We start from the raw sequence: 72,089 nt of genomic DNA, 5'->3' as shown, positions 1-72,089 counted from the left end.
GGTCATGGGATCAAGCCCCAGGTCAGGCTCCACACTGTGGAGTCTGCTTGTGATTCTCTCTCTCTCTCTTGCTCTCTCTCTCTCTCACTCTCTCTCTCAAGAAATAAATAAATAAAACAGAAATTGAATGAGGAAGAGTTGTTCAAAGGACAGAAGATTCCAGTTCTGCAAGATGAGAAGTGAATTCCAGAGATCTGGGGTGCCACATGGGCTTATAGTTACCAGTAGTGTATTGTACACAAGGGTTTGTTAAGAGGGTAGATCCCATGTTCTCTGTTCTTACCACAATGAAGATAAACCCTATCTGGAGGAGAGTGTTACATGGATTTGTCTCCTGAGACTGTGGAGCCACCTTCACATCAATGAGAGTCGCTCAGAAATTATTTGGTTAGTCAGAGAAGCAAACACACCCTCTTCCTTCAGATAGAAACTGGACATGAGAATATACAGCAACAGGGTGCGCCTGGGCAGCTCAGATAGTTAAGTGTCCAACTCCAGCTCAGGTCATGATCTTGCTGTTCGTGGGTCCGAGTCCTGCGTCAGGCTCTGTGCTGACAGCTCAGAGCCTGGAGCTGTTTCGGATTCTGTGTCTCCTTCTCTCTCTGCCCCTCCCCTGTGCTGTCTCTCTCTCTCTCTCAAAAATAAGTAAACATTAAAAAATTAAAATGAAAAGAATTTTAGCAACAGGTCTCATGCCTGGCACAGCATCCTTATAAACTAAAAAGGCATAACGGAGCTCCTTACCGCCAAGAGCTCTAAGCTGTAACCATTCCTCAAATGGCACCCTCCTTGGAGGACTAGTCCCTTGTACGTGATTCCTCCCCCGGGTTCACCTGCAGCAGAAGAGCAGAGCCCAACACAGTCATGTCAGGGAGTCATCAAGTAAGACTGCAGGATTCTTCCCCAGCTCCTGATGGCTCACAAGTGCAGAGCTAGGTTAGAATGTAATACAAACCTCCCTGGTTCCGCTCCTTGGGAAGGGAATCTAGCGCCCTCAGCCACTGAGTGCTCATTGGGAAGTGGGCCCTTGTCTTCTGCATTTCGAACGCCATGAGTCTGGCATTCATGTTGCGTGTACTAAAAAATGATTGTTAATGGGATGACTCATGGAAGCTTTCCCAATAAACTATTGTGTACCAACTCTCCATTTAATATGTCCCATAAAAGCTAATGTGCTGCCAAGGTAAGCCCATTAGAGCAAAGCCAGTGGGCAGAACTCAACCAGCCTATCTGTCAACCTTACTTACAATTTTTCATCCAGGGGCTATATTCTTAGTCATCCTGTCAATAGCATATTGATGAAAAGGAAAGCTAAATTCATCTTCCTGTCTTTCTTTTTCTGTTCAGGCTTCAACTCAGTGATTCTTCAATTACCTAGACTCAATGACAGGACACTTTTTACTAGCCTATTTCCTGTACATCAAAGTTCAAAATATGTCAGACGCTTCCAACAATCTGTCTTCTTTGACAGTAGGTGGTTTGGAACATTTGTGTATATCACTTTGGACATAAGTGCCTTACTCAGCGGAGAGACCTCTTACAGCCACCGGGGAGAGGTTAAATGCATCCCTGGCTCTGTTTTGACTTTAAATAGAATTTCTCAGAGGATTACCTAAGAAAGCGGTGCACTTGACAGAGACTTTGAGGCTAACAAATCACGTAGGCACAATGGCGTTCTTTCTCCTCTGGTCCTCATAGAATTGCAGGTTCTTTGAAACACAGCCAAATGAGACTTGGTCTCTTTAAATAAAGAATGGTATCCCCAAAGGACAGGAAGATGAGTTGGGGGTGGGGGCGGCAGAGCATTGTTCTCTGGAGGAACCATACCGAAGTCTCTAGAGGCGAATTGCACAATTTCCAGCCGAAGGCTATTGCAATGCATGACCACAACTTTCCAGAAAAATGGAACCTGAATACTGAATACTCTGAATCTCTTCTTACTCTGTGTTATGTGCGGCTTCTGTCCCTTAGCATTGAAGGGCACCCTGTATTTCCACCCCAGCCTCTGTTAGTCCAGCTGAGACAATCCATAGCGCTATTCGATTTGTATCAGTCCAAACGGATTTAAAAATTATTCTTAACACTATGACCTCAAGAGATAAAATGACAATATTAAACACTAACAGCTTCAAAGCTGTCGATCAGAATGGTTTATTTCTTGTTATGTCCTCACTATTTTCTTGCCACTTTTGTATGTTTTCGTTTAGAAAAATTTGGTCTTCACCTCCCTGTGCACTTGTCTGGCTCTTTCCCTTCTTTCCAACATCAGACTGTGTCAGTGACCACCAGCCCAGCTTACATTTCATGAGACTTTTTAAAGAAACAGATGCCAGGTGACTGAGCTTTGAAAATGCCCCAAGAGTATTTTACAACCCATCATTTTCTCCCTCTGTTTACTCAAGTACTGAGATTCCACTATAAAATGTTTATTTTGGGGGTGAAATGCCATCCTCACCAATGAGGGAGCAAGGGGCAAGCTGAGGGAAAAGTACAGGCTGACAGCAGCCTCACCGCTGCCAGGTGGGACGTGTGTTACTCCTCAGACGGTCTGGGCTGCCCAAGAACAGGGCAAAGGAAAGAGGAAAGAAACCAAATGGCTGACCGATGAAGATCGCAGTCATTCAGGACAGGAGTCCCCTCCAGCGTACTGACAACTTACTACACTGCAAGAAAAAGGCAATCTTATCCACAGCCTAATCTCCAGAAACCTATAGCCTCAGTTTCCCAAAGCCCCGATATCACCCTCATTAAGATTCTTATTCAGTGTCTAGAGCAACCATTGTATAGATGAGTAAACAGAGGTTTAAAAAACTTAATAGCTTGTCCTAAATACTAGTGTCATGACTGCCGCACTCTAAATTTGGCCGGTAAGTACGGGTACAAGGAAAAAAGCTGGAGACATTGTCACCGTCTTCAGATGCAGTGCTCACATGAACATGATTAGATGATTCACCCAACTGAATGAAGATTACAGGCACAAAAGCAATTTGCAGTAAAGGGAAAATGCATGACCAAAATCACTCTGACTTTTCTCTATTTGAACCAGTTGCTTTGGTCTAACTGGCAGGAAATATAATGTGGTAAAGCATCTTCCCTGGGTTGTGTACACTTGATTTAAATGACAAAGTTTTTACTTCTTGGCCATGTCACTGTAGAAAACTGATTAATCTTGCTGTTGAATAAATATTGTTCTAGGAATAAAATGACCTGAGAATGAAGATTATAATGAGAATAAATGCTCTTATTAAAATCCCTGGGGGACACCTGGGTGGCTCAGTCAGTTAAGCGTACAACTTTGGCTTCCGTCATGATCTCATAGTTCACGAGTTCGAGCCCCACGTCAGGCTCTGTGCTGACAGCTCAGAGCCTGGAGCCTGCTTCGAATTCTGTGTCTCCCTCTCTCTCTACCCCTTGCCCACTCACACTCTGTCTCTCCCGTTCCCTCAAAAATAAACATTAAAGAATTTTTTTTAAAAATCCCTGGAACAAAGTATTTGTTGAAAAATTAATGTATAATAATAATAATAATTAATAATAATAAAAGAATAATAATAGGAAGCCTAAGAGGAAAGAGAAGGCATTGCCCTTTAGATCTTTCAAGATAGTCATGGCATGGTTTGCAAAACAGAAAACAGAAATCCCGGACTCCTGGGGGGCTCAGTCAGTTAAGCGTCTGATTTAGGCTCAGGTCATTATCTCATGGTTTGTGGGTTCAAGCCCCACATCGGGCTCTGTGCTGACAGCTCAGAGCCTGGAGCCTGCTTCAGGTTCTGTGTTTCTCTCTCTCTCTCTCTCTGACCCTCTCTTGCTCACACTCTCTCTCTCTCTCTCTCAGAAATTAAAAATAAAAGAAAGAAACAAAAAAAGAAAACAGAAGTCCTCATAATAACCTGAAGACACGGAGACATTTATTTTCAACATTGCATTCAGTTTTATGTTCCTTGATTTTACAAGGACCTTTTGCATCACAACATTTTACTGGATTTCGAGCCTAATCTCCGCTTTATTTCTGGAGAGATTTACACCTCAGCCATCCCAGTCAAGCAGCTGGAGGCCTGCTGGGTCCAGCTGGGTTTCACCTGCTCCTCAGACAACCAGCTGCCGACCATGAGTTGCAGATAGCAATGCAGTCTGCCAGCCTTGCCATCACTCGGTGACATGAAGCAGCGTTTGGATGACGTACCTCCCCTTATGCTTGGAAAGAAACCTTTGGTGGCTGAGAACACATTCTGCCTTCCTTGGGCCAATACAGCTGTTGAACAGGAGAGAAAGCCCTGGAGACCAGGAGTTTTCTTGAAATGCATATGGCAGGGGAAGAGGAAGAATCTCTTGGCAAAATGATATAGCAGGTAAATCCTGTCTCAGGCGTCTGTTCCCCATTATCGGAGCTCAGCACCTGAGACTTGAGACACTGCACCCCCACGCTTTGTCTGTCCAAACCCTCTTGTGCACTTTCTTGTCACAGGAATCTCTCCCCTCCAACAGATTCTTCACATGTCTGCCAACTTTGTCCTAAAACATATGCGATTGTCTTCTTCCTGCTTAATAGAAAAAATGGTCCATGTTTTCCTACAAGGTGGAATTTTACTTCCTCTGTGATGTGGGAAGACTCCCACGGTCTAAAAGCCACATCGCTTGCTGGCCTGCCCGCCTCCTTCTCTTTGACCATGACCGGGACCCACAGCGCCGTGGCCTGAGATTCTCTCTTGCATACGGATGGGCGGCTGGGCCAGTACCGCCTGTCAAATCAGCCGCGGAACTCGAATACCATTTTTGTCTGGTAGCTTATCTCATGTATATTGGGTGGAATTCTTTGAGTACGAGAGAGGAAACTTGTGTTTGCGGGGAACTTCCAGGTGACTAAGGTAATGACAGTCCCTTAATTAAATCGGCACCACTTTGCATAACCCTCCCAAACTCTACACAGACCACCAAGAGAAACAAATAGACCCACACAACATCTTGCCTTTTACAAAACTATGTAAATGAAAATGCAACATGTTCAACAAAAATAACATCACAGAGCTGAGACCAATCATATCAGTGTCATCAATAGCAAGAGCTAGCTACGGGCCACACACAGGAGACACACTCGGAACAGTGATTCAGCACAGCTAACACGAGAGGCGGTACAAAGCGCACAAGGCCGTGGAAATCATGAAAATGTTGGAATGTCCATCCTGCTAGAGACAAAGTGGAATTTGAATCAAAAGCCTTCAGTGAAACAAATTAAATGCCATCTCATTATTTTAAATATTTCATATTAAGACCTAGAAGGCATGAATACTTAGGCACTAAATCTCACATCTCCTCCTCCATGAGACAAAACTATGGGAGATGAGGGGTACAGAGAAACACACTCCTGGTGCAGGAGGCATCCAGTGGACAGAGAATATGGAAGAACGTTAAAGACCCCAAGTGCAATTCTAGATATGTTTCCCCATAACCAGATGCCTTTTCCACCTATTAAGGAAAAATATGCATAATGAGCAGGAGGCAGGGAAATCTCACAGTGATGGGGGCACTTCGAAGGGGTCAACTGAAAGAGCCCCCAGTCACCTAAGCTGAAACAGTGGTCTTGGATTATAACCCAACGCATCAAGCAACATCCACGAGTCTATCTGATATAAAGAAACAATGGAATAAACTAATAGCTACAGGAGAAGAAACAGATCCGCCATGCAAAAGGATTTCGAATAATTTAGATCGATGCTCTACACCTCAAATGAAGGTAACCTCTCACTCTGGTGTGGGCTGAACATGGTGATCTCCTTCTGAAGTATACAGTGGAGAAATCTGACGCACCACCCCAGCCAGGCGATCAGGGCCAATATCCAGTCGTAAATCGTGTTGACAACACGTATACTCATCAAGACAGGATAACAGTGGTTCTTTATGCCTATGGTTTTCCTCCCAAGAATCCATGACCCCCATCTCATCGTGAAAAAAAACATCAGGCAAATCGGAATACAAAAGCATGCCACGCGATGCCCGAGGAGCACTCCTCAAAGCTATCACAGTCTTCACATATGAGGGAAGTGTGAGAAGAGTCACAGCCAACAGAAGCAGGAAACAGGGCAGCTACGTGTGACACGGGACTCTGGATGCGACTGTCTGGTAGGAAATAGGGATATGAAACTCGAAAAGGACATCAGGTAAAAACTAAGAAAATATAAATAAAGCGTCAGTCATAGTTGATAGTCGTGTATCAGCACTGGCTCGTTAACTGTGACACATGGTACAGACCAAATGAGAATTCTGTACTAACTTCCCATTTTTTTCTGTAAATCTAGAGCTATTCTCAAAAATTCTACCAGATTTAGGGCCCCGTGTAGTGTTTCCCTGTTTCCACCGAGATACGTTTCAGGTACCACTGCTAGCGAAGCAAGCTCAGGTGCTTTGTGTTGGGGGATTTTTGGGGTCCGTGATAGATGAGGGAAGAGGCATCTTTTGAAGTGAGTCCCCCAAAGCCCGGCATGTAAGTGTTCGCTTGCTTCAAAAGGCTGGCCTCGTGGGAGGGCACGTCCTAAATAAATGTTTTGTTATTGTTGGGGAGTACAGATTTATGATTATTGGCCACGAGGGAGCACTTGGGGGACTTGGGAAATAACAGAGAGAGAGGCCACTTACTGGCCTCTCCTACTTAATCATGTAATCAATGGCTCCTTTTATAGCAAAACAGTAAAGTGAAGTGCCACCTCCATAACTGAATATAAAGGACACTTCAACTGACGAGCTAAGAGACGCATCCTTCTTACCCTCCTTCTTTTCACACACAAGCTGATTGAATGGAATGAAACTCACCCCGGGCCCCTACATCCTTATCTGCCCAAGTTTCCCCATCCCCTGATGCTCGTGCAGGATTAAAACCGCCCACCCCAAGGGCAGCAAAGATCTCCTAGCCGCTGAGATGAGTTGGAAATGTCTGTTCTCACCGCGACGGCTCTTGTGTGTGAACCAGGAGACTAGACGGGGCTCCGGGCAGGAAGTGGAATCAGCTCGTTTCCACTGGACCGCACCGCGCAGCCAGTGAGCAAGCCGCAGATGGCACAAGCCCGGCCAAGGCCTCAGGTGGACACGGAGCTCTCCCAGCCTGCAGGGCTCGCAGAAGCAGCGGGAGTTCAGAGTCCATGCAGCCTGTGTGGGCCGGAGAGGCCTGCAACTGCGGACTCACACCTCTTCTCTTGCGAGGCTGGGAAGGACGCCAGCACTGCACCGAGGGCCTTCTCACTGTGCGGGTCACACCCCTCTCTTAGTTTTTTTTTCTGAGCCCGGGGGTCCACAGCGCTGGCCAAAGAGCATCATCGGAACAGCGCTACCCCGTAAGTACCTGCTCTGCCCACCTACACCCCTGCTTCTTCCATTACGCGATGCCTGCCTCCAACCCCAACCCCAATACTTGGGCCCTTAGAGGAAGTCTCCCCACTTTGTACTGTTAATCTCTTTGCCTATAGGAATACAAAACTCCCGGAATTCAGGGGTTCATGTGAATGTTGGAAAGTCTGCAGGCTTACCCTTAAAATGATGGATGAATTGTTGGTTGAGTTAATTAAGACCTCCTTCCTGAAAACCTAGGGGCGCCTGGGCGGCTCAATTGGTTAAGCATCTGACTTCCGCTCAGGTCATGGTCTCACAGTTCATGAGTTCAAAGCCCACAGATTTATGATTAGATCAGGCTTTGTGCTGCCTGGAACCTGCCTCAGATTTTGTGTGTGTCTCTCTCTGCCCCTCCCCAGCTCACACTGTGTTTCTCTCTCTCAAAAATAAATAAACATTAGGAAAAAAGAACCTCATGAAAACCTTTAGAACTGTAGCTATTGTTTGAGAAGAATGACACTATTTCACGAGCCCCGACTAGGTGTTAGACCTTGTGCTGCTCACTGATGTAAGATAGAAAACACAAGACCCCCCGGACAATTAGGACTCTACGGTCCCACCCAGATGTGAATCACTAATTTCAAATTGAAGTAAATGAAGTAAATTTTTAAAAAATCTAACATTTACTGAACGCTGGTGATGGCCAAGCTGAAAGGCAGTTTACATATTTGATTTCCGCTAATCCTGAGGATGATTGAAGGTGCATCGCTTGATCAGCCCCATTACAAAGCCCAGATGGAGGTCCCCAGTCACACAGCTGGGCAACGGAGGACCCGGGATGTGCTCCCAAACGTGGCTGCTTCCAAAGCCTGCCATTGGAGGGTGAGAACAGGCAGCATGCTTTGGAGATTGATTCTACGGTTCCACTCCACAAACAAGGGACTTGCGGTGAGGACAAGTCAATTTTTGAGTGTATATAATATGAGGGTTGAGTCGGGTTATAGTTATTATAAAGTCTGTGCTGGCGTTTCTGTGTCCAACACAGGGATCTTCCTGCCCACGTCCATAGTCTCTCTGTCCTACGGGGGCTGGAAGTCCGCACACTACGTTTTCTGGCTTGCCTGCAGGATTTTAACTTAGATGTCACCACTGAGAGGGGCTCACCGAGAATTGGGAGCAGAAGCTGCCAGTAAAGGAGTTTCAACAGCTGAGGGCGCTGCAGTCTCCAGGGACCCACCGGCAGATCACTTTCCTGACTTCCTGAAGCTCAAAGCCATTGTCCTTCATACCTGGTCAGGTGTGGAAGTTCAGGTTTATGCAGGGTAGTCAGGGACTGATCATTTGGGGCACCGGAACTCCTCAAGGTGACCCGTTACTTTTGGGTTTTCCTAAGGTGCAGAGTTTGTACTGCTTCGGTGTTTGTTTGCTTGTTTGTTTCTGACAGCGAGGCACGTGCAGTTCCTGCATGTAAGAGCAAAGTGTCCACTTCTGCTCTCCCAATGTCAGCCCAAAATGTAAGCGCCTTCCCGTGGGCTTCTATTTCTAGTTTTCCTTTTCTGTCCTTGGCAGCAAAGACGAAATGTTACTGCTGATTGTGGCTCTGGAGAGTTTAAGGCTCGGGTCTCCCTTCTTTGGTCCTTTAGACAAAATTTTAGGATATTATTATTGCCTGCTCCCCTGTTCTTGATTCCCCAAACTGACGACACTCACATGTCACCGCTGCTCTGTCCGTACTGGTGACCTCAGCATTGTACCCGTTTGCTGCTGCTGCTCAGAAGGACCTGGAAGGCTCGGCAGAGGGCTCTCCAAAAAACACGCACCCAGCAAGACATGAGGTGGGTTCAATGGCAGTTAAGCCACTGAGTTCTTATTTTAAAAATACAATTTATAAACTGTATGGCTATTTGGGTTTACAGCGTTTATGGCTCCTGGGAAGAGCGTTCTATTATTAGCCACCTGAGAACTGGAGCCGCAGGCACCGCCATCGCGCCCCCTCTAGCGGCCAGCCCCACAGGCAGAAGCAGCCTTTTGTCTTCACAGAGGAGGACCCGGCTGGGACCCCGGCCAAGTTCTCTCACGCCTTCCAGTGCTCCCCATCAGAGATTAAACCTCCTGGAAAAGTAGATTAATTTGTTTTTAATCCATGAGAGTATTAGCCAGTGGAACTTAAGACTGGTGCTTGATGAAGAAAAGTATTCCTCCAAATACTTGAAATAAAAGTGATCATTTTCAAAGGTCATTCGAGCCCACAATTAGCTTCAGAAATCATCATTTTCCCTTTATTGTGCTCCTTCTTTCTTCTCAGAAGAAGGCGCTTTTTTTTTTAAAGTGTATTTATTTATTTTGAGAGACAGAAAGCATGAGTGGGGGGAAAGCAGAGACAGGGAGAGAATCACAAGCAGGCTCCACACGGTCAGCACAGAGCCCGACATGAGGCTTGAACCCCTCAACCACGAGACCATGGCCTGAGCTGAAATCAAGAGTCAGATGCTTCACCAACTGAGCCACCCGGGCGCCCCTGAAGAAGGTATCTTTAATGTAATTTTCTCATGCAGGAAGTTAGATTTCTGGTCAGTACCCTTTTGCTATTAGTGTCCTTACTAAGTGGCCCATTTTTGTGCAGGTGACTTTGTTAAAGGCTTACACTTTATTAAATAACAAGAGATACTGGGAATGACTTGCAATTTCAAAACTGTTTCTCAGTCCTGAATTTTTTCTTTATAAACTCCAAGCAGATGATTGATTAATCCCTAAAGACAATCTCTCTAATGAAAAAGAACCCTTTAAGATCACTTCAATTAACTGGTAGCAGCCACACACACAGCACTGTGTTAAGAAATGGCGTATGATTAGGCTGAAAGCGATTTAGCCAAAGCCATTTGGATTCCTGTGGTAGAAGCAAAGTATGAAGTTCAACATAAAAGCCTAATTGAAACTGAATATTCCTCCAGTGATGTGTTTGTCTTCTAACTATGGTGCTTCTGAAAATATCTAGGTGCCATTAAGAATGTGGGGGAAGGGATTTTCTACTGTATTCTTTTGTAATTTACTTTTTAAACATCTATATTCTTTTGGGGCACCTGGGAGGCTCAGTCGGTTAAGCGTCCAACTTCAGCTCAAGACGTGATCTCACAGTTCATGAGTTCCAGTCTGGTGTGGGGCTCAGTGCTGACAGCTCGGAGCCTGGAGCCCGTTTCAGATTCTGTGTCCCTCTCTCTGCTCCGCCCTGACTCTCTCTCTCTGTCCCTCTCTCTCTCTGTCTCTCAAAGATAAATAAACTTAGCATTTTTTTAATTTAAAAATATATATTCTTGATTACCGCTTTGCTCTCTTTGCAGTAGCAAATGTGTGGAAAGTGCCAGATACCCACGCTGAAAACTGTGACATCTTTAAAATGACTGTCTCTGGGTCATTAATATTAGGATGTGTTCTCGGGGGGGGGGGCGGTGATTTTATTTTTCTCCCTCAATCTATTTAAAATAGAGCTAAATCAATTAGAAAATTTAGGACATAGGAATTGAAGGTATTGATAAAGATCTGAGAATCTGATGAAAATATTCAAAGACGGAATGAGACGCAAAACTCCAACGATGCATCAAAAGAATCACTGTTCAAAAAATCTGTGCATGTTGGTTATTATCTCTAACATTATTATTCTGATTAAATTATCCTGGGGCCGAGTTTACGCTTGGCTAAATGAGATTGATCAAATCAGCGATGGACAGGTAGGGATGGGCCACAAGCCGCAAGGCTCAGCCAGGGAGAACAATTAGATTGACCAGAGGAACTAAATTACGGTGGTCAATCAGAGGCGAGAAAGTCAATACACTCTCCCCTGTAAAAGAAACTGTATTTCATAAACAAAGAGAAAATGTTTGGAGAGCACGTCTGGCCCTGTTTTTGCAGCAGAGATCAAAGAATCCCCCCACGCGTTAGCCTTTCGTGGGGAAATAGAACTTAAAATCGTCTGCCAACTCAGAAATCAGAAAGAAAGCAAACAGAAAGAAAACGGTTGTATTACGGAAGAAGCGTTAGATCAGAAGGTGGTGCGTGTAACAGGAAATCTGCAAGGAGGGAACGAAATCTCACCCACTTACACAACGACAGGTGCAACCCCTACGTCTGTTCTCAGGAGAGACGGTAACTAGTCCTCAAGTGACAGGACTCGACAGCCCTTCTTGTGCCACGTGGTTCATCCTACATCCACCTGCGAATCGGGGTGACCATCTGCGTTAGTTAAGTGGCTTTATACAAAGGAAAAGAAACTACCTCTGGGCCGGGAGGTGGGACGACTACCTCAATGTTACCTCTCGTACAGAAAGCTTCCCGGTCCTTGAGAAAGACTCGCCCAGGCTGGGAAACGGGCAAGTTTAGCTTTTAAAAACATGGACGTGCATTCAAAGGGACAAAGAACCTGCGAGTTTTCTAAAGAAAAAAAAATGCTCTAAGGAAAACAGAGGAGAGCTGTCTCTTTCCTTATTTTTAACAGGCAGAAGACAATCGCAGTGTACTTTTTACCTCCGCTACCCCTTCTGCCCCCGCTAGATTGCACACCAGACCCGCTGCCTGTGCTGTCCGGCTGTCCTTGCGCACCAGCTGGGCGGCTCTGGGGGTCCTCTCCGCCCTCGGGGAGTTGGCCTTCCCATGCCACCCCGCTCCCTGCGGTTCCCACAGCCACCTGACCTCCACCGCAGCTGCTCGGGGACCAAGCCGTCAGCACTCTACAAAACCACGGAGTGCTTTAAAATAGCGGTTATCGTATATAACTTCTTGCTAATGCTGTTACGCCATCTGTAATTTCTTTGTATATTTCTGCACAGACGTGGGGATGCGTGTGTGTGTGCACGCGCACGCACACGTTGCTTTTAATTTCTGCTGCAGGGATGAAGGACAACAGCAGAGGAAGCACAGAAAAAGCCCCAGGGTGGGCGGCGAAGGGCCTAGTCAGGACTCCACACGCCACAGGCTCGGGTATCAAGCTCCAGGAGTAACACCATCCAATCTGCCCCGGAGGGTTGTTAATTACCATAATATTTCACCGGAGAAACGAGTGGTGTTCACCGTAGGCTGCTGGCAATAGTTTTAGGCATCTCAGCTCTTACGAGATCACGTATAACAACGTGGTGAGTAAAGAGCTTAACCTTCCAAACGGTGCCAAAGGTCTAAACCTCTGGTTGATCCTGTGACCGACAGCTTCCAAAACTTTGGTAGATCTACCTTCAGAGCATCGTTGATTTCGCAACTGAGTAAAGCTTTCTGCAAACCACATATTGAAGTACCTACGAGGACAGAGAGCTGATTGTCTGACTGTGTGGCCAAAGCCAGTACTCTCTGTCTCTCTTTCTCTGAAGTGCTGCCTCCTGGTAGACATTTTGCTGGGGGGTGTGGCAGTGGGGGATGCCTCCAATTGTTAGAAAACTACTGACGCTCGAAAAGGATATGCAATTATGAATCACTAAATTGACTTCTGTGACATTTTAACAGATGTATATCTGTCTCGGGAAACGTTTAATTCATGAAGCAATGAGAGACATAGCAGGATGTGCCAATACTGACTACAATGAACCCAAAATCTAAGAGGACAAGTAAAGATTAACTGTTTTCTGGGGGGGAAACCCCACATGCTAGTAGTAAATAAATGAAAATTTAATTATATAAAGGGAAATAAAGGTGATTCCACACATTTTGAATCCATCAACTACTTAAAAACAACAATAAAAAATCTTAAAAGATCATTTGGTACACCACTTATCTTTTGAAGACACTTATTAAAAAATGGGGGGCACCTGGGTGGCTCAGACAGTTAAGCATCTGACTTTGGCTCAGGTCAGGATCTCATGGTTCATGGGTTCCATCCCTGTGTCTGGCTCTGTGCTGACAGCTCAGAGCCTGGAGCCTGTTTTGGATTCTGTGTCTCCCTCTCTCTCTGCTCCTCCCCTGCTCATGCTCTGTCTCTGTCTCTCTCAAAAATAAACATTAAAAAAATTTAAATAAAGATCAAATGAGTTAAAAATGGATGAGCCTACAAAATAAGCAAAGTTCCCACTTATTGTCAAATCAGGCTTTTCTGACCTTCATTTATCCCCATGCTTCTTTTGTATCAGGAAATACTTCCACACAAACAGCATTCATAGTTTTGGGTATTTTTTTTATGAATTTAGGTATTGTTGACGTAATTTTATGAATTACAATTCATAACTATGGGCTGGTGAATTTCATGACTTGTACAAAATGGTGTTGGCTGAGTTTGTACTGCAAACTCTATTTCATGGACAGAAGCCTGAACTCAGTTCAGATATTTTGTTTTTCATTCCGTGCTTTGAGTCTGTTCTTTGCATGTGTGTGTCGGGGGTCAGACAGAGAGGTGGGTGGGCTTTGGACTGCCGTTCCCACACCTTGTCCTTTCAACATCACTCAACAGCTATGTGTTACCAGTTTTTTTCTGACTTTCTAGAGAATAAGACAGGATTTTTCAAAAATTGTTTAAATTTTTGAGAGAGAGAGAGACAGACAGAGAGAATGAGTGGGGGAGAGGTATAGCAAGAGAAAGAGACACAGATTCCAAAGCAGGCTGCAGGCTCCGAGCTGTCAGCACAGAGCCCCATGCAGGGCTCAAACCCACGAACTGCAAGATCATGACCTGAGCCGAAGTCGGACACTTAATGGACTGAGTCACTCAAGTGCCCCAAGACTGGATTTTTCTACACGTGCCCCACAAGCGCTGGAGAACGTTCCTGGGAGAGCTTCATCTCCCCTTCCCCCGGCAAATGCACACTCCCTCGTGGTCTTTCTGTTTCTCCTCAGCCTCCATAGCCTCCAGGTAACTGGTTTGTGCATGTCTGGTTTTTATAGCTGTTTCTTCTGGGGTTTTGTTTAGCAGAGACTTTTAGTGGGGACATCCACTAAATCCACTTTTAGTAGGGACATCCTGGAGCAGAAGCCCCCCGACTACTTCTGACCGTCAATTACCATCATTACCAGACCCCGCACAAGGAGAGGGTTTGCACAGTGAAGAGGGGCCAGTAAGCCAAGTGTATTCGCTCTAAGCTTCCTAATCCAACCATGCAGATAGTTACAGTGCTTTCCCAGTTTGCCTGTTTCAAGGACACTAAAATCCAAGAACAGAGATGACTGAGATAATTGTCACAAACTCTCACAGACCTTATCCATAAGGAACAAAACCGGTGTCATCAAATCTTTACATTGGATCTTTGTTATCTGAATGGTGAGTCTCTGGGGCCATTGTTATCACTGGCTTCCTGACAAGTGCCGTCGAACCGCTGTGTTGACCCCGAGAGAATTGTGGGCACAGGAAACAACACCGCACTTAACACGCTCTTTGTCGGCATCTTAACTCCCTTTATTTACTTGAAGTGTTAAAAAGTATATTGCCAGAGTCCAGCTCCGGCCAGGTCCAGGGGTGCCTGAAGGATGGATGGTGTCAGAAAGGGAGAGATGAGAGAGGTGCGAGATTCTCTTTGGTCACCAGCCAGGCCTCTCCGCACTGACTGAGACTCAACTTTATTTTATGATTTAGTGTTTGGGGGACGGCACAGAAGTGGCATTCTGATGATAAATTCTTTTATCAGTAAAAACTTTCCAGAACACTGATATGCATAGGTGTATGGGGAATGGCCCAGACGTGGCATTAGCATAGTAAAGGCAAAAGTTAGTTCTTTGTGAACAGGGGTCAATAGCCTGTTTATCGCTTAATGGGAGGTATTAAGAAAAACAGGTCTTTCAGGAACGCAGTGTGGCTCTCATAACCACAAAAGAAGTTCCTACGGTAAGTTCCCTCACAAAGTGCAATCAGCATATCAAGGCCAGAATGAGTCACTCTGAACACCAATCAACAAGGTGCCTTGGGGGGTCGGTGCTCAAGCAGAAACAATTGGGTGGGGGTGGGTATCAGTCGCCATCTGACAGTAAGAGTCTGTGCAACTCACCTTAACCTCACAAGGAGTTTTTTCTCAACTTATGAAACAGCTCCCAACAATATATATCTTATTCCTCCCAATAAGACCTTAGATGATACAAAGAGGAAGTACCTTATCTGTTTAAAAACTGACTTAATCTGCTAAGTGATGGTGGTAGAAAGGTAAGATGGCAATCGGTTTTGCCCTCCATGACCAGCATCAGCCTAGTGACAGAGGACACGTGGATGCAGAAAATGCCACAGCCACCATGGGCAGGAGGGAGCTTCCTGTCTTGCAAACATATGTGAGTCTCACTCTGTACAGATCACTGTCCCTGTTCCACAGATCAAGAAACAGAGGCTCCCAGAACTTCCCAACTTGCTGAGCAATGCATCCTAATGGCCGGAATTCGGACCAGCTCCCTGGCTCTTGAGGCCCCATGTTCCTGTCAAAGTTCTACGCTGCCTTTCAAGTGAATGCCATCAGATGCATCAAAAATGTGAAAATGAAGGTCTGTGTCACTTCGGAAGAAGGCTTAAGCAAACCCACATGGAGAGAGAGGCAAAATCTTCATGGCAAAGAAAGTGAATTCCTCGTCAAAAGGATATACTAGCATTCAATTCTGAATGAAACACAGCAAAATGGAAGTGATTCCATCCCAACTGCCATTTTAGAGACATACACAGACTGTGCCATGAGTATTAATTCATAGCTTGGAAGTTCAAAGACAAGTGTGTGGGTGAAGATTTATAGGTTTTTGTTTTTTTTTTTTGAAGAGTAAAACATGTGTGGTCCTTGAAACATCAAATACGCCTGTGTCATCTCATTGTTTTGGTCTGGTGCGTTAATTTAAAAGAAAACCGATGATTTGGAACTCCGAGATAAATATGGATAAGATGATCATTAAAATGATCATCTTTCTAGATATTAGTAGTGTAACCATTAAAATCCTTATGCTTTATAGTCTATCATTAATACAGTTCACAATACAGATGAATCCGTCGAATCTTCGCAATGCGTGGCTCATCTAGTTCAAGCTCAAGTAAGTGAAATTCAATGAGGCTGCCTCGAGGCTCGGGGTCTATTAAACTTAAGTCATTATGAAACTGAAAAGCTAATTAGAAATGAAGAGAAACAGGGCCGTCGACGCATGCCGTCTGCACCAGCCCAGTTCCGGGGAAACTCAAATGGACTTTGCACGTTGAGACTTGGCAAGAATCCAATTTACAGGAGCGGTTCTGCCACTGTTTGAAAGGAGGCCATTAGGCTGGGGGCAGCGGGGGCTCCCTGACGGATAGTGGGGGTGTTGACCAGGGCAGGGGGGCCGGGCCTAGAGGAGGAAGGGCCAATCTGCCCCCTCGACATTCTAGAGCTCCCTGTGGACAGATCGTGAAACAGTTCAGCACACATTTGCTGGCAATTGCTGCCTTTACTTAATTGTCTGAAAATAGGCCCGCTGGGCCCTTCAGCAAGGATGCTGCCAGCCCTGGGCATCTTCACATTGATTTGAGTGACAGAGGAGGAAAGGAATCCCGGTCCTCCGCGGCTGTGCTGCTGGAGGAAGGGTGGGGAGGAGGGTGGAGATCGGAGCGGGGGGGCACAATGGCTTGTCCCCAGAGGGGGACACAAACACCTGAGCCCAGACTCCGTGCAGAGGGACCCAGGAGGGTGAGAGCCTCCACCCCAGCCCTGCAGGCTCTGTCTCTGTGCCTTCAGGACACTCAGCTCCCACCTGCTGAGAAGAGCGAGCTCAAGCCGGCTCCTTCTCCCAGCAAGGAGATGGCTTCAGAGGTCGCTTTACCCAGATTAGCCTGGGACCCTCCAACGACTGCCAGGTTCCCTTTCATCTGCAGACGGCCTGAAAACGATCCTCTTTGGTCATCAGAATGGCTCGGGGTAATACGCCTGCCCTCTGCTCTTCCCAACACCCACCTGTGACTTGACCCGCTGCCACGTGACTCCGGACTCCACGCTCACAAATGTCCACTTTTCTCAGATGCTCCACCCAGTCCTGAGCACCTGGCGGAGACCCGGCCTCCTCCTCCCCTCCCTTCCCCTCGTGGACGGTGCCGATGCCCACTGGCGAGACGGTGGGCTCTGTGCCACAGTGAGCGTGGGCCAGCAACCCAGACCCTCACGGAGGGCGAGGTAGCCGATCTCCACGTGGGGGCAGGTGCATTTCCAGAAAGAAGGTTCTTTGTGTTGAAAGAAAAATTTGCCTCAGGTTGAGCCCCACTGTGGTCTTTGGAGGGATGCCAAACAAAAACTCTCCTGCTGTTTCTTCAAGAAAGCCCTTCAAATAGCCACGGGTAACGTCCATGCTCCCTGCTGCCCCCCACCTTGCTTTCCAAGCCCCCCCCTCCATTGTTTTAAATTTTGTTTGTGGAGAAATTGGCATAGTTGATAATGCGTTCACAATACCGTCCATCCACTTTCCTTCTGTGTTTGGTTTAGTGAATTTTGCAGCTCTCCCCTTGGAAATTTCCAGGCCAAAGTGTTTGAAATAATGCTGGTTGACCCCATGCCTCCACTCCGGCAGATCCACTTTCATTTCCTCCAAGAAAACAACTGAAATCCCCTTGTTTGAGTTTCAGTGGAATTTTATGCGACCTTTCCAGAAACCATTCTGTTCCCTGACATTGAAAAATCCCCACTGTTGGTCTGAACTCCACGTTTTTGAGGCTGGTTTTGATTTTACGGTACTTGAAAATCTACTTTTAAGCATCTCCTATTGCATTTCTAAGCAAGCATTAGTATCTAGAGCAATGTGAGTGCAAACCAGATGAGTATCGGGGTCTCATCATCGTTATGGACCTCAGTCGAGCACTAGGAGCCCCCAGTGCCCAGCCTGTGAGCACTGACTATGTGAGCAAAGAAGCCATCAACTAAACAAATGCTGCCTTGACAGGGTTCACATTTCAGAGGGTTTGAGAGCCTGGGTGAGTCACATAACTGCGTGATCCCACTTCCTCCGTTCGCTACAGTAACCCCTGCCTCACCGAGTTGTTGCAGAAACTAAATCAGATAAGAGAATATGAAGAGAAATCACAGACTAGGAGGAAATCTTAGCAAAACACACCTCCGATATAGGCCTTTTTGTAGCAAAAACATACACGGAGCTTTTCAACAATAAGAAAAAGAACTTCCCAACGGGACACGTGGGCAAATTACCTGAACACACTCGCCAGATAACCAGATGGCGAGTAACCATGCGAAAGATGCGCCGCATCCTGCGTCACAAGGGAGTTACAAACGGAAACAATGAGATAACTCGACTCGCCTCTTAAACGGCTAAAATGCGACCCCGAATACTGGGGGAGGATGTGGAACAACTGGACTCGCATTTGTGCCTGCTGGGAATGCAAAATGGCGCCTCCACTTTGGAAGGCACGGTGGCGGTGTCTTACAGAGCTAAGCATCCTCTCACCCACATGGTCCAGCAATTCTGCTCCTTGATATTTGCCCAGATGAGTTGAAGACGTACGTCCACACTGAAATCTGCACACAAATGTGTGTAGCAGCTTTATTCATCATGGCCCGAATTTGGAAGCAACTCAACACCTCAGTGGGAAAACAGATATCCTGGATCATCCATACGATGGAATATTATTCAACAGTAAAAAGAAGCAATCCATGAAACCATGAAAAGGCATGGAGAACCTGAAACGTGCATCACCTGCATTACCGGGTGAAAGAAGCCAGTCTGCAGAGAGCTACATATGGGTATGATCCAAACTATATGAGAGTCTGGAGAAGGCAAAACTTGGTAGACAGTAAAAAGATCAGTGATTTGTCAGGGGGCTTAGGTGGGGAGGGGTGAATAGGTGGAGTGCAGAGCACCTTCAGGGTAGTGAAAGGTTCCGTATGATACTGAAACGGTGGGTATGGGACTTTACGCACTTGTTGAAACCCATGCGATGCAGAACACCGAGAGTGAGCCCTAACGTGAACCATGGACTTCAGTTAATAATCGTGTATCAGTATCGGTTCATAATAGTAGCCAATTTACCCCTCTAACACGATATGTTAACAGTAGAGGGAATTAGGGAGGTGGTGATTGGGGGTGTGGGAACTCTGTACCTTCTGCTTAATTTTCCGTAAGCCTAAAACTGCTCTAAAAATAGTCTATTGATTTTTTTTCATTAAAATTAATGGAACCAGTGCAAACTGGTTCCGTGCAGTGAATACGTACGCGGTTTAAAAATCTAACAGATGTATATGTCACATGTAGACAACAGAATATGTCACTAACCACTTCCTAAAAAGTCAGAGGTGAGAAGAGATCTCTGCAAAGCCTGGGCCAGCTGAGGAGACAGCACTGTTCTCCAACTTCTCTGCCTCCGTCTCTCCTGGCCATTATTCTCTCCCTCTGCCCCCCAACTTTTGAAGACAATACCTTTGCCAAGGTTCTCAGGTTTGCAAACCATTTCGTAAACTCAACAAAGATCAATGTCCATCAGACAGGAACAGAGTAGAAATTGTGAGACTGCACATGTTCCTTAAAAGCTGCATATGATGTGAGGAGACGCTAACGGGGCTGGTTCGCCTTTTAGTCTTCTTCCAGTTCCTGATTTTATCATTTCTTGATATTTCTCTCTTTAACTGCCCTGGAGGAGGATGCAGACCGTTCACGTTCATTGTTCTAGTGCTTCCCTCTCGTGGTGGCACGTGGGTATGACATCTCCACAAGGCAAAGGCAGGACTGTTCTGTTGCCTGAAACCAACAATTTGAGGGCGGTTTTCCAAATAAATGTAGGAGGTACAGTGAAATAGTTTCACGACTAAAGAAACACGTGACTTGAAAAGCAGCCTCTTGGGAACTTGGCAAACACTACCCGGCCAGGTGACCGTGTATCTGATTTGACAGGAGGGGAAGGGTCCTTGACCTCTTGAGTCTTCTTCCCCCAAAGGCATATTAACTCCATTCCAACCGTGAGGAAAATATCAGGCAAACACAGATGGAAGGACATCGTGCAATGCGGCCCCCAAAACTTCGAGGGCTGTGAACCCAAGCAACGTCGGAGAAACTGTCACAGACCAGAGGAGACGAAGGGGACGGGACAGCTGAGGTCAACGTGGGCGCCTGGATGAGATTCTGCAAGAGGGAAAGCAATGAAATCCTAAGCAGGTGTGGACTTCAGTCAATAGTAATGTATCCGTCTAGTTCCTTGGTTGTGAGGATGTAAGACATTAACAGTAGGGGAGCCTGGGTGAGGTGTTTCTAGAACTTTCTGTGCTGCCTTATTAACCTCCTATAAACCTAAGTCCGGCTTAAAATAAAAAATATGTATATACTTCACACATTTTCTTTTTTTTAAATGGTTTTAAGTTTTGCTTATTTATTTTGAGAGAGAAACACAGCACGCATGAGCAGGGGAGGGGCGAAGAGAGAAGGAGACAGAGAATCCCAAGCAGGCTCCACGCTGTCAGCGCCGAGTGGACGCGGGGCTCAGACCCACAGACGTGAGATCACGACCTGAGCCAAAATCAAGGGTCGGCGCTTACCTGACTGAGCCACCCGGCGCCCCACACATTTTCTTTAAAAGATTTTTAAAAATCTTCCTCAAACCCTCTCCCCTTCCTTCCTGGCAATATAATTTCAAGTTCCTAATGTTTTTAATGACATTCTGTAAGTTTCTGCACAGCTCTTCAAATTCATTTAAAAAACCATTGAGTTTTGCACTTTACACGGGTAAATTTTATAGTACGTAATTTGTACCTTAATACAAATTTTTAGAAGAAGACAATCCCGAGAGGCCTATGCGTTGATTCTAACTTTATTCTCTGGCCCTTTAAATATTGAAAATGTTTCTTCCTTCTTCCCGTCCCCTCCTTCCTTCTTTTCTTCCTTCCTCTTATGCTCTGGGTTTGGATTTCTTGGTGGGGGGCGCTTTGTTTTTAGTCTTGTCCTCCTGTGTAGACATTTCTACGTTATGCTTCATTCCTGGACAGTTTCTGTGCTTCTCACGTCGGATGTCCGCCGGGAACTGGAGGGTCGCTCAGGCCCACGCAGGGCAGGAGACGGGCCCCCCTGAGACGGAGGGGGCGCCCGCTCCCCGGACAGCGCTGGGCCAGCAGCCGGGACTCTGGGGAGTCTCACGATTCGCGAGTCCCGCCGGGTGGGGGCTCACGGGCCGCGGGGGGCACAGACCGGGTCCCGCCGGGTGGGGGCTCACGGGCCGCGGGGGGCACAGACCGGGTCCCGCCGGGTGGGGGCTCACGGGCCGCGGGGGGCGCAGACCGGGTCCCGCCGGGTGGGGGCTCACGGGCCGCGGGGGGCACAGACCGGGTCCCGCCGGGTGGGGGCTCACGGGTCTCGGGGGGCGCAGACCGGGTCCCGCCGGGTGGGGGCTCACGGGTCTCGGGGGGCGCAGACAGGGTCCCGCCGGGTGGGGGCTCACGGGCCACAGGGAGCATAGACCGGGTCCCGCCGGTGGGGGGAGCACAGACCGGGTCCCGCCGGGTGGGGGGAGCACAGACCGAGTCCCGCCGGGTGGGGGGAGCCAGACCGAGTCCCGCCGGGTGGGGGCTCACGGGCCACAGGGAGCATAGACCGAGTCCCGCCGGGTGGGGGGAGCACAGACAGAGTCCCGCCGGGTGGGGGGAGCCAGACCGAGTCCCGGCGGTGGGGGCTCACGGCACCTGCACTCTCGAGGGGCTTGCTCCGAGGCTGAGTGAAGGTTTCCACGGTGGCGGAGATGGTTCCTCAGCAGGTGAGGCTGCTTGGAAGCATCTTGTTCAGGGCGCCTGGGGGCTCAGTCGGTTGAGCTTCGACTTCGGCTCAGGTCATGACCTCACGGTCCGTGGGCTCGAGCCCCGCGTCGGGCTCTGTGCTGACAGCTGGGAGCCTGGAGCTGCTTCGGATTCCGCGTCTCCCCTTCTCTCTGCCCCTCCCCCTACTCCCTCTCTCTCTCAAAAATAAACAAACATTACAAAAAGAGAAGAAACATCTTGTTCATTTTTACTGTGGTTTTTGGACTCTAACTTGGCAGCCCTAGCAACTCTGTGGTTTACCCTTTAAAACTTAATCCATTTGTCTTCTTCCAAGGGAGTCAAATTGCCGCGTATTTTGCGTAGACTTACCCGAAACGCAAATACAAATGTGGCTGTTTTCATCGCCACGTGACTCTTCAGCCGCACAGTCCTGCCCACCCTGAGAGTGGCTCCTGTCCCGGCGGGTGGCCGGGGACCCCAGTGGACCTCCCTCCCTGACGAGCGAGGTGTCCGCATGTGGCTTGAGGGCAGCGGGGTGGCCCTGGGCCATGTGGCGTCTGCTCGCACCTGCAGGCTGGGCCGCGTAGGGTCCCCAGGCCCGGGAGAATCTTTCCTGAGGACGCTTTCTTTCTCTGCAAACCCCAGCCCCTTCCCGGGTTTCCGGCCACCGACACCTGACCCCAGGGATCCTTGGTCTTTCACTCCTATCCGGTGCTGTGGAGGGTAACCTTGGCCCCTAACCCCACCTGTAAGGTGCCCCCCCGTCTGCCCCCTGAATCTTGGGAATGCTTAGCGCCAGGGCAGGTGCAGTCAGAACTGTTGTCTTTCCTTGGGCTGCTGGGCGGGTGTCCTGTGGGGACCCGAAGAAGGGACAGAGAGCAGCGGTGCTCCACACCCGGGGGGCGGGGCCGGGGGGGCTTTCTCTTCCTCGTTTCTCTTCTCCCCTCCCCTCCTCCTCTTCCTCCTCCTCCTTTTTATTTTTCTTCCTCTTCTTCTTTGATTTGTGGTCTATTCAAGAACCAGATTCTTTCAATTTCCTGCTAATGTCACTTTCAGATCTTTTGCTAAAATAAAACCACACAGTGTGCGCCTCTTTACTTCTTTCGAATTCCAGTGGCAGCCTTTCTTCTGTGTGTGTGTGTGCGTGTGTGTGTGTCTTCTCAGCAGCGACATTTAGCACAGATAACGTGCCAGGCACTATTCTATTCTTCCACGCGTTCATTTATTTGTCCCAGCAACTCCATGGGTTGAGCCGTGCGGCCGCCCCCGAGTCCTGAACAGTCCAGCCAGGGAACAGCCCAGCAGGGCCTTGAACTCCAGGGGCACCGCCCTAGACATGAGCCCTTACTCACCACCCGGTATTCCTCTCCAAGAGCTCAAGGCAGGACCCCTCCCGAAGTTGCAGGGCCCAGTGCAAAGTGACAATGCACGGCCCCTTGCTCAAAAAGTATTACATGTTGCAGCAGAGGATTAAACTAAGGGGACAGCAGAGGATTAAATAAGGAAAGAGGCTCTGGGGCACCCGAGAAGCCAGCTCCGGCACCAAGCGCTGCCTTCCGTCGTGGGGTGCATGCGGAAGGTGTGTGCCCAGGGTGTGCATTTGTGAGAAATTACTGCCAGCTTTATATCAAGGGAAAGAGGGCGACACAGAAGTTAAGTTGGTCTGGTGCCCACCACGGATACTGCTGTTTGGTAATGGAGTCGCTTGTTTACTCCTCCAGAATGACTAGCTGTTGGGTGGTCTAGACGGACAGTCCTCATAGCACGGTATCAGCCATTCCTCCAGCAGACGGGGCTCGGCCCTCTCTCCTCGCCCAGAGTTCCTATCTTGGTGACTAGTTTTAAACACAGTGTGTGGGGGCACCGGGAAGCCTCGGTTGCTTAAGCCTCTGACTCTTGATCTCAGCTCAGGTCATGATCTCACAGTTTGTGGGTTTGAGCCCCGTGTCTGGCTCTGTGCTCACCGTTCAGAGCCAGCTTGGGATTCTTTTTCTCTCTCTCTCTCTCTCTCTGCCCATCTGCACTCTCTCTCTCTCTCAAAATAAATAAATAAACTTAAAAAAAATAAATCCAGTGTGTGATTGTAGCATGAGATAAAACAAAATAAATTGCCTAACATCTTTTATTTGTTTATTTATTCATTTATGTGTTAAGATCTAATTTGCTTTATGAAATGATTCAGGCAGCATCTCATCTAGCAAGTAGAAGGGAGCTCCCGCCTAACAGTTTTTCACATTCACAAAATGAAGTGTCCTATATTCTAAAACAATTAATGTTTATTTATTTTTGAGAGAGACAGAGTGTGAGCAGGGGAGGGGCAGAGAGAAGAGACACAGAACCTGAAGCAGGCTCCAGGAGCCTGATGTGGGGCTCAAACCCATGAACCACAAGATCATGACCTGAGCTAAGGTCATACGCTCAACCAAATGAGTCATCCAGTCCCCTTGAACAAGATGTTTCCAAGCAGCCCCGCCGGCTGAGGAATCATCTCCTGCCAGTTGACTGAGCCACCCAGGTGCCCCGTGAAGTGTCCTATATTCTAAATATATCATCCTAAGCACTGGTAAGGATCACACCAGCATAATGTTGCAGGAATTTTCACCACAATACCCAGGGTTCGTTGTCTCTCTGCTTCAAACAATGAAGAGGTGGACACAAAATTGGCAGCAGGCAGAGCTTCATTCCTTATCTTTATTTCTAAGCGGTCTTGAACATAATTTCATTGCACCATTTTTTAAATAACGAAAGACTTAGTCGACTTGAGTAAGGATGATGATGAAGGTGAGGACCTCAAAGACAACCTCAAACCAGGCCTCGAAGGCGGTCTGGGCGAGGCTGAGCAGAGATGACCCCAGCTTGTGGCTTCACTGGAGCCCAGGAGGAGAATTTGCCCTGATTATCAGCAGGACCAGGGATCATGGACGCTTCCCCTTTAACAAAAGTTAATCCAATTTATGTAAATTTACAGAACTAAGTTATGAAAATGAATGTGCCCACAGCCAATCAGGATCAACTATATTTGAAAGTCGCCGGCCTCCTGACAGAGGGCCAGACGGATGACAGGTGGGCCGGGATAGGAGCGGGGTCTGTGGCCAAGTGCGTGTCTGGGCAGCGGGTACTCAGAAACCAGCCCAGGTCCCCGCTGCCCCCAGTAGCCTGGTTCCGTCTGCTTTTCTCATACCCGTTTCTCACTCAGCAATCTTTTCGGCAAGATTTACGAAAGCTGAACGTAGGCACATCTTGTGTCACAACAATTCGACTTCTAGGTATCAGCCCAACAGAAGTATGTACGTGGGTTTCCCCCAAACACGTCAGAGAATAGTCACAGAATCAGAAGTCACAAGAGCCCCCAACTGGAGGCCCTTCAATAGTAAAATGGATGCAGATGATGGATTCAGGAGTGAAGGGAATGAGCAACACCTGCAACCGCATGGGAGCTGTTCACGGGCTAGGCGGGGAGCTGGGAAGGCAGGCAGCGTGTAGAAAAGATTGCGTCCCACCGATGCCATTTGTAAAACATTTAAAAAGGCATAGGCTTGGGGCGCCTGGGTGGCTCAGTCGGTTAAGCATCCGACTTCGGCTCAGGTCATGATCTCACAGTTCGTGGGTTCAAGCCCCGCATCAGGCTCTGTGCTGACAGCTCAGATCCTGGAGCCTGTTTCAGATTCTGTGTCTCCCTCTCTCTGACCCTCCCCTGTTCATGCTGTCTCTCTCTCTCAGAAATAAATAAAAAACATTTAAAAAAATTAAAAAAAAAGGCATAGGCTTTCTTTCATGATGAAAGTCAAAATGGCACTGACCTTCAAAACCGGGGAGGAGCACGAAGGTGGGGGGGGTGGCTAGCAGAGTTCCATGTTTACATTGGGGGTGGCCACCGGGGGATGTCTGCTTTGTAAAAGCGTGTCAGCAAGCTGCATCCCCGAGGTTTCGCACCCTATTGCATGCATGTTTTAAAATAAAACCTCTGTATTTCAAAAGGAAGCTTAAATGTCCTGTTTCATGTAGTGAGCTTAGATGTCTGTATTAGCAAGCGAGTCAAAGACTGTAAAGCAACATGGGAGCCAAAGCAAACAAACATGCCCGCTGCCGGCCCTGCTGTGCTGTTCAGGGGTTACAACCCTCCCCCTCGCGTGAGCAAGGCGGATTCCTACCCCAAATTACTATGAGTATTACTATGAGGTCCTCTCTGAGTCAGCAGCGGTCCCCATCACAAACCAGGCGGGCAGGCCCCTCTCCGCACAACGGCCGAGAAGTCCAGCTGATCTGCGCAGGTGTCAGGTGGGCTGCGTGGCACCTGGCCGTGGAGGCTGGCTGGCTGCTGGCTCCTCCGTCCGGCACAGACAGCAAGTCCACGCCCTCAAGTAGCTATTTACCAGCATGATTCCTGACTTGGCGTTTAAGGCCAGAGTATCAGGGCTGGGCCCATACACTTTTAAGCTTGGAAACACTCTGTTACAGGAAATTCCAGTAGAACATCATTTTCCTTCAAGTAAACTGCGGGCAGCAAAGTAAACAGGTGCGTTGCAGTGGGGAGCCCCCCCCCCCCCCGCAACACCACTGTGTTACCTCACCTCCGACCCACGTCCTCACTGCTAAATACGCTCCCTGAACCAGGCTCACTTTCCATGCAAGTTCATGCTGGAGGAAGACAGGATTCGCATTTCAAGGCTGGTTTAAACTGTAAGGATAGTTTATGTGCTGAGTTCTGCACCTGCTGCTAAATGATGGAAAGTCATCAAAGACCAGGGGAGTCTGCAGTCGATCCCCATAGCTTGGTGTGCAAGCCTGTGGATTGGTAGCACGATCTTCTTTAACGATATGCTCCAAGAAATACTCAAGTTATGTCTTTATATATATAGTATTGGTGTGAACAAATCCTTTTCGAAATATGTAAAATGTTCATAATTTCAAACACTTTGTTTCATACCTTAACACATATTACTTTATCATGTTTTAGGAATATGCCCTGAATTTTGAATTTTTTTAATGTTTATTTATTTTTGAGAGAGAGAGAGACAGAGACAGAGTATGAGTGGCAGGGTGGGGGAAGAGAGAGAGGGAGACACAGAATCTGAAGCAGGCTCCAGGCTCTGAGCTGCCAGCGCTCAGACTTGGGAACAGCGAGATCATGACCTGAGCCAAAGTGGGAGGCTCAACCGACTGGGCCGCTCAGGTGCTCCAAATGCCTGAATTTTTAAAATGACATTTAGTACATGGGGAGAAACCCAACGACGGGCAGTGTCAGCCAAATTCCACAAAAAAGCCAGGCAGAAGGCGCTGAAGATTTTTATTTGGTGACTCACGTTAGCAGCAACACCAGAAAAATGACTCACCTCCTTGATCAGGACTCGTGCTCTGCGTACACTTTGTAATTCTAATACTGTAAAATGAAGTAAGTTGCAAAATATTTTATTTTAAACAACAAAGCCAAAATTGTAGAAATCAGAGTTCTAGAGAAAATTTAATCTTGGACACAAAATCCAGATCATTGTTTGTTCTGTTTTGAAAAGCATCTTGGTAAAAACATTTAAGACTGGAGAAAATTATTGTAGCCAACGGTCTATTCTCCCATCTACTATTTAAACTAGAGAAGGAAATTGTTGAATGAATTTATACCAGTGACATTTTTTTTTTAATCAGATATTCTATTTCCAAATCAAATCTTTTTTTTTTAATTTTTTTTTTTAATGTTTTATTTATTTCTAGGAGAGAGAGAGAGACAGCGTGAGCAGGGGAGGGTCAGAGAGAGAGGGAGTCACAGACTGAAACAGGCTGAGGCTCTGAGCTGGCAGTCAGCACAGAGCCCGACGCGGGGCTCGAACCCACGAACGGCGAGATCATGACCCAAGCGAAAGTCGGATGCTTAACCGACTAAGCCACCCAGGCGCCCCTATACCAGTGACATTTTTAAGAAGACAGGTGAACCGAGGGTGATTGATATTATGAAGATGGTTATGCCGCCATCTGCAAATGTGATTCCCTATTAGATGAAAACGAGGACAGCATCCCTGGCATTATCAGGATCTGTTTCATGAGCACACGGCACATCACGTCCTTCTGAGGTGCCAAGAACTTTAATGAAGCCTCCACTTCTGTAAATCTAATAACATGAGTGCTTTCTTTTAAAGGCTGGGATACTAGCCGCAGTTTAAAAGAGAAGAACATGGGGCGCCTGGGTGGCTTAGTCGGTTAAGCGTCCGACTTTCGCTTAGGTCATGATCTCGTGGTTCGTGGGTTCGAGCCCCGCGTCGGTCTCTGTGCTGACTGCCTGCTCAGAGCCTGGAGCCTGTTTCAGTCTGTGACTCCCTCTCTCTCTGACCCTCCCCTGCTCATTCTTTCTCTCTCTCTCTCTCTCTCTCTCTCCTACAAATAAATAAAAAACATTTAAAAAAAAATAAAAGAGAAGAACAGGAGAGAAAGGGAAAATACATCCCATTATTATGAATGCATTCATTAACTTCTAATGGAGATTTTATTTTTATAGACAAACAATTATAGGTATTTTTTTTCACTGAATGCTTATATGCATAGGGATTGGAATTACCCTGCAGTGAAAGTTTCTGAAGTGACTGGATAAGCTAGAAAAAATATGCGGTGAGTGTAGACACATGAGAGAATTATTTCCCTCCTGTGAAAAATATCTGGTGTTCCATCAGGTAATACGGAATATTATAGATTAAAAACTGCAAGTTTGAAATAAACCAAAAAAACTCTAAATAGCACTTGTATTTTATTTTAAGTCCAACTGTTTAATACATTTAAATGGAAGGTTTATTTAAGTACTTTTTTTATGTGTCAAATGCAAGATTTCTCTAAGTTGTTTTTTTTTTTTTTCTCACTTCCTATAATGTTAACTGGAAGAGGAGGTGGGGGCAGAATTGACATAAAGAGCGGGGATGAATCCTGAGATGCCCCAAAATGTCTCAATTAATATCGTACAGACACGGGCACTTTGTCCGTGGAGTACAATGGGATGTCGTTCCTGAAGAAATGATTATTGCCCCTTTCCAACCTGTGCTTCCTACAAGCCAAGCCGCGATGACTAAGTAGTTCGACACGGCCTTAGAGGGAGACGTCTACTTCTATCTTTCCCCAAACGGGTTCTATTTCTTGTAATTCACATGACACCCCTCGGCTGTGGCTGTCTGTTAAATTTCCTGTTTTGGTCAAGGTTCAGCAAATCAAAACAAATAGCTCACAGAAAAGCTACTACTGGTTTTCTTCCTTTGGTATTTCCAGTTAAGTGTGTTCTCCGTAGAGGTACAGAGAAAGGGAGGAATAGAGCCACGGATAAGGGACAAGTCGGTCACAGAAGTTTCAATGCTCCGAAAAACGTGCCATCTCCGTCTCGTGATATTTTAGCATCTTCACGTGGTATTGCCAGTTGGAGTTCATCTCCTTCTTCCAGCTTTGCGATGCCTGGAAAACAGTGATTTACAGGGACTTTAAGTGGTTGTACAATGCGTTGGGTGGGGGTGGGGGGAGCACATTAAATAAAACTATGTCATTTTGGTAAAATGCTAACATCGGCATTCACACCTCAACTCACACCAGGAGACTTCGTAACCAGTTACACCATTCCACCAGCCAGAAAACAAAAACAAAAACAAAAGCCAAAGAGAATGAGCAGAAAGAATGATAACAGATATAAATGTATCACCTACTGCCTATAGAATGGAGATGCTAAATAGAAACCAATGTCCTGTTGTAAGAAAAAAGTTAAGTAAATCATAGCACGTCGTCTTGATGGGATATTATATGGTTAAAAGTGGTTTTGCTTCACTATACTGGCAAAGAAAACTGTTTATAATAATGTTAAGTAAAAATACAAAAATAGAAATAGAAAAAACGACATACACACTAAGCAGTATGTATATAATGCGCGTACACACTTAAATGTGCACATACAATGTATATATTGTTAAAATAAAAAACAAAATACCATTTATTACAGAGCCCATCGGTTAACAGAGTTTTCTCTACAGTCCAGACCACAGGATTAGGACTCATTTGGATTATTTTTTATAGCCTTCTAAATTTCACGTTTTATTAAATGACCATATCTGTCTTTATAATCAAAGTAAGAAAGTACTTAGCTTCTCAAAACTGACCAATAAATCTGTGTGTGCCTAATTTACAACGATGTGTCCCGTGATTGAGGAATACAAAACACAATTTGGGAACTACACTCAGTAAGTACGTCAATATGGACTCCACGTTAAAAGGGAAATAGGAAGGAAAAGGAAGGAGGAGAAGGAACAAGGAAAGTAACAAACAAAATAATATCAAAATTGTTAATACTTTCAACCAACAACTTAAAAAGTAGTTGCGTTTTCATGAATAAGCATGGAAAATGTACTTATATGCACTATGTATGTTAACATCTATCATCAAACTCAAAGCACCCAGATCTTCTCGGTGACAGCCAGTATTTATTTACTGAGCACTTAACGATGTACCAGCTACCTTGTTAGACATGCACAGAGCTGTGATCAGAATGACAAAAGATTCCATCTCTAAGGATCTTGATTTTTTGTTTGTTTTTGTGTTTGTGTTTTGTAATAGACTAAGACAGAGAACAAACAGAAGAACATAGTTTCAGGTTTTCTGAAGGGTAATGTGTACACTTTCTAGGATTAGCAAAGCATTTGATGACTACATTAAATAGTAAAAAGAAAAAAATAGGAATTTATTTGTTGAATAAGTCAGTGGCTATAAAGACTGAAGATAAGGCTATTGATTACAGAGCATTACGTAATATTAACTCTCAAAATAACGTCAGCGTGAACTATTTTCAAGCGGGTTCGGTTTAAAATTCTAACCCTGAGCTACTGGCTATTTCGGTTCTTCCAGATTGTGGCAATCGAGTCGTAGCCTCTTCTACAACAGATATACACAATTTGTCCGTGAAACAGTAACAAGGTCCCGCTTTGTGTAAAACGGGTGCTTGGCCTTATGCCTGGCTCCTCGAATGGACCATTTACCTATTTTCCAGGTTATTACGTACGGAAGGGCTTCGTGCACTTCTATATTAATATGTGGTTTTTCATGGCTTTAAACAGCTTTGCCGTAGAGCAGATTAAAATTGCAAACCCGAAGTGTCCTAGAGAATGGTTCTCATAGATAACACTATGCTAACGGCATTGAGACACAGCTCTACCTTTGCTGAGGTCTAGTTAATTACTCGTAAGAAGCAGGCACCTAGGAAGTGTGGCCGAGAACGTGAACACCGAGGGGTGGGCAACCGGAAAGCCTCAAAGAGCAGCTCGAGAAGCCGCAATTACTGCTGCAAATGAACAGCACAGACCGGGGCGGCCTGGCCATTTACCCTGGTCATCGCTGGGCACAGGGGAACTTTTCTTTATGAAAATTAGGGAGTTTCAATTTAACACACTTCCTCATCAACCCATTATGGCTATTTAAGGCTGTGGACCCAGAATGACGATCGTCTCCATTTTTATGAACATTTTCCTTCCTTCCTATCTGTGTTATTGTGCCTTTGCAACTGAGTGCTTCAAACAGGGCGGCTGATCCCCGGGCCTGTGTTTCATGCTGTCTTTCATGGTCACTGTCTGGAACTGAAGACATTCCTCAGGGTTCTCAGTGTTTGTTCAAAACCACCAGGAGGCATCAATGTGTTTAAGGCAAATATGGGTTTTCCCCCCCGCTAATACCGACTTTGATGAATTCACTCCCACAATAAAATGAAGACTGCGGTGGCAGCTACAGCCCAAAGGCCTGAAATGAACAAATCCCGCCCCTTCTCCTTCCCTCCACGTCTTCACTGCCTGTGGCTGCAAGAGGCTTGTGCCTACACGTTCACGTCCCCAAGTCATCTGTCTGCTGTCCGTTCCCGCCAGACGTCACCTATATGAGGCCGACAGAAGGCCACTGCGCAACTGGACCAGACCCTCAAACCGGCCAGGGCGTTCTTCTCCAGCACAGTAAAAACCACAACAACAACAACACTTCAGACGCTCACACGCTGGGGTCGGACCGGCTGGTGTGTCGTTCTATGAGCACTGCCGTTGTTACTACACGGCAGTACCTGCTGAGGAAAATGCAGTTTAGAAGAGCTCTCAGTGTTCACTGCGATGACAGTAGTACCCTCTCTCAGTGTATAAACATGACAAAACTTTTAGTCACGGTTTTTTTCTGCTTGGATTAAAAGGACCTAGCTCATCAGTCAAGAGAATAAAAAGCACACAGCATATTGAGGACGCTCTCTGTCTATTTAACAGAACTGTTATTTACCAGCTGAATAACAGGAATTATTGGGTAGTGTTTCAGGCATATTTTGAATACATCGGAACAAAGTCACCAGACTCAGTTCGTCCCCAAAGACATGGACTTTTTTCCTCTGTATTAGGTGTCCCATGGCAAAGGTGTTATCGGTGTATAAAACCTGAGAAACAAACCAAAGAACTCTGTCAGAAGTGAGCACAACAAGGGGGCACTGGGCGGTGGTGCAGGTTGGGCACTGAACCTACCTGCCCATATATAAAGAAGTAACCGGTTTCCTTCACCAGAATTTTATTTTCCTTTTCTTCCAGCGCCCTTCCTCTCTTGAAGCTGAGCAGCCACGGAACGAACGTGTAAGATCCTGCCATGGAGAGAGTAACTTGTGAGAAAAGCAGCTTTTCACCTCTGTTTAGTGGCTAAACCATGCCTGAAATGAAGAGCTGAATTTCATCTTTAAGGAAAAAAAAAGAGGAGAAGAAGACACATCGGGGCGCTCCGCTGCTTGTTCAGCTGTGGTTGACACGTTAACCATCGGATACAGGAACCTGAGGGCAAACACTTCGTAAGAAATGTTCTGCGTTTTCTTTTATTCTTGTGCATTTCAGCAATTTTCATCATCCAGCCCGGACTGCATGGCAGAGTTGGAGGCCAAAAAAAAAAAAAAAAAAAAAAAAAAAGAACCAAATGTCTCTGAATGATACACAACACAAACGGTCCAGTTTTTTCTCGCCTCCCAGAGTGGAGGGAGATCGCAGGGGGAGAGTTTAGGGAAGGGCATCAGGGGAAGGAGGCCCCTCCCCAGCGCGCTGGGCAACAGAAGACATAACCTTTCCCGGACACGGTCAAGGAACTTGGCCACATGCCTCTGTAATATTCAAGTAGAAGTGGTTTCTGCTCAGCACGTGAACTCTCCTCCGGGACCCCTCAGGCTCCCCAGGGGGGTGACGGGGCTGCTGTGTGTAAGAGCCCCAGGAAGGGTGCAGCCAGCAGCTACAGAAAATGGGTCAGCAGGTGGGGACCCAATCTCTGTGACAGAACACGGGGCTTCAGGACAGACACCCCTGAGAGGGTATAAATACTCCTCTCTCTCTGAATTCACAGCGTAAAGCCACTGGGTTTCTCACTGTCGTGTAAATATTAAGACAAACCGTGAACCCTAAGGCCAGATTAAGAAATGAGGGAGGGGATAAGTAAAATGGCATATAGTAATTGAAAAGAAGTTTAGGGAAATGGTAACATACGTAGAGAATAGCAAAGTGAAACTGGTGGTCTAAAATAGTACAGGGGCGCCTGGGGGGCTCAGTCGGTTAAGCGTCCGACTTCAGCTCAGGTCATGATCTCATGGTTCACGGGTTCGAGCCCTGCGTCGGGCTCTGTGCTGACAGCTCGGAGCCTGAAGTCTGCTTCGGATTCTGTGTCTCCCCCTCCCTCTGCCTCTCCCCAGCTCACCTCTGTCTCTCTCCCTCTCAAAAATAAATAAACATTAAAAATTTAAAAATATAGAAATAAAATAGTATAAAAAGTGCTCCCGTATAATTGGTCCTGTTTGACCACACGCGTCCCCAAGCTTCGCCTCGGTCGTAGCAAAAAGGGAAACAAGAATCGAATCCAGAGTCCACAGGACAATATGCCAGAAGCTCAAGGAAAAAACTTGTCCTGGACTGAGTTTAAGGAAAGCGCTCCCTGGGGATTTCTGAAAGGGGCCGCGCGGTAGACGGGTCGCTGGTGAGGCTCTCTCATTCCTAAGCACAACTGCTGAGGGTGCGCCCACTGCAGCGAGCTCCCCCGAGGCAAGCCCGTCCTGTCTGAACTTTTTCCAAAAGGGATTCTTGAAGGAAGAGCATAAAATGAGAACCATGCATTCTCTGAAGAGGTGGAGGAGTAAAGGACCCAAGGGGCTCACACAAAGCAAACCACCCGCTGGGGCCGAGCTCCGTCCCCCAAGGCAGCTCTCCTGGCTCGCAGGCCCACGGGTGCAGGGCAGGCGCGGGGAGGGGGAGCCAGAGAGGAGCGGCAGGGGCCCTGGCCCCTCCTCTCCTGTGTCCCCAGGACCTGCCTGGGCCCCCCCCCCCCCCCCCGGGAGGGATTGCTCCTCCCCCCAGCATCCGGCAGGGGCCTCATCACCCCGCAGGGCCTGGGAGGAAACATGACTTCCATAAAACCCACCAGGGCCACCCCGGAAGGTGACAGTCCCTGCATAAAAGATCCCCCCAGTGACAATCACAGAGACCAACTCATCGTCCCGTTTTGATACCGCGTCATTTCAGTGACAAGATGACAGCAAGGTAGTTTCACGTTTGCTTCAATGAGATCATGTACCCAAAGCACTTTGAAAGGCCAAGAGCTGAAACCACGAGGCAGAATGACTCGTGCTGGGTGTTCTTACTGAAGGCGGGTCGCCAGGGGCCCTGCTCGGTGCTCTGACCCGAGAAGGGCTTGTCGTCCCTTCGCAACGGTACGTGTCTTGGATCCCGACTTCTCTGGGTTCAGACGCTGTTTGTGTTTGCTTCCCTGCCACCTCCCCAGGGCTAACCCCGGGCCTGGCCTCCGCAGACTTGCGGCCAATAGTTACCGAATCAGCGATTTCAACTTTTAACAGAAGCTACTTGAAAATGGTGGGCGCACTGGGCCACTACCCGCAAGCATCCGATTGTCTTTTAAAAGCATTCTGCTATTTATGAACTTGTTTATTTACTTGAAAAGCATTTTGTGAGCTAGTGACTGAAACTGTGAAACGGGCTCGTGAACTAAAGTAACACGCACAGTTCTCACGCTGCTTGCTTCCATTCTGGTTAGAGATGTTTACTTACTAAACATTTTTTCCCAGTATCTTGCGTTGATCTCCTATTTCTTTACACCATACTTATATCTATAAAATCAGTGAGGTGCTTTGTACCCAATTCCACCACTATAATGTCAGAAAAGAAAGAAAAATAAATAGTTATTAAGTATATATTCTTAGGTTCTCTCGGTATTTTCTTTTGGCATTTCATCCTATCTTGCTGGAATTTTCTTATTAGAGAGTCAATGCATCTTTACTCGTTTTTATGTATTATCTGCATTTCTCCCCCCACTGCACACACACACCACGCACCGTTGCACACCCAGCCACGTACACGCACACACGCATTATATTCCCTACGGCCAAATGCCAAGAATACAGCCCAGCACAGCGTATGTGCCCAGTGATACATGCGACTGAAGGAATCTTAAATCCTTTAAGGAAACAGACCAAATAGTAAGTTAAAAGTCATTATAAACATAGCCATAAATATTATAACATGTTTCTACATCTTAAAACGTGCTTAGATTTTAGCATGCAAATTGGACTACAGAGAAATGCGAATGGAAAAATATATTTGGAGTGCCTTTTCTGTACGATGCTTTTCTAAACCAGAATGCATCTCTACTCTGTCGGTATTTGAGAATTCGGAAGTAAACTCCAAGAGTATTACTGCTTATTTTATCTTTGCTGGTCCACAGCCAAAATACAGATGTGCTGTGGCTTATGAAGCCTAAACTTCCCACCTCCACTCAGCTGTAAATACTTGATGGACTTATCTGCCTCTGAAAATTTAAGAAAATTTCTGTGTGCAATGACATGTGACATTCAATAAAAAGAATGCCAGTATTAGTATGTGAAAAGAATTTACACCTATACTTGAAAGTGTCTGCTCTTAAAAGAGTAGATCTCTCCTGTTCTGACATATATCAAATACATAAATTTTAGGCTGACAACATTTTATAGAAGAATCAGACATATTTCATTAGTATTTGCTTTTTATTCTATTTTATGAATCGGACATTTCCTCGCAAACACTCGTACCCTCAGTCTTACCTCCTTCAAGAGCTGAAAATAGATGCTACAGAGAGCAGTTGTCAGTCAGAGCTGATATGTTTGTTAGTTCTCTTGATTTTTAGATTTTATTATCATACAGGTGCTGGAAGTAGTTTTATGGGATAAAATATTAATAATACTTTTTTAAAGTTAGATTAAGTAAACCGATCCAAGAAATAGTATTTTTCTTTTTTCTTTTTCTTTTTAAAGCAAATACCCTTCAGCATGGAGATCCACAGTTATCATAGGCTTGATTTCACAGTTGAGGTAGAGCAAGGGGAATCAGGAGAAAACAAAGGCAAGTGGGCAGGGCCGGGGGCGGAGCTTTATAGGGGTGAGTTGGAGGCACCCGTCGGGCTGTGGGTGGTGGAGAGAACGATTACTCTGTCTTTTGGAAATATCACAATGTGGCTGCCAGTCAAGAAAAGGTACAAAACTGGCGGCAAGGAACCAGCCAAGGTGGGATATGATGGCGGTCTGTAACAGGATGGTGAGTTGGGAATGAGGGAAATGGATTAACACAGGCTGTATTCATGGGGAATTACTGGTAGAGTTTTGAGACTAATGTAAGGAGCCAGAGGGTGCAGTCAAGGATGACTCCCAGCATTCTGGGTTAAGGAAGCAAGGACGCGGCCATCACACTAAATGACACAGGAACGCTGCAGGACGCGATCTGGGGACAAGTTCTACAGTCCAGGCTGAGGTGCCAGCAAGCTGTAAAGGAAGAGAGGTTAGAGGTGTGTACAGGCTTGGAGCTCGGTGGTTTGGGTTAAAGGTCTGCATTTAAACCATCAGCACGTGGATGTTAAATGACAACACAGTGTTTAAGAACGCCACAGAAACAGGGAAAGAGAACAGGACTACATCAGAGGTCTGAAAGACACCAATATGGAGGAGATACATTTGGGAGTAATTTGCAAAGAGATGTAAAAAGAGGGGCTGAAAAGTTAAGAAAATGGTTAGAAAAACAAACCTCTAGAAGCCCGTGTTTCTAGAAAATGGGAGTCATCGAGTGCCAAATTCTACAGGGAGATTAAAAGTAAATCTCATCCTTGCCTCTACAAGATAATTACAAAACAATCACGTGGCAAAGCAGAAATAAACAAGGGACTTCCGCCATCATCTCGATGGCGGACATTACATCTACCCTTTCTTTCCCTCCTGTCAAGTCATGTGAAAGCAACAGACAGAGGCATGTTTTCCAGAGTAACTTAAAAGGGCTACCACAGTCACTGAGATCACACTGGGGCTGGGTGTGGAAGGGAGAGCAAACAGCAGTGGCCAACTTCACAAAGACCCGGCAAAAATCAACTCCCTAAAGGCGAAGAAGCCCTTGTATGCACATAGAAATCTAGAATCTTACAATCCCGGAAATTTCAGTGTGGGTTAAAAGAACTTAGAAGACGAGGAGGAAAAACCCTCATTTAGATGAAAATAAAAAGTTTCAGAATGGAAAGCTGTTTTTGCACAAGGGAAGATGGAAATAAAGGGTTTAGAATGGGGGGAAAATGTAGAGCTACAGAAAATGGAAGACAGGTAAAGAATTACCCGCACAGACGGAACTGGAAGTCTGAAAAGTATGAGCAACGACCAAAAGTCAAGCAAAACAACCACAGACCGAGAGACCACATCCTGGGCCCGGAAGGGTTGATTCCAAAATTCACTGGTTCCATGTAGCTGCTGTAAGAAATGACCACAAACCCAATGGCTTAAAACAACACACACGTGTCATGTCACAGAACGTGAAACGTGAGAAGTCTCACTGGGCAAAACTCAAGGTGTTGGCAAGACCGTGATCTTTCTGGAAGCTGGAAAACCCATCCGTTGCTTCTTCCGTCTTCCCAAGCAGCAGCCACATCATTCCGAGGTTTGCTCCCATCATCGCATCTCCTTCTTGGACTCTGAGCCTACCAGCGTGCTCTGTGAGGACCCTTGTGATCACACCGGGCCCGGCCAAGGTAGTTTCCCCAAACTTCTTATCTCAGTACATCTGCGAAGTCTCCTTTGCCACGCAAAGTAAAACACTCACGGAAGTTTCAGGGCTCAGGCTGTAGACGCCTTTGGGGGCTGTTATTCTAATTACCACAATAGTCAACACTGAGTTGTGACTTTTTAAAGTATATAAATAATTCTTTGTACACTCAGGCAAGAAAGTCAAGCCACTTAGGAGAAGAAAAATTTCTCTTACTTTAGTTTTCTTTAAGGTGCATCTAATACCCAAAGAAAGTGGAGAAATTCCTACAACTCAGATGAAGAAATGGGAATTTCATATCTAGGCAACTGTCCTTAAAGTATAAAAACCACTTTAGGAGCGCCTGGGTGGCTCAGTTGGTTAAGCGTCCGACTTCAGCTCAGGTCATGATCTCATGGTTCATAGGTTCAAGCCCCACATCGGGCTCTGTGCTGACAGCTCAGAGCCTGGAGCCTGCTTTGGATTCTGTGTCTCCTTCTCTCTCTGCTTCTCCCTTGCTCACACTGTCTCTGTGTCTCTCTCAAAAATAAATATTAAAAAAAAGAAAAAAAGAAAAAAAGAATGAAATTCCAGAAACTAACAGGTGAGTGAGGAAAGCACTGTTCAATCACCTGCAACAGGTATTGAATATATTTATCTGTAAAACCAAACAAGATGAAAGCACATAAGGAGAATGGTTTGACAGAAAAGAATGGAATAGTTTTATGCCATGACAAGGTAGAAATGATAAAATTAACAAATAGACAGAAGTAGAGGAGGAAAAATAGTAAATTCATCAATTGCCTCATTTATAACACCTGGGGCACCAAAGATAGAAATTAGAGTTGACAGATCAAGGAACAAAAATGTGAATATTTTAATAATATATAGATAAACATTAAGAGATATAACATTAGTGCTCCAAAAATGTATGGTGGGGGACAAAGAATAAACAGGAATCATGTAATTTTACCAAATACCAGATCATCAATAGATATCCCTTAAAGATGTAAATATAGGGGCGCCTGGGTGGCTTAGTCGGTTAAGCGTCCGACTTTCGCTTAGGTCATGATCTCGCGGTTCGTGGGTTCAAGCCCTGCGTTGGGCTCTGTGCTGACTGCCAGCTCAGAGCCTGGAGCCTGTTTCAGAGTCTGTATCTCCCTCTCTCTCTGACCCTCCCCTGCTCACGCTGTCTCTCTCTCTCTCTCCTAGAAATAAATAAAAATATTAAAAAAAAAAGATGTAAATATAGATGTCAGAGTGATGTCGTGGAATATGGCCAAGTAGAAAGCTCAAAAATAAGTCCCTTCACTGAAATCGCAATTAAGCTGGCAAAATGTATAGAATCAGTATTCTTAGATGTACGAAAGCTAATTAAAAAAACAACAACCTTATAGCTACCAAGGGAGTACTTAATGAAAAAAAGAAAAAAGGCTATTAAATTCCAATTAAAAGTACTGTAGTTTTGCTTACTCACTTCCCATCCCCCATTCTCCAGCTTGGCAGTGGCCATGAACTGATGATGGCCTGAGTTCTAGGCGGCACCTTGCTGGCACCGGTGGGTATGATACTTACTTTGTTCGCAAAACACTGTGGCTATGCGGTTTGATCTTTCTGGAGGTTTCTTTCAGATGGAAGCAGCTTCCCATGCTGGTGTCAATCAAAAGCTTTAAAGACATACACTACCTGTGGCCTTCTAGAACAAGGGACAGCAGACTGACAAAAGCACACAAACAAATGGAAAAATTAAGGACCATCCACAGAAACAACAACAACAAACATGGCAGAAATTTCCAAGGAATCCCAGACATCGAACTTACCGGACAAAGATTTACAGCTTTTAAACATACTCAAGAGCAAAAGGAAACCACAGATCAAGAACCTCAGAAAACCAGGTGAATGACATATGAACAAAGAGACAGTCAGTAAAGAGATAAAAAATATTTTTTTCTTAAAAAGGAGCCTAATAGAACTTGTGATCCAAAAAGTAAAAGAGGTGACATTAAAAAAATCCAATGGAGAGGTTACAAAGCAGATTGAGCAGGTAGAAGAATCCACAAACTTGAAAATGGAATAATTAAAAGTATCCAGTGTGAGGAAGAGGGGGGAAAATGGAATGAAGGAAGTGAACACAGCATAGGGGACCCTCCATCAGACTAACATTTGCATTATGGGAGTAAAAGAGAAAGGAGCAGAAAGAGCATTTGAAGAAATAACGGCCAAACTCTTATTTTTTTCCTAATATTTATTTATTTATTTATTTTGAGAGAGCAAGAGAGAGCACAAGCAGGGTAGGGGCAGAGAGGAGAGAGAGAGAGAGAGAGAGACAGACAGACAGATAGACAGAGAGAATCCCAAGCAGTCTCTGTGCTGTCAGCACAGAGCCCAATGTGGGGCTCAATCTCACGCATTGTGAGATCATGACCTAAGTGGAACCCAAGAGTCAAATGCTTAACTGACTGAGCCATCCAGGCCCACAGGCAAACTCTTCTTAACTTTGAAGAAAGAATGAATCCACACATCCAAGAAGCTGAATGAATCCTAAAAAGGATACACTCAAATAGATCCCTACCAACGTGAGTTATAATGAAGCTGATGAAAGAAAGGACAAAAAGAGAATCTTGAGAGCAGCTGCAGAGAAGCAATTCCTCAAATACAAGAGATGTTCAATAATCTTAACAGCTGATTTCACACCTGAAACCATGTAGGCAGAAGGCAGTGGGCTGACACATCAAAAGTTCCGAATGAGGGATTATGTCAGCAAGATGGCAGTGCAGGAAGCCTTACACATCATCAATGATTTAACACATCAAATATGATTTAACAATAATATTGGTGCCAAAATACCTGGAAAAGAAATTCAGGATCCAACTAAGAAGCAGAAGCTAAGTAGTAGAGTGAACACTGAGATGGTCACGTTTATACAGGTAAGAGGAGCGATTTCAGTTTATTCACATTAGTCCCATCCCCAAACAGCCCTAGCTCAGCATGAGGAAGGCTGCCTCAGCCTGGGATTCCTCCAAGGAGGGTGGGATTGGAGTGGGCACCTGGCGCCATGGGATCTGACAGTGCCTTCTGGGGAGCCAGTTTCCGTCATCTCACTTAGTGTGGCACAACCAAAAGAGCTTGGTCCTTGATACTGTTAGAAACAAAGAAAGGGGAAGAACAGGATGGTCTTTTATAGTCAGCTTTTTTTTTTTTTTTTTTGTAGGATTGAGGAAAAGTAGAGAACAGATTCTTTTCCTCCAGGAGGGAAGGGAGGAAGCCAAGGGGGCCTTGCTCCTGGCCTTAGAGTGGCTAATATCAAGCACTGCTGAGCAGTGAAAGTGTCTCCAGGGGAAAGTCAGTCCATGAGGAACAGTAGAGGTAGATGGTTCTTCAAGTGCATAGGCAGCAAAGCAACTCTACGAGGAACATGAAGAACCAAGAAAACCCAACACGAATAAAGGGATAAAACAAATCTCCATAAACCTGGAAGAAATGGCCCTTGTGAACTATAAATCACTTTCAACTCTAGTATAAAAGTTAATAGATGAAAGTATTAAAAGAATTATAACTATAGTAATTTGTTAGTAGATATACAATATAGAAAGATGTAAACAGGTATACATCAATAACAGAGTATGGAGGAGGGAGAAGTCAAAGTGTAGTTTTTTTTTATGAAATCGAAGTTAAGTTGCTATCAGCTTAAAATAGACTACTGTAACGAAGTTCTTTTACGTAAGTCTCATGGTAAACACTAATAAAAAACTTGCAATAGACACTCAAAATACGAAGAGAAAGGAATTAAAGCTATCAGTACACAAAATAAGCAGCAAAGAAAGACATCAAGAGAGTGAGAAAGGAAGAACTACAAAACAGCCAGAAAACAATTAGCAAAAGGAAAATAATCAGTCCTCACTATCAATAATTACTTTAAATGTAAATGGGTTAAATTTCCCAATCAAAAGGCATTGAGTGGCCAAATGATTTGAAAGAAAAATAAAATCCAACCATATGCTGCCTACAAGAAAGTCACTCAGCTTTAAGGACACACATAGTGAAGGGCAGGATAACACTATTTCATCTAATGATAAACAGAAGAGACAAGAAGTGGCTATTCTTATATTAGACAAAATATTGTCTAAATATTTGTCAAAAATCGTCAAAATATTGTCTTATGTTGACGTCAACTAGTCAAAAAATGTCACAAGGGATGAACAAGGTCATTACATGATGACAAGTGGATTGATTCATCAAGAGGATATAACACTCAACACTGGAGCCCCTAAATGTATCAAGCAAATATTAACAGATTTGAAGAGAAAAATAGACAGCAATACAATATCAGTAGGAAAATTCAGTACCCTACATTCAATAAAGGATAGGTCATCCAAAAGAAAATATTAAGGAAATAGTGTGCTTGAATAACACTACAGACCACTTGGACTTAACAGACAGATATACACAGCCTAATTCAGACTACAGTAGTAAAATATGCACTTTTCTTACATGCACCAAGGACATTCTCGAAGATAAAGAAAATGTTAGGGTACAAAACAAGTTTGAACAGATTTAAGAAGCTGAAATCACATCCAGTATCTTTTCTAACCAAAATGGTATAAAACTAGAAATCAGTAACAGGAGAAAAATTGGAAAATTAAAAAAAATGTGGAAATTAAACAATACATTCCTGAACACCTAATGGGTCAAAAATAAATCAGAAGGTAAATTAAAAAATATCCTGAGCCAAATGAAAATGAAAACACAACATACCAAGACTTATAGGATGCAGGAAAGCAATGCTTAAGTGCCCATGCGCACTCCAGATACATGCTGTTCAAGGCCTGCTGGCCTCATACAGCAGACCCATGGGTCCAAAGAGCAAGGGACCCACACAAGCACCCTTAGGTTAGTGGAGAGCAGCCACCCCTCCAGCAAGATCATAGATACTACTCTGTGCAAGTCACGTTCACGATCAAGTAGCTGCTTCATCTCTGAGAGTGATTTACTGCATTTTTGTTTGGGCCAAATGTATGAAACAAACCTCTTCTAAGTCATATGTTAAAATTTTTATCTTTGGTCCTTAAGGTCTTCTTCTGATGTTATTTTAATCCTTAGTAAGCAGTCTGCTGCCCATTAAAAGTTGCAAACACATGACTTTGGAAAACGCAGAGCAATAAATAAATAAATAAATAAATAAATTCGAATAAACTATTCGAATTTCAAATAGTTTAGTATCTGTGTTACATTCAGGGTAATTAATGTCACAAAGGAAAATACAGATACAAGCTAGCACTCTTGGCAGCCATTATGAAGGCCAATCCAAATTCATTCTCTGGGCTCCTTCTGCTTTCCCCATTCCTGACCTTCAGCTTAACCCTCTGACACTTGTGAACTCCCTGTTCTGGTTCACGGCCCAGACATTCCCTAGCCCCTCGCCTGCTTTATTTTTCTGCATTGCACTTAATTTTATCATTCTGCATTTTACTTGTTCATTTGCTTTTTATTTTTCCAGTTTTCCCCCCATCAGAAGGTAAATGCCATAAAAGTGAGGAACACACATATTTTATCCATTGCTAAGCCCCAATGCCCACACAGTAACTGGAACATAGTATGTTCTTAACCAATATATGTGAAATACAAAGCAATCTTAACCAATATATGTGAAATACAAAGCAATCATTTCACATCGGATTGTCATAAAAGTGTGATATTTATTTGCACATATGATACACTTATAAATAAAATAATTAATAGAAAATGTTTATGATCTGTTCAATTCTATCTTCATCCTGTTATGATTTCTAAAACCTAACAGATAGGAGAATTAATATTTGTGAAGATACTCTCGAGTCATTAGAGAAGCCAAAATGATTTCTAAGAAATAAAAAGTTGAGTTTGGCTTAGTATTGATTTTGTTTGATCATAGGCTAATTATTTTAAATTTCTAAGTGTTAGTGCCTCTAAGGTAAGTCTGCTTGTTAGATTATTACATTGACCTAAATATTTATTCCCCAGTCATTTTAATTACGTTTAAGTTTCTTACTTTACATCTGATTCTAAGAAGTGTGAAGCAGAGAGTTGATGTGCGATGAAGTTTGAACAGAGAATCACAAGTGATTGGACCCAGAGGCTCTGTGAGTAGAAAAGTCACCGGGCGGGGGACGTTGGGGGTGGGGTGGGGCATCTCATTACCTTCTCGTATAGTAGGTGTGGCGCTGTCTGCGATCAGTTGCAAGCAGTCTTGAATGACTGAAAAGCAAAAATATATCCTTTTAGTCACTTGAATAGGAAACAGTAAGGGAAGGAAGAAGGTGTCTGAGCTCACAAAGCTAGAAAGCTGTTCTTCCAGAAACATCGAGCCAATTTTACCTGCTATGGAGCTTGCTAATTGTTCTAAAATTTCTTTACACAATTTGCCCACAGATATTTATTATACATTTTACTTAAAATATAATATGTCCTTGAAGTTCATGGTGTAGAAAACCCTACATGCTGTTGCCAAATGGTAAGTCTATCACCTTTACAGTTCAACATAACTTGCCTTCAAATATAGACAGAAAGTGAGTTTATCATGTATTTTTCAAGTCTATCATAGATATGAACCAAACTACCAGAATATTCTAACATGATTTTTTTTGTTGCTTAAAAAATTCCATAACCTTAAATAATAACTCAGTGGTAGTGCTAATAATATTAACATTACTGAAAATAAAAACAATTGCTAACATGTATTGAGCAGATAGAAATGCAGGCAACCTCACAAAAATCCTAAAAATTACATACTGGAAATTAAGTCCTGGAAAGTGTAAACAACTTGTTCGGGGCCTGCAGCGGGAAGTGACGGGGCCAGAATTGAAACCACGCCTATTTCACTCTGGAGCCAAAGTCAGGCTTTTGGTAAAGTATTTTGGACCAAAAAGAGAAAGAGGGAACATCTTTAAAAATAAAATGAGAGATTTCCCTGAAACTGCATAATCAGTAAACTTCTGGGAAGCGTCAGTTCGCATCACTTATCAGATGTACAATATTCCAGAAAATATTCGAGAAAAGAGAGAACTGTTCTGTTAAATAAAGACAGATGCCTCCAGGTGAACACAAAATAAGGACATTTTTCCATGGGAAAAGAAAACAAAGCAGTATGTATCTGTGAAAAGCATGAAACAGAAACTTAAGTGTGCCTATTTTAAATTAAGAAAATATTAGTTTAGAGCTTTTCTTATCTAGTAAGTATTTTATTCCGAGTTGTAGTGGTACTTTAAGAACATGCTTCTCTGTATAAATGTTAGAGTCTGACACAGTGAATTCCTGCTTCACTTGATTAATTGAAAACATTCTGATATTTACAACATGGAGTAACAGAGGTAATCATGAAAAGTTCTTCCTAAGTGGTGCAAACACCCAGGTCTGCAGATGATATAGTGAGCGATCACTTAAGAAAATCTGTTACCAAGTTTTCCTTGGTATTTCAAGGCGGAAATAGCATGTTAACGACTGCCATTCCTTTGTGACTCTGAAACCTTTCTACCATGTTTTCATGCTAATCTGATCATTTCGATAGACGCAGAACATTCTGGACTACTCTGTGACTCTTTTACTGATCTCCAAACAACAGGAGCCATGTCTGTGACATAGGGAAAATGTGACTCAGTGCTCTTACGATAACGGACCTTCTGCCAGGACAAATATGTAAAAGCATCGAAAGAGGCAGGATGGTCGTGAATAGGGGCAGCTTAAGGGAAAGCAGCTAACAAAACAGCTAAAGCAGTGAACGTCTGAGGAGCGTGCAGAGGATCTAGGGGAGCCCTACTAAACCTACTATGGATGTGTCCCTATCTCTCTAAGAAATACTTCTTAAGGGCTAACGACTCAGTTCTGTGACAGATGCAAAGGTTGATCAGAGCATGTGAAGCTCTAATCTTTCTTCCACACAGAAGAGGCGCATGTGAACACAAGTCAAAGTCATATTTCCACATGCTCCATCTTTCCTTTGGGGAATGTGTACATGTCCGTAGAGATTAAATGAGATAAATGCGTATGGAGTGTTGCGTGCCACTCCTGAGAGACAGTCATCGGGAAATCAAGCTTGGTAATAACGGCAGTAGTAGAGGTAGCGTTCTCGCTCTTGACTGAACCCAGTAAATTGGGCACATAATGGAAGGGCATGAGGAGAGCATGAAGATCAAGTGAACCCCAATAAAGAGAAAATCAGGTTACTCTCTGTTTCAGCTAACCCATTTCTTGACTATTTATCCAAAACTCCACAGGAGTGTAGAGAAAGTCTGATGCCTTGACACTAACAAACTGATAAGAAAACATCTAAATTTTAATCTCCTGCAGCCCAACTCCAATTGGCTACAACCTACATGTTAGGAAACAATGATCTATTCTATCGGGTAATAGCAGAAATCTAACTTTTAGAAGAAAAGTTGGAGGAAGGGTGTCTGGGTGGCTCAGTTGGTTAAACGTCCGACTTTGGCACAGGTCATGATCACAGGGTTCATGGGTTTGAGCCCCGCATCAGGCTCTGTGCTGACAGCTCAGAGCCTAGGGTTTGAGCCCCGCATCAGGCTCTGTGCTGACAGCTCAGAGCCTAGAGCCTGTTTCAGATTCTGTGTCTCCCTCTCTCTCTGACCCTCCCCTGCTCACTGTTTCTCTCTCTCTCTCTCTCTCAGAAATAAATAAAATATTAAAAAATTTTTTAAAAAAGAAGAAAAGTTGGAGGGAAGAGAAAAGTGTATTTGAAGAAGTACTCTTCAGGAAGGAAAATGGAATATTAAAAGAAAAGTTCAATAATAGTGTTTGAATTTTACTCACTGAAGCCAGTGCCATTCGTTAATGTTCCTTAGAAATTCCAGAAATTCCAGAGAAAGTCACTGGGCTTTTGAAGGAGTTTTGTTGGACGTATACAGAGGACTTCCCACTCTGGCCTCCAGGGATTTTGGTTAGGTCCCATCAACCTTATCAGTGTTATTTACTCTTCACTTTCAGCTCTTCCTTTTTACGAAATTCCAAATCCACTGTCATCTTATCTCTCGTACAACAGTCCTTTAGGACTTTCTATTCAACACAGATCTGATCTTAAACTAGAGATTGTAGCTCACAAAAAGTGGTTCAGAATGGCAATGCTGTGTTTTCCTATCTCCCAGTAGCAAAGACATAAGGCAAATTCATCTTAAGTACAAATTTAGAGCATAATATTTATCCATAATATTAAACTGCATGTAAAATATTTCCAAAGCAAATACATGATACTGACAGCAAAAATTGTTTACAAAAAAGAATTCCTAAAATAACAGTTTTCAGAACCAAAATAATTTGTGATTGCTCAATATTTGATAGAAGAAAATCCAACCAACCTCACAACTAGACTTGCATTGAAGTATTTTCCTTATGGAAAACTCTTTGAATTTGAAAGCCATCTGTTTATGTATGACCTTTATGTCACATTTGAATACCATTTAATTAGAAAAAGGGATTTGAAAGTTTACGAGATTATTAGTATCTGCTGTATCGTTTTCTATGTTGAATCCAAACCTTTTCAAGATGGGATGAGGCTTATTCTCTTAATTTCAAGCGAGCTTATTCTCTTAATTGAACAAACGTTCAATCTAATATCAACTACCGTGAGTACTGCAATTACGCAGATTATACATGACTCTGTGGAAAGCACAGAGCTCTTCCCATTGCATTTGTCCCAACCACGTGATCTTCATAGTCCTTCTTACTCCCTCATCTCATTCAACCTTCTTCCAAGCTCTTCAGTCTGGATGAGATATTCTTCCTTCATTTTCCTGTGTCTTCTTCTTAATTCCTGCATCACAGTTTTTAAAGAATGAGGACTCTGAAGGAAACACGTCTCTTCTATTTCTTTTGACCTGCCCCAGTCAGTGTGTGAAGTCACGAGAAATACAGCTTGATTTTTCGTGAACTAGTTTTGAATAAATAATCAGTGGCTGGAAAAGTTTAACTAGGAAAAATCCCATAAAGACACCAATACTGACTAATGACAAACACAGATTTATGAAGACATTGAAGAACGCATGATCTGGGGATGAATATTTCTACTGGGGAATGGGAATACAAGAATTTAGGGGTGAAAACCTGGATTATAAAATTGTATTTTTAAAAATTTTTTGTTTATTTATTTTGAGAGACAGAAAGAGACAGAGCATGAGCAGGTAAGGGGCAGAGAGAGAGGGAGACACAGAATCCGAAGCAGCTCCAGGCTCTGAGCTGTCAGCACAGAGCCCAATGCAGGGCTCAAACCCATGGACCACAAGATCATGACCTGAGCCAATGTCAGACGCTTAACTAACTGGGCCACCCAGGTACCGCTATAAAATTATATTTGATTGGTGATAAACAGTTCGCCAATACTAGTTAAGAGTTTCAAAAGTATTTTGAGAGAGCTAAATTGAGAAGTATGTATTTGAATTACCAGGAAAAAAAAATAGAAATTCTTAATCTTGAGAGAGACCTGCCTGATATACGTTGTGCTTGAGAAAGGTCATACATGCATCCTTGTGTAGAATAAATTGACATGCAGAGAACAGTGAAAACAAAGGTTCAGCTGTGGACTGACATAAATATAATATGAGGATGATTTGATCCCAAAAGCAATCATATAAATAGAGCATCCAAGATAAATTGTGAAAAAAAATTAAAAGTTTGTGACTGAGTGTGTGTTTGAAGGAGAATTAAAAACTAATAATAGAAACAAGTTTTCAGTTCTGGGTAATTCAGAAAGATGGTAACACTATAATGGCCCTGAGGAAGTAAAAAGGGATGCCGAGTCTTTGGGGGTTTTGGAAAGAAGTTGACAAAACAAAACAGAAATCAAGATAGGTGACAGGACTAAAGAAAGATATCCAAATGGAAGATTGTGTGAGAGTGTGTGTGTGTGTGTGTGTGTGTGTGTGTATGTGTGTACAGAGTCCTAAGCATTAATTGGACATTGTCAGGAACAGCTCATAATTTGATTATCTTCTATGTCTAAAGCACTGTAGAATGTATAAAATGGCGGCCCTTTGCCTTGAATCATGAACACTAAGAGTTAAAAAAACAAAACAAAACCTCAGAAAACAAAATGCCATCTTCATAAGTCATTTCATTTTACAATTGATGAAATATTTTAATTTAAAATTACTAATTTTATAGTTGCGTCATCATCTCCACAGGATATTTTTTTTTTCCTTTTACCATGAATTCTTTGCCTTACTTTAGAGCATTTCTCATTATTAATGGTGTATACTCATAAGGCACTGGGTATTGGTAACTAAGAAAATTAGCTTGATGATACAATATGCAAACATACTTGACTTGAATTCAAGGAAGGCAAACACAAAAATATACCTGAATGCTTGGAGAAAACCATCAGTGAATTGCACAGCTGGCTCTTAACCTTCAACTTCCCCTTGGACATCTCTGCCTGGACGCCATAGTGATAATTCAAACTCAACATGACCCAAATTTATTTATCTTCCTCACACCCATGCACCTCTTATTCTTCTGTTTTCTCTTAATGGATATAAGTATCCTCTGAGTTACCCAAGCTAGAAACTTTGTAAACATGCCTAATTCTTTCCTCTGCAATCTTGAAATCCTATAAATAAACAAGTTCTAATGGCTTGAATTTTTCAACTTTTGCTCAGTTTGGATTCTGTCATTTATCTCATTCAACAGTTTTACCGAGCACTAAATTTAGGTCATGTGTTGTGCTCGGAATAGCAAAAAAAAAAAAAAGAAAGAAAGAAAGAAAGAAAGAAAGAAAAAAGAAAAAGCAAAAAACAAAGAAAAGAAAAAGAACAGAAAAAAGGAGACTCCGTCTCTACCTCCATGGAGCTTACTTGCAATCTAGAGGGAGGAAGAAGTATGAATCAGTATCAGAAAGATAGTTCGAGCCCCCCATCGGGCTCTATACTGACAGCTCAGGGCCTGGAGTCTGCTTCAGATTCTGTCTCTCTCTCTTTCTCTGTCCCTCCCCCATTCTCTCTCTCTCAAAAATAAGTAAACATTAAAATTTTTTTTTAAAAAGTAGAAAGAATGGGGTAGGACCATGCCACACGAAATTAGCAGCCATGAGTATACGCAAAGGCTGAGGTGGGAGGGATACAGCAACATGGCTGAAGGGAGGGGAGAGACACACAGACAGAGACAGAGAGAAAAATCAAAAATGACCAGAGGAGCAGTCGAGGTAGGTTCATTCAGAGCTTTACCCTCGCTGCTCTCCAGACGATTACACTTACTCACCAAGTTGTGAGTCGCTCTTCTAATAGTTCTACTCTATCGCTTGTGTTTCCTCCAGATTTGCCTTCTTAAACCGGAATTTTTATCTTATCCTTCTAATGTTTATAACACCCTCAAGTGGGGTTCCCCTGCACACAAAACCCAAGTCTCCCTTCACAACCCCACAACCTCTACCCTCCCATTGCCTAAGAGCATAGAAGCTCAGTCTCCTGCTCCCGGGACTGCGTATGTGCTATCCCGTCTGACTAAATACTCCTCACCTTAGTACCTGGTGAAATCCGTCCATCCCTCAGGGCTCAGACCAAATATCAACTCTTTCCCTGATCCTTCCAGCTAAATACTTGATCCCACTATACTTTGTGCATATATCTATGAATCTATAGTGAAACAACATCTCACTATATATATCCTAATTGTTTCTATTACTGTCTCTTTCCCTAGGCTGAGTCACTTGACATTAAGAACCATCAGTTACAAATCTGCACAGCATCTGGTTTACATCAGACTAAAAAATATATATCTGTGGACCAATTTAGAAAAAAATAGGTATTGTAACAATATCCAACTTTTCCAAATGATTCTCAAAAAATTTATCTTTAAAGGGTACCTGGGTGGCTCAGTTGAGTGTCCAACTCTTGACCTTGGCTCATGTCATGATCTTATGGTCTGTGAGGTCAAGCCCTGCATCAGGCTCTGCACTGAGAGTGTGGAGCCTGCTTGGGATTCTCTCTCTCTTCACCGCTCTCTGCTGCCCCCCCCCCATTTGCATTCTCTCTCTCTCTCTCTCTCTCTCACACACACACACACACATTAAATAAACTTAAAAAATCCCTCATCTTATAGCCAACTTTATAATCCATGTTAAGTCAAATTAAGTTAATGCTTTAGAGAAAATAGATTCTATTAAAAAAAAAAAACCACCATTGCCATGATATCGGAACCCTCTAACAATAAATCTTTGGGCTCAGGATTATATGGAAAACATTTTCCATAACAGATAATCTTCAATAATAAGGATTTTGACTTTTCATTTGTAATACAGTAGCATCCTATGATATATTTTTTAAAGCAAATGGTTGTGTATTTCCCTAACATTTCTTACCCTTATTTCCCAGAAGATGTACTAGAGCAGCAGAAATAAGAGAAAAAGGATGAACTGTTAAGTGTGACTTCACAGTCCATGTCAGAAGCTGTCAAAGAGCAGTTACCTACAGTTGTTACCCCTGTCTACCTCAAACGGCCTGGCCATAGAAAGAGGAAGAGAACCCAAAAACAAACAATCCAATGAAGAAATGAGCAAAAGACATGAATAGACACTTTTCCAAAGAAGACATCCAGATGGCTCACAGACACACAAACAGATGCTCGACATTACTCATCATCAGGGAAATACAAATCAAAACCACAAGGAGATACCACCTCACTCCTGTCAGAATGAGTGAAATGAACTCAGGAAACAACAGATGTTGGCGAGGATGCAGAGAAAGGGGAACACTTTTGCATCGTTGATGGGAATGCAAAGTGGTGCAGCCACTCTGGAAGACAGTATGGAGGTTCCTCAAAAAATTAAAAACAGAACTACCCTACGACCCAGCAACAGCACTACTAGGTATTTATCCAGAGGATACAAAAATGCTGATTCGAACGGGTACATGCACCCCAATGTATATAGCAATATAAATATAGCAGTAGTCAAATTACAGAAAGGACTCAAATGTCCATTGACTGACGAATGGATAAAGAAGATGTGGTATAGGGGCGCCTGAGTGGCTCATTTAGTTAAGCGTCCAACTTCGGCTCAGGTCATGATCTCACGGTTCATGAGCTGAAGCTCTGTGTCAGGTTCTGTGCTGGCAGTGTGAGGTCTGCTTGGGATTCTCTCTCTCCTCTCTCTCTCTGCCCCTACCCTGCTTGTGCTTTCTCTCTCAAAATAAATAAACTTAAAAAGAAGAAGAAGAAAAAAAAGGGCACCTGGGAAGCTTAGTTGGTTAAGTGTCCGACTTTGGCTCAGGTCATGATCTCATGGTTCGTGGGTTCAAGCCCCGTGTCGGGCTCTATGCTGACAGCCCAGAGCCTGGAGCCTGCTTTGAATTCTGTGTCTCCATCTTTCTCCGCTCCGCCCCTGCTCACACTCTGTCTCTCTCTCAAAAATAAATGAACATTAAATATTTTTTTAAAAAAGATGTGGTATATATATATACATACACACACACACAATGGAGTATTACTCAGCAATCAAGAAGAATGAAATCTTGCCATTTGCAACAACATCAACGGAGCTAGAATGTATTATGCTAAGTGAAATAAGTCAGAGAAAGAGAACTATCATGATTTCGCTCATGTGGAATTTTAGAAACACAACGTATGAATATAGGGGAAGAGAAGGAAAACGAAGATAAAAACAGAGGGAGGCAAAGCGCAAGAGACTCTTAAACACACAGAACAGAGGGTTCCTGGAGAGGAGCGGGGGATGGGCTAAATGGGGGATGGGCGCTGAGGAGGGCTCTTGTCGGGATGAGCCCTCGGGGTTATACGGAAGTGATGAATCACTAAATTTTACTCCTGAAACCAACACTACACTGTATGTTAACTAACGTGGATTTAAATTTAAAAAATTTTTAAATGCTTAAAAAAGAAGAAAGAGGAGGAGAAAGCCTGAACTTGTGAAAACATCGCAGCCAACAAACTCTTGCAAAAATCCAAGCAAAGGAATGATACCAAGGTGTCGGAGTGCATGCTGCCTGCCCCCCCCCCCCCCCCCCACTACGGTAAGGCCTGCTCCCGTGTTTTCTCTGCCTCCTGCTGCACTACTGTCCCCACACCCTGGAACGCTGTCTCCTCGTCCCTGAGTCGAGTTGGTCTTCGAAACTCAGCTCAGCTCTTATCCATCATGGTTTCAATAATCTTTCAGGCTGTGACCTGAACTAACATCCCATGATGCCACAGGTGACTGTCTTCTTGTTGGTACTAATGTTGAGAACAGTCTGGGGCATTCCGAGACCCAACAGTTTGTGTCAGATCTGGTGTATCATTCAACTGTGAAGTGCCTAGAGCTCGCACAGTGGGAAAAAACTCAGAATTCGGAGTCAGTATAGAATGATTGCAAACCTTAGTTCTCAAACAAATTCAGCTGTTTAATCCTGAAATTAACACTTAATATGACATTAAAATATTTTCTCTTATCTCTATAATAAGAATAACAATAGTTGTTTCATAGCCTTGTTGTGAGAACCAACTGAAGTCATAGTTTACACGTGCTTTTTGCAAAGGCTAAAGAGCTTGTTTCTTATTTTAAAGTTTACGTTGGGTTTGTTTCATTTCTCCAACTCAGTATTTAGCTTGTTGAGAGAAGGGACTGATTATGTTTTGGCTTCAAGTCTCTCATCTAAAATGAAGACGGCAATGCCAGCCTAATAGGGGTTACTGAGAGGGTAAATGATGGCATAGAGGCCCACTCCAGAATTTGTACGTGGAAAACACCTAATAACTTGGTTTTTTCTCCATTTTCCTATATATTCTTTTTTTAAAAATTTTTTTAATGTTTTTATTTATTTCTGAGAGGGAGAGAGACAGTGTGAGCAGGGGAGGGTCAGAGAGAGAGGGAGACACAGAATCCGAAGACAGGCTCCAGGCTCCGAGCTAGCTGTCAGCACAGAGCCCGACGCAGGGCTCGAACCCACGAACCGGGAGATCATGACCTGAGCCAAGGTCGGACGCACAACCGACTGAGCCACCCAGGCGCCCCTCCATTTTCCTATATATTCTTGAGTGCCCACCTCCAACCTTGGCACAGAGGATCCGACCTCTATTTTTGAGCAAAATCTGTTTTTCTCTAACTCTTAAGAAATGAGAATACTTTTTATTTATTTATATTTTTTGTTGTTTAAATTTTAGTTAATTAATATACAGTGCAATGGTGGTTTCAGAAGTAGCAGTAGAATTGACTCATCACTTACATACAACACCCAGTGCTCTTCCCAGTAAGTTCCCTCCTTAATGCCCATCCCCCACCCATCAAAATCCGATCGTATCGTAACAAAGGTACAGGTGTCCAATACGGTTCTTTTAAATAGGACTTGATTCATAAACATAATAAACATTAAAACTAATATCCATTCCTACAGGGTTAGGAGAACAACACATTCCTCAACATTATGAATTTATTTTTTAAATACCTACCCGTTTCCACAAAATTTTTTTCAGTTGATGGTATAACGAATGATTGAATCTTCAGGAAGAAACTGAAAGACTTTTCCTGACCTCCCTTGCGCAGCTTCTTCTCCCCACTTCAGCTTTCACACTGCCGATTCTGTTAACCCTACCTTAGATATTTTACTTCTTCATGATATTTGCCATTTTCTACTATTGTTACTTACTCATTAATCGTGTTTATTGACCGCTTTCTGTGTCTTTCCACCTCACTGCGGTGTAATCTCCAGTGGGCAGGAGACTTCTATCTGTTGTGTTTTCAGATCAACACTCAACACCTAGAACAGTGAAAGCTAGCAGGCCTGTGGAGTACATGGACAAGATGCAACATCACTTTTGCCTGCTTTGATTGACTCATTTCCTGGCTCTTCTGCTTCCCAAAACTTTAAACTTGACAAGAACAGGGTTCAGAGATTCGGTTGTGAGGTCACTATTTTATTTTATTACTGTTTTTGACCGGGAGCCAGCTCTTGCAACACTGAAAAAGAAGTCATTATTGAAGCAGGGGGGAAAAAATAGCACTCAGGGAAGATTCTGGTCAAAGATCACCATGACAACAGCCAGCTGTTTCTGTTCTAGGAAGGAACACACCCTTACTGGTTAAGAGGCTCCGGTTAGCCTAATTACGGCACAAATTGGATGGTTGAGTTCGACTTGCATATGCTTTCAACGCTCACTTTACAGTCTTGTAAGATACCGCCCTGCCAGGAGCGTCAATGAAACAAAGCCTGGATGATACAGATCCTTTGGACCTCCTGTCTTTTCTTGCAAAGGAGACAGACTATGGGTTTCAGTCCATGGGGCACCTGGGTGGCTCAGTTGGTTAAGCGTCCGACTTCGGCTCAGGCCATGATTTCACGGTTCGTGGGTTCAAGCCCCGTGTCAGGCTCTGTGCTGACAGCTCAGAGCCTGGGAGCCTGCTTCAGATTCTGTGTCTCCCTCTCTCTCTGCCCCTCTCCCCTTCATGCTCTGTTTCTCTCTCTGTCTCAATAATAAATAAACATAAAAAAATTTTTAAAAAAGAAATGGAGTCCAGTTTTTAGTTAAGTACCAACGTTAGTTTCTTAGTTATGACAAAGGATGGTAATGTAAGATAACAGGAGACACTGGGTGAGGGATGTATGCCGCCTCTCTGCCCTGTTCTCGCAACTTCTCTGTAATTCTAAAATAACTCCAAACTGAAAAAAAGTTTATAAAATAGAGAAAAATAACATTAAGTAGATTGACCAAAATCTTACAATAAATATTTATGTAGAAGATGAAAGATGGGTAATTTTTCCCACTCTTGTTTTTATATTGTGTTCATGTTTTCAACGCTATTTTACTATTATAAATGAGACAGGTATAACAAACATTTTTTGTATTTCTATAATCCAAAACACATGTACTTCTTTTCTTAAGTTATTTATTTATTTTGAGAGAGAGAAAGTGCAAGTAGGGGAGGGGCAGAGAGAGAGGGAGAGACAGAATCCGAAGCAGGCTCTGCACTATCAGCACACAAATCATGAGACCATGACCTGCTGAAACCAAGAGTCAGAAGCTTAACCAACTGAGCCCCCCAGGTGACCTAAAACACATGTATTTCTATTACCTTTTAAATTCCCTACTGAATAACAAGGGAGAAAATATAAAGGTCATCTGATTTTATTAATAAACTGCTTTTGTTCAGTGGGGATCCATTTGAAAGAATTCATGCTCCTGATGGACTCTTAGGATGTCTCTGTCTAGGTTCTTAGAGTGAGCAGAATAGTAACATGAGAGCTGACAACATGGGTCATCATGACTCCATGTGTGAAGAAACTCTAAGATGTAATATTTCAAAGCCATATCACGTTCATTATTATTTTTAATGAGGAATATCTCCAAATACGCATATGGGCTTAAAAGTGCGCCTTTTGGCTAATATGAGCCATTTGGCAATTCTTTGATCCTGGATTTCCCCACATTTCTGTTTGTTCTACTACAATCAGAAATTATCTTATGAAACACAGAAAACTTAATAAGACCTCCATCTGAAACACAGCACAATTAAGAAAAACAAAACAGGATCCAAATAACCAATCTGCACAATTAAACTGAAGCGTTTACCCCCGGAGGAGCGGACGGAGCACCGGGTGGGCACGCAGGCCGATGGGGATGTCCGCCCCTTCAACAACTGCCCTTCAGTCTGTGAATACCACCAAGCCGGACCCTTAACACGTGTGCCCTTCTCCGCATGTAGACAATACTTCAACTGAAACCAAAACATTCAAGCCAGAAATCCACAAAATTAGAGTTAGACTGCTGAATATGAGTGTCTCTAGGACTTTTAGTGAGCCCAATCTGTGCCTCTTCCCGGTGAACCCAGGGGGGCGGCGGCGAGGGGCTCTCAAACTCCCTGCCACTCTAGCCTTGCGATCAAATTCACTCTTTGGTGAAATCGTTGTTTTAAATGTCGAGTTGAAAAATTACATAAGATGGCCTCTGATCAAAACCTGAGAAGTGAAGAAATATGGGAAAGTCCCGCTCCCAGTGATTGCCAAATCACTGCATTTTACTTCATAGTGAGCCCGAGATCGATCCACAAATATTCATAGAACACCTACTGTGTGCAAACATCATGATGCATGTGAAGAGGAAATACGGCCCAGACACAGGAGCCTCTACTCTTTAGTTGTATAGACAGGACAGTACAAATGACAAGGCAAAAAGCCCCGCAGGTGATATGTGACACTCCCAGATACTGATGCACCGCTACGGATGCTATGTACTGAGCAGGGGCTTTCTAGCCCAACATGCTGGAGTTTACACACAAAATGAGTATACGCACTGTAAGACCAAAGTGCCTGGTGACGTTTAGGTTGGATTTATAGAAAAATAAAAATGGGTGCCATTCTGGAGTGTATTTTAGCAATACTTTGCTCTGAACCTTTTGGACACAGTCATAAAATGAGACAACTGACCTTGAGTAGTAGAGGTAGAAAGCAGAATATTTTTTTTTTAAAGTCTAAAATTTTATTAGAATTCTGTTAAGTATAAACCCAATATGTGTGTTGATGTGGCTTAAAAATAACCATGTGATCAAAGGCTGCATTATTTCTTTTAATTCTGTACATTTTTAAAGAGTTTAAAGCTATTTGAAAAATCCCAGGACTCCAAAATTGCAAGAAAACCTTTTTAAATTAACGATAAAATAATCGAAGAAACCTAGACAGGGAAAAGAATATCTAACTGAGAAATTATCATTTGATATTTAGTAAAAAGATATTATACATTTAAGCATTCTTGGATATATAAATGAAACACTGTAAAAATTCATTTTCTTCCTCAGAACTGCAATTTTTATGAAACTCCAACCAAAAACTGTCAATGGATCTATAAAGTATTGGGAAGATTAACATATAAGAACATAAATGGACACTTTGAAAGTAAAAGGTAGAACCTAAGGTTTTTTTGACCCTTACTTAAATCAGAACTAGAATAGAGAATAAATAAACAACAACAAAACTGAAAACAAAAACAAAGAAACAAATCTGTATAGATTCAAATTGTACAGCATTTTCTCAACTCTAAAAAAAAGCACCCTACCAAACAGAAAAATAAAATCAAGGCATTTCAGAAACCTCTTGGTTATATACCCATTATTTTTGTAGTGCTAAACAAATATGATTTCCCTTCATAAGAGGATGGTGTCTAAAATGACATTCAAGTCAGTTTCACTGATGAGGAGTAGCAGCTATGACCTGTCACTAAGTTCTCTTCTTCAGATCTTTCATCTCAGATCTATGAATGTTATCAGTGTATATACAGGGAGAGAGAGAGAGAAATAAAGAGAGAGAGAGAGAGAGATGTACTATATACTGTATATATACACATATATATCCATATGCATACATACTATACATACATATACTATATAGATTGATATACTATATGAAAGGTTTATAAAAATCTTAGGCAAACCATGTTCATGACAATAGCAATTAAATTCGGGTTGTAGAAACCAAGTAAATTTTGATTCACTTGATATAATTCTCTATTACTTTCCAAGCTTTCTAAAAATTAAAATTATTTAGGAAAAAATTTTAATTTAATTTTCCGATGCCATCAAATCACACATTTGTAAAAATGTGCACATGGGAGGAAATTTTAAAATATAATAGAGGGTATTTTGAGGAAGTGGGACTCCGGAAGTTAATTTCTTACTCAACGTTCTTTCTTCTTAAATCTGCTGTAATGAGCCCATATCCTCTCTACAACAGTAAAGTTAAGGTTTATTTGTAAAATGAATGTGCAGAGGCTGGGGAATAACAGCAGAGAGGTTGAAGAAGACAGAGGCATTCTGACCCTACTAGATATTAAAGCTCATTATGTTACAAAATACTTAAAATATTTTATTTAATACAGATAAACAGAATAATAAATCAATGAAAAAACAGTCTCAAGATAGAGTCAGGAGAGATTTAATAGTAACACAGTAAGCTTTCCAATGCAAACAAGTTAAAAGGAAGCATCCCGTAAATTGGCTATATTTTATAGCAGTTTGGTAGGAAAACAAAAGAAAAATAAGGAAGGTAAAGCTGGTGTGAGGTGATCGACCAAACAAAGGCCAGAAGGATTAAGGAGTTAAATACCAAACTAAAACACTAACTTGTGAAAAAGTCAAAGTAGCTTATTATAGAATAGGCTTTTTAAGAGATTATGGATTCATATATTTTTAGCTTTGATGTAGTAGAGAAAAGCAAAAGGAAAAGTTTATCACATCAAATACATAGATGTAAAGCTGTACAAATTTTTAAAAAGCTGCAAGATATTATGGAAATATTTACAACCAACTTTGGATAAGCAGTATGCCTAATAGAGCTTATTCAAAATTACAGCAAATAAGGACAAATGAGGGAAGCTATAAATAAAAATTAGCAGCAGATAAAATTAGAAGTTACCCAAATGTGCAAAAATTCATTCTTGTTTTCAAGCAAGCAACAGATTACATTTGAGATAGTGTTTGACAACTACTAAACTAGCCAAAATAAATTTAACAAGATAAAACGCTGTAAGAATGTCGAGACCTTGTGCATTGCACTTCTGACTGCACACGTTTTCCACTCACTCTGACACCAACACGGCAGGAGGCAGCAAGGGCGAGAAAGATGTTCACCCTCTTCACCTCTGATGTTTCACCTAGGGGATTTACGTCGAACCCATAAAATTCCTCAGGAATCAGAGATCCGCATAACAGCTTTGGAAACGATCAAGTTAAGTAACTGTATGATAACGAACCAACATGGATGTGTGAGAATTACTTAGAAACTTCCCTAGCAATAGGGAAAATGCTTATTGTATAACGATAAGTGAACGCAAAAACATACCGCAGTATAGATGCTGTGTTTTTGCAGTTGATAAAATGCAAACTATGAAAGCAATTCATGTGTTCAAGCGGGGTAAAAATATGAGTGTTTCCATAGTCTACATTTGTTTAAAGCCATTTGTGTCCGATAATAGACACAAAGACTCACAAAAGGTAATTGACACAGAGCGTATGTAAAAATCATGGTTTTATAAAACAGGAAAGAATTTTTTCCATGAATAAGGCAGTCAGTGAAAAACTGTGTTTACAGTCAGAGCATTGTGCGCGCGGCTGTGTGTTGTCGGGTGGAAGAACACCTACTGTGTGAGTCGGAAGTACAAATACAGACATAGACAACTACTCCTGGTCACCTGTTCCGTTCACAGGACAACAGGCAACGTGAGGATGGGAAGAAACAGTAGCTGCGACATCCCATCCAGCACGTGTCCGCCTGGCTCATTCTATGACTTCCAAACATGCTCTTTCAATATAAAAGAGAAGTAAAACCAAGGGTTTTTGAAGTCGTGATACTACAGAAGTTAATGCAGATGCCCTTTTTCATCTTTGAAATGTAGGAGCTAGAATGGAGCATTCTGGGGCGCCCTGCGCTGTCTGGGGTTTCAGGAATCTAGAAGATTCTGGGGCACAGATGGAGCATGAAGAAAGGCAGAGGTGGCTAAAGAACTCTTAAGCTGTGCGTTTCCTGGCGAAAGAGTCATTAAAGACAAGCTTTAAAGTGTGTGTGTGTGTGTGTGTGTGTGTGTGTGTATCGCATCCGCACACCTGCTCCGGGCATGACCCCAGCGCGCGCCGCGCACCCTCCGGGAAGGTCCTTCCCCACCCGGCCCGCGTAGGCACGGCGCCCCGGGCGCTTCTCCCGGAGGGGCGCGCGGACGGGGCCTGCGCCGCCGGTGCGCGCTGCGAGTGAGACCCGGGCCCCTTCCCCGGTCCGCGCTCAGGCGGAGCACAGCCCTCCCGGCCTGCGCCTGCCCGTCGGGGGCCGACGTGCCCAGCGGGCCGACGCCTGCGGGCGCACCGGCGCGGCGCGAAAGCCACAGGTGGTGTGGAGGCCACGTTCACGGTCTCCCGGCACCGTCCAGCGCTCCCGGGGGGGGGGGGTGCCCAAGCCAGAGGCCAGCGTCTACACTGCACACCTGCGGACGCCGGGATCCTCCGGAAGGCTTCCGCGCCCCAACCTACCTGTCTCTTCTGGCCCCAGAGAGGCGCGCTTCCTTCTGCTCCCTCCCGCCGCGGCCGGTGCAAAGATCCCCTGGGAAGAGAGGAGCCCCCAGTTAGGGCCGGGGCGTCGCGCGGGCGGGGGGCGGGGGCGCTGCGGAGGCCGCGCTCACCTGCAGCGCGCTGGGGGCCGCGGGCTCCCCGGGGGCTGGGGCGCCCGCGCGGGGGGCGCCCGGCTCGGCCCGCAGCTGCGCGCGGAGGCCGCCCAGCTCGGCTTGCAGCGCGGCCGCGCGGCACAGGGACGCCGCCGACAGGCAGCAGGACGCGAGCGCCAGCAGCAGGGAGGCGGCCAGCAGCGCGCCGTCCCCGCAGAGCCGGCCGGGCGGGCCGCCGGCGTGCGGGGCGGCGGAGACGCGCTCCTTCGCTCTCATTTCGGCTCCGCTCTCCGGGCGGGGGCGGAGGCGTGACCGCTCGCCGTCTGCGCCGCCATCCATGGCACTCGTGGGAGTCCGCGGGTCCGGGCCTTTCGAGTCAGCGGCCGCGGGGAGTGGATCATTTCCTGTGAGCTGTGCGCGCCGAGGCCCCACACCGACTCCACGGCCGGGCTGTGCCCCGGCGCTCCGGAGCGCGCCCCTGAGTCTCCGTCCGTCTGCGCCGCTGCATCCCGGCCCCCGGCGGATGATAGGTCTTCCTGGCACCGGCCCTTCCATCCGCTTGCCCAATCATTTCCTCATTTCACTTTCAGTATTTGTAAGAATTCTAATGGCATCTCCAAACACACACCCGGACACGCGCGCTCGCCCCTGGCATCTCCCCGCCTGCGGGGCTGCGGGGGGACGCCCCCCGCCCCCAGGGGGCATCTGCAGCCCCAGCGCGTGCCAGGGGCGCTCCCTGCGGTGTGGCCAGAGCTGGGCCATCGGAGGGCAGGGGGAAAGAACGCTCAAGTTCTGCTGTTACGATAATTAATGAGAAGGTCCGAGAAGCCAAGCGCGTTAGTGCTGAACTGTCCGCCGCCGCTCAGTGACTCAGGATCGGGCTCTAAGTGGGAAATACAACCAGACGTCGTCGGAGGGCGCGGGGAAGCCCACTGGGGACTAGGCTCTGCATTGACATCGCAGGGGCCGGGGCGCGCAGGGGAATGCAGGGCCTGCTGGACACTATTTGGATTGGATGCAGGGGTCCCTGACGTGCGGGGGTGTGGGCGGTGGGCCAGCCCCAGGGGCACTCCCGCCAGCTCCCAGGACCCGCTCGGCCCCACGCTGTCCGAGACTAGGGGCCTCGTCTCCGGCTCCAAAGCTTCAGTCCAGACCCACCCTGAGCGGCCCCTTCCCGAAAGCAGCTTATCTACGGGACCCTAGTAGGCTGACTGCCCACATCTAATGCGTGTTTGAACAACCTGGCTCGGCTCACTTCTCTTTCAAATCTCTGTTGTTGGACCTGAAGTTGCTGAAAAGACACTGGCCCTGCCTGGTCCCCACGCAGGCTCCTGGACATTTCCTGGATTCAGGCTCTTTGCCTCCGGCACCGGCATGTCCTGTAAGGTGCGCTCGCGCTTCAGCAAACGTTCCTGAGCGCTTGCCAAGTTCCGGCTACGTGACACAGAGTCTGTCCCACCTCGTCCCATGCCAGCGTCAGAAAGAAAGTTCCTGACATGATGTAAGTGAGGACAAGGGCCCCCGAGCCCGGCTGTGGGTCCTGGCTCTGCCCCTCACTCTCCTTGGGTCTCTGCGACTCAGTTTCCGCATGTGTGAAATGGGATGGTAAGTGTCCCTGGGAATTCTGAGGAGGAGTAGAGGAATGCAGAACAAGCTATATGTAAGATGCTTCCATTTTTCATCCATTTCCGCGAAATAGTTTCCTTTATTGCACACAGCACCACTGTACACACCTTCATACATGTCTCCTTGTAACACGTGCGGGGAGTTAGTTCCCAAGCAAACACCTGCACATCTTCACCTCCATCGGGAGTCACGGAGCTGCCCTCGGACAAGGTCCCCTTTCTTCGCTCTGTCACGAGGCGTGATGTCATCAGACATCCGTTTTTACTTGTTTAGGATTGTTATTTCTTTTCCTTTGGGTCTGTGAGTTCTGAGACCTTTTTGTTTTTATTGTATTTTTTTATTTTAATGTTTATGTATTTTTGAGAGAAAGAGAGACAGACAAAGTGAGAGCAGGGGAGAGGCAGAGAGAGAGGGAGACACAGAATCCGAAGCAGCTCCAGGCTCTGAGCTGTCAGCACAGAGCCCGATGTAGGGCTCGAACTCATGAACTATGAGATCATGACCTGAGCTGAAGTCGAATGCTTAACCGATTGAGCCACCCAAGCTCCCCAATTCTGACACCTTTGTAAATGAATGACTTCTCTCTCTCTCTCAGAAATAAACATTTAAAGAAGTTAAAATGACTTGTAAAGAACTTAAAAAATACAACTCTAAGATCTTTTCATGATTACCTTTGTCTCCCAAGTCAGCTGTTGTCCAGCTTCTGGGCTGGAGGGAAGCTGTCCGTGAGTGCGTGTGCTCCCTCCTTCACGTCAGGCATCGCTTAGTTAAGTCTTCTTTCACAGCCCCGTTTCCAGGCCAGTCAGGCTGACACGCTTCATAATGTTCCAAAAAAAAAAAAAGGAGAAAGGAAGGAAGGAAGGAAAGAAAAGAAAAGAAAAGAAAAAAAGGAAGGAAAGGAAAGGAAAGGAAAGAAAAGAAAAGAAAAGAAAAGAAAAGAAAAGAAAAGAAAAAAGAAAAAAGAAAAGAAGAGAAGGAAGGAAGGAAGGAAGGAAAAAGACAAAGGAAGGAAAGAAAGAAAAGAAATAGTTTGGAGACTGTATGAGGCGCTTCTGACTAACAGTCTGTGCACCCACTCAGGTTACATGCGTCTATGAATATGACCTAAATACACACAGAACTAAAAGAATTCCAGGCAATGCCTGAAGCCATCAAGGTCTTCTTTTACTCAGGACTCGTGGCCGCCACGGCTGCTTTCTGTAACTCAACTCTCCCACTTCTGAGGGGGAGATTCTGCCCTCCAGATGCGGCTGTAAAAATTCCACAGAGAGGGAAGAACGTGCCTGTGTTAGGAGCGTTAGCTGTGTTTCTGTCACTCTTGTGGGCAAAGGCCTTCATGCCCAGCTGACTCAACAGAGAGCCACGGACCAGGCCAGGCGCGGGTCCCCTTAAAACAAGTGTCTCATCTTGGACCAAGCAGTGGGCAGCCCTAAGCACAGAGAGGGAAGGCGAGGCTTCTTCCCTGGAAGGCAGCAGGGCGGCGGCTTCCCTTGACCCAGATAGGAGGCTAGCGGTCACGGCCATGTGCAGGTCTGCCACAGCGATCACACGATCGAACTCCTCTGAAGGCAGGTAGGCACTATGCAGCATTCACATGCTCCTGGATTTCTTATTAGAGGAACAGAAGGAAGTTATCACTCCATAAATCAAGGATCTGTTTCCTGCCAAGGAAATGGCTTGACAATAATTTAACTGAAATTCGGTTACACAAATTGCATGCCATTCGCTGAATAACAGGCCACACCACAAGTTTATTCAGTGAAGGAAGCTGGCATACCTGAGCCACAGAACACTAGAGCGCTCTCTGTCCGGACTTCGCTACTTTTTACCCACTTCTTTTTCTCACCTGGAATATACAACATTCCCCTGTAACAGCTATACCGGATGTCATAAAGAAATACATGTTCCTTGTCCCGTCCGCTCAGGATTGCGTGGATGGGAATATGGGACAGCATATTTGAAGAGAATTTTGGGGCACCTGGGTGGCTCAGTCGGTTGGGGGTCTGACTGGCTCAGGTCATGATCTCACAGTCTGTGAATTAGAGCTCCATGTCGGGTTCTGTGCTGACAGCTCAGAGCCTGGAGCTGCTTCGGATTCTGTGTCTCCCTCTCTCTCTGCCCCTCCCCTGCTCAAGCTCTGTCTCTCTCTCAAAAACAAATAAACATTAAAAAATAAAAAAAAAAAAGAATCTAAGTTTTGCATTTATCAAAGGGTATGGCCCAGAGAATAAAGCAGCTGCTTGCTTCTTACACTGACAACCTCAAAATCTCCAAAAAGCTTAATTAGAAACTTCTAGCTTAATAGTGTAATGAAGAATTAGCTTCTCTTATATACCTTCTTTGAAGACAAAAAGTGTCCTTCCTGAGGATTTGGACCACTCCAGCATGTGACGACAACTCTTCTAGATATGTGGATGTACCTAACAATAGGCCTCAGTAAAACCGGCTTCCTAAAGTGCTCAAAATACGGCAAATAGTGGGATACAAGTAATTATTACATTTGAGAAGCAGTCACATTTTCTGTTGGAAATATATATGCAGTCAGCGAAACTTGATTTGGAAGGCTAACTGCTAATCACTAGGTAACATAACTGTGAACTAATGAGATGTTTTTGAAAATAGACACCTCTGGTCATTTCATATATGAAAAATGATGTCGGCAATGGTGATTTCTATCTCTAAACAGTTATATTTAAGAAGAGGAATGTGTGCATTTACTGGAGTTCAGTTTGTATCACTGTTGGGAAAAACATCCACTTTTGTTAAGAATCCACTTTCAGTTGTGAATACATTCTTAATTCGTTGTGGGACCGCTTTCCGATGTAATGCTCTTGAATAACGGTGTTCAAGTGTGTGCTTTTAGAAAATTTCCATTTACCTCAATACTATTTTCAATTACAGTGGCTTAGTTTGCTATTCTTTACCTTTATAATACCCGCATGGATAAAACTGTACTTAGTATTAAGACAGATATGTGTCCATCAGTGCCATCATCGGCCTCTTCCGCATGCCTCGATGTATTTTTCTATGTCACATATACAGACACAGAACACACACTGGCATGCTGAGATGCCCAAATAAAACCTGGTCGGATTCAACCACCTCAAAAACATTGGGAGGAATGATGGAGCAATTCTACCCGTGCAAGAAATAGCACTCTCTGCCTCTAAAAACTAAGGCAGAACCTGCAAGCATTTAAAATAATTTCTTGGAAACTTTGTGCTCAGCAAATGTCAGAAGGAAAATGATGGAGGTCAAGAGCGCAGGCTCTGAGACGGACGTGTCTGCACGCCCCAGGCTGCTTCCCCATCTCACTTCTCTGCCCCAAATCTAGCAAGTGACTTTGTTTCGATGTTTCCATGTCTGTCTTTGTGGGATGCGGACCAATCACACGCTTCAATCCTAATCACTGAAACGCAGCTCTGGTGACTGCACGCACGTTGTCGCTGTTTGCTAAGCGTGGACAGACGGACGAGTGAGGTTTCTAACATCCACGTGTGAGGGGAGCTCATGAGAAAGAGTTCATCATCTTTAAAGAGAAACGAGAGAAGCCCTTGCTCTGTCACACGTCTAGATTTGACAGTATAGAAGCAAGCCAGCAGTCTGCCCAGGCTTCTGGGCTGACCACAGGGTCCTGGGTCTCTAACTACACTATGTGCTGCTGAATTAATCAACTCTTCATGTCCCCTGCTCGGGGATTTCGTATTCTGAGGATTACATTTTCCTGATTCCTTAAGCCGATTTGCTACATGACTAGACTTTGATGTGCCCAGAGACGCCCTAACTAACTCTGCTAGCTGGAGGGTATTTATAATCCTGCAATTACACTTTCTGTACTGAACAGTTCTGAACGGGCTTTCAGAATTTTTCCACATGTCCACATCTTTAGAAGTATCATGTAAAGAGAGGAAAGTTCAGCATCCACAGCTGGAAGAAACAGATTCATTTATTAAGAGTCTTCTTTCTGATTTTACTTATTTTTGGACAATTTCAGTTATTTCATCATGTCAGGAAACAGAAGAAACAAACCCGTCTGGCAATGCTGCCACGTGGAGATGTGTGTCCGGAGCTGTCTTGTCCGTGTGGACCTAGAAGAAACCCAGTCACCTCTTTCCGAAAGAAAACTCTGAAATCAGAATTGTGAGTCTCTGCGTGGGGAGGGAGTCACCTCGAACACACACACACACACACACACACACACACACACACACACACACAGGCAAAGGAGAGCCCGGGGTGTTTGGGGGCCAGGTGGGAAGAGCACAGTGTGAACCATCTTTCTGCCCTTCCTACCTGCTCCCGATTATCTGTCCTTCCCTAGACAAACCCCAGGAAAGCCCCGGGGCAGGTGGATGGGGCCAGGCTTTCCTCCCCCCCCTCCCCGCCCCCACACAAGTGAGCATTTACATATTTATGTGAGAGAGGGGGAGGGGGCTCCTGTGTCTGCGAAGGGAAGGGTGAGCAAGCAGGGGTCCCATCAGCACCCTGGGAACGAGCCACATCTGGAGGTCCGGGCACGGGCAGAGTCAGTCCTTGGGTCCCAAGGCTGGGAGAATATAAGGGCGCCCCAGTGCCCACCAGCAGACCGCAGTTTCCCTGGGGTCCAGGGATGGCACATGGGGTTAGAGACACATGACCTCCCACCTGCTGGGCCCACATGACCCACCATGCCTTTCCCTGAAAGGGAGCCAATGAGATGTTTGGGAGAGGGGGGGCGCTCCCAGAAAGAAACTCAACACAGAAATCCCCCTGCGCATACACAAGGAGAGGGGACAGATGATGTGAATTTTAAAATTGACAGAAGATCCTATTGCAGCGAATTTTTTCAGGAACTGAGACAGAGTCCCATAACTTTCTATTACACAGTTTAATAGGAGAAAAGGGTGGTCACTTTGGAGCTCTGAAACACTGGCCCGCAGGCCCAAGTGGGAGTCAAACCTCAGAACACAGCCCACAAAAGATAGGAGATGTAAGAGGGTAAGTTAAAGACAGTGATTTAAAAACAGGAAGGGGAAAAGAACCTTTTTCCTAATCCCATAAAGACTTAAAACCAGTTTGAAAGTGCTCACCAGTGGTAACTCCAAGAAAAACAGACCCGGAAAGCCTGATGAAATCCCTGAATACAGCAACATCTCTGGGCTACGTAGAGAATTACAGCATGTCAGACCTTGAGAGATGCATTTAAAGCCACTTTTATGAAAAAAGTGATAGCTTCAATTGTGTATTTTGGTAAAAGGTGAAGGATTCATGTGATCTGCAGAGAAACGAGGGAATTTCAATTGTGTACTTTAGGTAAGGATGGCCAGCAGTGTGCTAAGCACACAGTTCTCGGACTCCTGAAAAACCGAAGAGATAAGAGCAAGTGAAGCTTAAAGGAAAAGAAAGATAAGAAAAGAAGATAAGAAAGGAATAAAATAGTTGGCAAGCGATAATACACTGGAGGGGCTAAAGGAATCTGATTATTGGAAACAAAAAATAAAATGAGTAACTTAGGAAGAACAAAGGAAAAAAACAGAAAGTTTAAGCTCACATTAACAAAAATGAAACCTGAGACATTCCTAGAGCTATTTCTGATGCCAAAAAGATAATAAGAGGTTGCGATGAACTAATTTTTGCAGTCATGGATAAGGGGAAATTAGAGTTTATATTCTTTCTATTTTCTGTGCAAGAAAAGTGAAATAATAAATCAGGGAAAGCAAAGGCCAGATGACTTCCCATTCACCCGTCATTCATGCTCTAGGTGCTAGGGATGAGAAGGACAGAAAGAGAGAGAAAATAGAATAGAAAAAGGCATTAAGAAAGAGAAGTTGAAAATTCCTGCTCCGTGGAGATTAAATTCTGTTGTGTGAGATCATCCACTTGAAACAGTTTCACATTATAATAGAGTGAAGCAAAGTAGTTTCTTATCTGGTTTTCACTTTATTTTGTATTAAATACAAAATAGGCTTTTACTATTTTTTAAATTGTGTACTTGAGATTTCTCCCTTTATTTCATGACGGGAGAGCCGAAACTCATTTGTTTGCTTACTGGTGGCTTAGGGATCCGCAGAGGATTTTACTTGTTATCTTCAGGATTTCTTTCATCCTGCTTTAGAGTTTTTGTTTTGTTTTGTTTTCCTCCTTCCCTTGAATGCTTAAATCACTCATTTCCTTTCTTACTTGATATAAACAAATAGACTATTAAATGTCCTAAAAGCACTGCTTAGCAGAATTCAATCCTATTTGATATGTAATGTTTTCATTATTAATATTTTCAAGAAAGTCTCACAACTTGATTTGGTTTTTGGCTGTGACTCAAAAGTCCTTTAAGAGATGTTTGCTAATTTGTTTTCATTTCCAGGCTTTATTTTTTTTCCATTTTTCTTACCCATTTCTAGTTTACTGTATTGCATTCTGATCATTTCCCTTCCTACTTCTATTTCTGAAGTTTAAAGATTTTTGTAGATTAACAGTATTTTCATTTGTGTGACTATGACACGGATACTTTTATTATTTAAGTCTGCAACATCCTTTGTTTTGTTTGTTAGACTATGTCGCCAACTAACTGAGATGGAATTAAGCCACCTAATACTAATATTTTACTTGAGTATTTCCAGTTCCTTCTGTGGTTGAGGTTTATGAGTTCTGATGCTATAATACTGAACGTTATGCTATTTAACATGATGTATATTATTAGCGTAAAGATTAAAAAAAAGAATGACTCATATTTATGACCAAGAGATGTTTTTCCAAACGTACAAGAAACACAAAATGTAGTCAACATTAACCAGCCTCAAAAGGCAGAATTTTTTCTGGGTTTGTTGCTTGCTGTTGCTTTGTTGTTGCTGTTTGGTTTTGTTTTCTTGAGAGAGAGAGGGAGAGAGCGTGCATGTGAGAAGAGGGAGGGGGCAGAGGAAAGCAGAGAATCTCAAGCAGGCTCCACACTCAGCGTGAAGCCCAACACGGGGCTCAGTCTCATGACTGTGAGATCATGACCTGAGCCAAAATCAAGAGTTGGGCGCTCAGCCGACTGGGCCACCCAGGCGCCCCACAAAGGTAGAGCTTTGTATAAGCTGTTGTGAGGAGCCGTTCTGGAACACTGTGAGCATAAGCCCTTGGCGCAGGTCCATTTGCCCTGCGGCTCTGGAGCTCCTCCTACCAGTTTCTCTATCCCCTTGCTCCCTGAATCCGAGCTGACCTTGTGAGTTGCTGCGACCAGCAGAACAGCGCAGATGCGATCCACTTCCACTTTACGCTCCCCTGGACTGCTTCCCTGAGACCACCCTGTAAGAAAGCCCATCTTTCCCACTGGGGGATGAGAAGACAAATGGAGAAGCCGCCCGGCGTCCCAGCTAAGGGCCGGCATCTGGTGTCAAACGTGTGAGGGAGGCCATCTGGAGCCTTGCAGCCCGCAAGGCTGTCAGAGGTACACGGTCACAGCAGTGAGCTGACGCGGGACCAGCAGATGTGCCAGCCACCAAGCCACAGAACTGCAGAAATAATAAATCATCGCTGTCATAAGCCACTAAATAAGAGTGGCTTGTCACTTAGCAATAGATAACTGAAATATCACACTCACTGATTATAGTTCAAGAAAAATAGAAATCCTTAAAAAAGCTGATCGAAGAGTTGTTTACTGGAAAAGGTAAAACCTACTATATTCACAGATAAAATTTGAATCAAAGAGGTATGCGAAATGGAAGATAAGAAACTACCTGGGAAGCAACGAGAAGGGAAACGGTTTATATTAAAGGGCAGTGAAAGCAGAGCTATCATCAAAACACCATAATATTCTGAAGAAATCAGAAAGGGAAAAAAATAAGCCAGAATCATTCAGGAAATGAAAATTAAGTAATAAACATTGATGGTTCGTTGTTAATTGTGTACTGCTGGTTAGAATGTGAGAGAAGAGAACTCTTTCAAGAATGCAACATTTAAAAAAAAGTTGTTTTGGAAACCAATCTAGCAATACCTAGTAACACTGAAAACACAAACGCACTTCAACTCAACAGCCCTGCTGTTGAGAATTTATCCATGGGGGTGGGGGGTATGGAGCGGAGGAGGAAATGGTAGAAAAGCACTTATATATACTGTCTCTGGTAAAATTAAATCCCGTTATGTTTAGTTCTCTGTTGGGGATCAGCAATTTCTTTTGGTGTGTCTTCCTGCTACTCAAAATATAAAGAATATAAAGACTCTATTGTACTCAAGCTGTTTTATTACCAAGTCTGATGGCTCAACAAATTTATAGGAAAATTTGTAAAAGCCATATTAGAGAATTGGGGAGACTATTAAGACTCATCTAACGTGTTAGTAAGAGTTCATAAATCTTATTGCAAATACTTTTGAATTTCCTGCATTTAAAATGGACTGGTTTTTTGGTCTATTCCTCTCAAAAATAAGTCTCTTTATTCTAGTTTTAAAAAGAGGGTGATTTCCAGAATTTTAACCAAAAGCATAATCTGTTATCTCACAGCTTTAGCTGTTTACATATTTTAAACTGAATAATGAGCTTCTAATAGTTTAAAAATTAAACACAATCCAGACGCAAGTTGGTGTTTCCATACTTAAGGGAGGCGATCATGATGTAGTGCAAAAGTCCTGTGAAATTTTCATTATCACTTATCAACCAGCAGTACTACTAATAATTAACCGAGGATAACAAGGAAAATCCAGTAAAGTAGAAGCTGTATCTGCCAGTGACTATTAAAATCCTTCCCCACTTCAGGGACACCTGGCTGGCCCCGCCGGTAGAGCATGTGACTCTTGATCTCAGGGTCCTGAGCTCGAGCCCCACGTTGGGAATAGAGATTACTTAATAAAAAGAAGTTTTAAAAAATCCTTCACCGGGGCGCCTGGGTGGCTTAGTTGGTTAAGCGTCCGACTTTTGCTTAGGTCATGATCTCACGGTTCGTGGGTTCGAGCCCCGCGTCGGGCTCTGTGCTGACTGCCAGCTCAGAGCCTGGAGCCTATTTCAGAGTCTGTGTCTCCCTCTCTCTCTGACCCTCCCCTGCTTGCTCTGTCTCTCTCTCTCTCCTAGAAATAAATAAAAATATTTAAAAAAATCCTTCACCATTTCAAAACGCTAATCTTAAATCATGGACTGTAGACATTTTGGGACTTTTATAAAATTGTACTAATATACAATAACATAAGGGGTGTCTGGGTGGCTCAGTCGGTTAAGTGTCTGATTGCAGCTCAGGTTATGATCTCCAGGTTCGTGGGTTCAAGCCCCACATCAGGCTCTGTGCTGACAGCTCAGAGCATGGAGCCTGCTTCAGATTCTGTGTCCCCCTCTCTCTCTGCCCCTTCCCCTCTCACACTCTGTCTCTCCCTCTGTCTCAAAAATAAATAAACATTAAAAAACTTTTTTCAAGCATACACATAACATAAAATTTACCACTTTACC

General features: G+C 44.3%; 1 protein-coding gene across 2 annotated transcripts; it reads right to left on the bottom strand.

Moving 5' to 3' along the window:
- Positions 1-28,658: 28,658 nt before the first annotated feature.
- Positions 28,659-62,350, bottom strand: TNFSF13B (TNF superfamily member 13b). Of its 2 annotated transcripts, XM_039226660.1 has the most exons (6): positions 61,094-62,309; positions 60,945-61,014; positions 44,156-44,212; positions 32,438-32,550; positions 32,202-32,352; positions 28,659-29,366 (listed from the first exon to the last, which is right to left on the bottom strand). In XM_039226660.1, exons 1-6 carry the CDS (start codon positions 61,628-61,630, stop codon positions 29,254-29,256), a joined length of 1,041 nt encoding a protein of 346 aa, XP_039082591.1. In that variant the 5' UTR covers positions 61,631-62,309; the 3' UTR covers positions 28,659-29,253. The 2 variants fall into 2 exon arrangements, with proteins under 2 accessions (XP_039082591.1, XP_039082592.1); XM_039226661.1 differs by lacking the exon at positions 32,202-32,352 and having other exon boundaries at positions 61,094-62,350.
- Positions 62,351-72,089: the final 9,739 nt, after the last annotated feature.

This window comes from Hyaena hyaena, unplaced genomic scaffold (assembly GCF_003009895.1).
Source record: "Hyaena hyaena isolate Hyena2069 unplaced genomic scaffold, ASM300989v1 scaffold_22, whole genome shotgun sequence".
NCBI lineage: Eukaryota > Metazoa > Chordata > Mammalia > Carnivora > Hyaenidae > Hyaena > Hyaena hyaena.
Note: the sequence above shows the minus strand (reverse complement) of the source record. Positions and strands in the feature narration are given on the sequence as shown.

Coding starts and splice junctions, on each gene's coding strand:
- TNFSF13B (XM_039226660.1), bottom strand. CDS start 61,630: ATGGAAGGGCCGGTGCCAGGAAGACCTATCATCCGCCGGGGGCCGGGA. Junction 32,353..32,437: donor ACTTCTTTATATATGGGCAG/GTAGGTTCAGTG, acceptor TTTGTTTCTCAG/GTTTTATACACCGATAACAC. Junction 29,367..32,201: donor TAATTCCTGTTATTCAGCTG/GTAAATAACAGT, acceptor ACTGTTTTCCAG/GCATCGCAAAGCTGGAAGAA.